We start from the raw sequence: 72,089 nt of genomic DNA on the forward strand, positions 1-72,089 counted from the left end.
ACCGGTGTGTGCCTTAGAGGTATACAAATATGCACCTTTTATTGGTACTTTTTGAAATGGTGACAACTTTCAAGTACCTTTTTTCTGTAGTCAGGGTTTCCGAAACACTGTGCTCTCCTGTGAGAAGAGAGAAAAATGTTTTAAGCATTTCAAACAATTTTCGACCCATATCCAACCATGTCCACTGTATGATTTTATATACCATCTTATTCCTTTTGGTATCATTTTACATTTATTTGAACATTAATTTATAAAATGAAGCCTGCTTAATACACACATTTTCCTCTTTAAATGTTCATTTTTATGCACGTGTTCAGTTATTCCCCTGGTGGGCTTCGATGGATGAAAGAATACTGAATTGACTTTTTTCCTCTTTATTTAAGCAGTAGCACAATGCCACGGTAATGTCCGGGGAAAACAAACTCAGCTGGAAAGAAAAGTTCAAACTAGACAATGCCATTGAACTCAGAAGTGTGAGGAAGGACTCTGTTCATAAAGTCAACATTCATCGGAGGCTCCAGAACTTTATTGAAGATTAAACAGCAGTCATTGTTGTCTATGATTAAAATCCATCTAATATGAAAAGCAACACACAAAACCACAACTTTTGCCATTATGCATGTGTTTTTAGTATGAAATATAATTTATGAATCTATATGTAAGGAATAATGGCAACAGGCTGTTGAGTTGTCAAAAAATGCATTATTTTCAAAAAATTCAAAGGACCGGAGTCAATTATTCTGCTTATAGCACGGTTACCACAGACATTGCTCTGGTGGTTATTATAAGACATTTGACAGGTCAGAAAGATTTACAGAAAGATAATCAACACCTATTGAACATTTCTCAACCAATCAGAATAAAGCATTCAACAGCCCTGTGGTATAACACAACTTAAATACATTATTAAGAGTAAAATAGGAAGATGAATCAGTAACATAAAGCCAAATCTTACTACAGCAGGTAAAGTCACACAATATTCAACTATTAGGCTGCATTTACACTGCATGATTGAAGTGACTTAATTCCGATTTTTTTTCTACACATCAGATATGACCCACAAATGTGTAAGCAGGAAAAAAGCAGATTCCGATATTCTCCAATCAGTTTAAGGCCTCATTCATATGTGGAAATAAATCGGATATGAATCGGAAACATGCATTTGCATCACCAATGTAAGCGGACAGATCGCATATTCCCATCTCAAGAGATGTTGTGCATAATTAAAAATGCAACGTTGGCAAATGACGTCAACTCAGGTGGACAACATCCGTGATCACATGACTCTTCTTAGCAGCGCAAGGGACCTATTAGTGGAGTAAATCTCTATAATCTATAATCATTTTGTCTGTGTCCATTTCATATTGCGACATTTTACTTCCTCTGTGGTTTAAGCTGTTCCGGGTCATTATATTTACCTTTAATAGTTTGCCAAGTGTTTAGTGTAAATGCAAATATCAGATATAAATCGCTTTTAAAAGAAGCGGGTCATCCCAAAAATCGGATACAGGCAACCAATCGGAATTGGGCATCAATATTTGCAATGTAAATCCAACCTCATAAGCACAGCATTACTGAAACATGGCCTCATTTGTGACCCTTGAAGTCGCACGGGTATATTTCAAGCAAAAGTCAACAATTCATTGTATGGGTTTAAATGATTGATTTTTAAATGTCAAAAAGCAATAGCATATTAACAGCCTGATCTCACAAAATCTGTGAAACAGTTACACAATATTTAGCTAATTTTTGTGTGTCATTGTTACATATTTCCACTATTTTACATGCCTGTGCCACTTTTTCATGTAAGTTTCACATATTGGTTACTCAACAGTTTTTCCTATTTTCTGACCATTGTCACTTCATTGTTCTAAAAAAATTGAACACATTGTTTTCTATGAGTAGACGCTATGCTTGCGCTATTTAATGTGCACTTCTGGCGTACGATACATCTGAGTTGTCCTAGACGCGACTCGCTGGACAATCCCACATCCGGTGTGCAACCCCCTTTACCCTAATGTCAGACGACAATGGTTTAAAAATAAGAAAAACAGTTGAGTAACAAATACCTGAAACTGACACGAAAAAGAAAGTCATGGCACGTAAAATGGTGGAAATACGTGACAATGACACGCAAAAAACAACTATTTCACAGAAATTTGTGAGATCATGTTGGATATTAAAGATTATGTTCCATGAAGATATTTTGCAGATTTCCTACAGTAAATATATAAAAACTTTTTGTAAGTGAATACAGTTGCCAAGGACTTCATTTGGAGAACTTTAAAGGTGATTTTCCCAGTATTTATTGTCCTATCGTAAAAGACCATGCATCAATGGAAAGCTTATTTTTTTAGATTTTCAAAAATTGCCCCTTATGACTAGTTTTGTGGTCACATTTTGTAATGTTATTATTTTATAGCAAGGTTTTCAATGGCACCTTGCAGTCTGTTCAGAATAATCAAAGCACCTTGTGTAAAGATTGTGTGTGTGTAATAGGACAGCACGCTCGCAACACGTTAACCAGTCATTTGTGTCTGTGTACTTACAATCAAAAAAATGCTGTAACCCCAGCATAGGGTGATTCATTACCCAACAGTTGGGTTTGTCCATATTTGACCCATTTTTTTTAGATTGTCTGTTGTGCATGTTTCTCCATTATGTGTCAGCATGTGCGTGTGTTTGCTTGTGCATTTAGTGTGTATGTGTGTGTGCACGAGGATGAACCTTATAATCGTAATGATCAACGCTAACAGTAGGCTGTTTCCACACAACTCGCTCACAGCTTGATAAATATAATCCATTCCCTCACCAGCTGCTCCACATACCGCTTGTAAGGAGCGATTTAAAAGCGACTGTGAGATTATTTATTTATTTTCACATAAATAACCGCCTAACGCTCACGCACACAGCTAAACACGTCCAAAACTGGTCCATCTTTATTAGCGTTACTCACATTAATGGCTTCCCTCCGACTCCCAGCATGCATCGCGCACATAACCGAATCTGTGGCGAACCGTGGCTGCTATCAAGACTGATGAAGTTCTCACAAAGCACGTGCCGGAGAGAGTCGCATTCATTACGGCCGCAAGCTCTTCCTATCCTTCTCAATATGAAATAATGGCTGTTTTCTGTGGGGGTTTTTGTGAAGCCGTAGGTGAAAAATTGTTCAAAGTGCCGAAAGATTAATCACGGAAAAAACGATATTACTGTGATGGGAATTTGTGTAACAGAGTTGCCTGTGATGAACTGGTAAATGAATGCACCAAAAAATGAAAAAGTAAATGGGGAAAAACATTTCAATGACAAAGACAAGTCAGCGAATGCTACTCGTGTCTCAGCGGAGTTACTTCCTCTTCATTTATTTACAGCTGTCGGACGCGGCAGCCGCGTGTGCCGTCACACTGCCAGAACGGAAAGTAAAGAGATCCCAAGCTGGTTTCTTTCTTAATGATTATGAAACGATCCCACATAGAAACACAGGTGATCTGTCATTAAACTCACAGTTTAACTCAGAAATTAAATGCTTTTGTAAACCTTTGCTGTCTGATACACATTTAACACGCTGGTAAGGGAAAAGGTTGAATGTTTCTGGGATGGCTTTGGAAATGCTTTGATTGATGTTAATGCAGTAGAAATTGATATTGTCACCAACCATAAGCGTTACATCTACTGATTATTTTCTACATTTATATCATTATATATAAATTGACAGCATTTATGTCAATACAGTACATGTTCTTGGTCTTGTGTAATAATTTTCATTATTATTAAAAAAAGGAAACGTTTGTAGACTGATTATTTTCTATATTTATAACATTATATACATTGACAGCATTTACGTCAAAACATGTTCTTGGTCTTGTTGTGCAATAATTTTCATTATTATTTAAAAAAGAAAAAGTTTGTAGACTGATTATTTTCTATATTTATATCATTATATACATTGACAGCATTTACGTCAAAACATGTTCTTGATCTTGTTGTGCAATAATTTTCATTATGATTTAAAAAAGAAAAAGTTTGTAGACTGATTATTTTCTATATTTATATCATTATATCATTATTTTATATATATATATATATATATATATATATATATATATATATATATATATATATATATATATATATATATATATATATATATATATATATATATATATATACATTGACAGCATTTACGTCAATACATCTTCTTGGTCTTGTTCTGTAATATTTTTCATTATTATTTAAAAAAAGGAAAAGTTTGTAGACTGATTATTTTCTATATTTATATCATTATATAAAAATTGACAACATTTACGTCAATACATGTTCTTGGTCTTGATGTTTAATATGTTTCATTATTATTTAAAAAAAGAAAAAGTTTGTAGACTGATTATTTTCTATATTTATATCATTATATATATATATATATATATATATATATATATATATATATATATATATATATATATATATATATATATATATATATATATATATATATATATATATATATATATATATATATTGACAGCATTTACGTCAAAACATCATCTTGGTCTCGTGTAATATTTTTCATTATTATTTATAAAAGAAAAAAGTTTGTAGACTGATTATTTTCTACATTTATATCATTATACATACATATATACAACATTTACGTCAAAACATGTTCTTGGTCTTGTTGTGTAATATTTTTTATTATTATTTAAAAAAGTTTGTAGACTAATTATTTTATATATTTATATCATTATATATATATATATATATATATATATATATATATACAATGACAGCATTTACGTCAATACATGTTCTTGGTCTTGTTCATCATTTTAATTAGTATTTAAAAAAAGAAATAGTATGTAGACTGATTTATTTTTATTTTTATATTATTATATAAATTGACAGCATTTACGTCGAAACATGTTCTTGGTCTTGTTGTGCAATAAATTGAATTATTATTTAAAAATTTCAGAACTTTTTTATGACATTACACTAAAAGTGCTATTGGACAATGTTAAACAATAATCATTGCTTTCCCAGCAAGCATTTGTCCATGTAAAAGACATCTAATAGCCGTCCAAACTCAGCACAGCCCAGTCAGTGAAACGTCTAACCATATAGCCCAAAAATAAATGAACTAAAATAAAAAAATAAATGAAACCAAACACCTTGTAATCTCTGTTGCTTACATGATGGAAACGCTAGAAGTTGGTTACACATTGACGGGTCTATAGTTAACCTAGACAGTTGAATGACAGCTATTGCTGGGTTTGTTTTAGCAAACTAACACTCAGGAAGGTGGAGATTTCAGGATAAATTCAATTATGTTCTGCAGTACAACATTTTACTGGTAATGCACCAGAATGCTTTTACATTTGAACAGACTAATAAACCATTTTACTTTGTTTATTAAAAGAACTGTTTATTGACATTACAGTACCATGATAATAGCTTTCCATTCTTTAGTATACATTAATACTTGATGTTAATGCAAAACAGAGTTAAAGCTGTTAAATCTTGATTTCAGAAAGCTCTGCAAGAAATAAAGCAATGATATATTCAGTATGTCAGAATTTGAACTCTCTCTCATTAGCGTCTTTAGAAGAAGTCAAGGCCACCGCGACTCACTGAAGCCTTTTGAAAGCTCAGAGAAAAGCTTAAAGGTATTTTTAGTCATTCTGAACAAGGTGCTACAAACGATGCTGTTTTCTTCTGTCCTTCCTTTTGTCACAGAGGAATTTACTGCGGTGCTTGGTGACCCAGAGACGCAGGTACGAGCGTCGCTTTGTTCCGGCAGACAGAAGGAAGGACGAGGGGTCAATGACACGGATGAAACGAGACCTGTTAAAAATGACACTTCTGAAGGTGGTGGAAAACACCAAAAGAAAAGAAACAAAACTAGAGAGAAGTTGGGTGTCTGTGAGTTTAAATCTTCTAATTTGCCTTTCACATTCGAAGATTTGCCTTCCTTTTCTCATGGACCGTGAAGTCCAGTCCTCGGAGCCACACGACAGGGAGGTGAAGCGTAAAAACAGGGGCATATCGATCCGTCCCAGACCGCAGGCCCGCTGAACTGTAAAGATTCAGCCTGTAACGCATTAGCGCCTCTTGACTACACAACAGGTCACTAGGAAGCCGCTCGTCCATTCCAAAATACTGCGGCCCACAGAGACCCCTGTTTTTGGTGTCTTGCTTTTTTGGGCTTATTGAGTGAGTGGATCGTTTTAAAGATCCCCGTTTGTCTTTCAAGCATACATCAGGTTTGATTTTTAGTTATTTTTGCTTCAAAGCCCTCCGGAGCCTTTACACACATAAATTACATTTCTAAATTGCACCAAGGTCAGCAAGTTCAAGAATAACTATTTGGAAAAATAAAATAGTTACAGTCCCTGTAAACTCCGATATTAAATGAGTTATGAGATTGCCACACCAAAGGAAAATGTGATATTAATCATCTAACCAAATTTGAAAGCTGGAAAAGTGCCAACTAAATGAAATAAGTTAAAAAAAGGTAGCATTCTCTGCTTTCAGCGGTGGGGGCGTGTCCTCTGTTGACGCTAAAAACCACGCCCACTCGCGGGAAAGCTGCTGTCACTCAACTTGCAAATACAGAATGGATGCTTGCGATTGTGTTAGGTGCAAGACCATGCGCGGTGCGTTTTAACCCTGCCCAAATAATCCTAAACACAGAAATGGAAAAAAAAGTTTAACGATCTAACACTGCAATTCAATACTACTTTGTGCCGTGCTTCAGCAATATATTTCTAACATTTATAATGTGTTTAGAAACAATTTTCAAAATTGACTTTACAGAGACTTTAAATATATCTGAATGGGATTAATTAGTTAAAGGACACAAAACATCGATAAAAAGTTTGTTTGGAAGACAACACTACTGAAAGTGTCTAAAAGTCACATTAAAGATCATTTCTATGGTTATTATGATTAAATGCTCCTGTGTGAAATTTATCCACTAAAAATCACCTGGACAGAAATGATGCAAGACATGAAGTTATCAGAATATGAAGTTATTTCTGATGAAACCTCCAGCAGCGTTTGATCTCAAATGAAACAAGGTGTGATGATTTATTATCTAATGCAAAGACATTTTTAGTGATCTTGAGTTAACTTTGTCTTCTTATAGAAACTATATCTTTCAAATTTCAAAAACTTCTTTTTGTGATGTGTTTTGCCTTTGAGAAAGATCAGAGTGAATTCTGGGAAACATGCCTCCCTGTTATCTGTATCTGAGTAAATCCAGTCAACCCACATAGTCCAAACCTAATTCACCAGTGTGGGGCAGGTTACTGAAAATTAGTAATCAGTTACAGTTACTTCTTTTAAAAGAAATTGAATGACTCCACCAGTTACTGTATATCAAAAGTAATTAGTTACTAGGGAAAGTAATTTAAGTTACTTTTATGTATGCTTTTTAAATATGAACAGTACTGAACAATCAAACAATAAAATGATATGGATGGGCTATTTTACACTTAAGACTCTAATATATCACATACTGCAGGAGCCTATTTTGCTTTAGATTCAGCCGTTGAATATTTTTGTTAGAAATTATCTTAATATGTAAGCTTAGTTTATTTAGGTCATTTAGACCATTTAGACAAATATTCTGTGTGTTTACATTGAAAATATATAGTGTGTTAAAATTGTGTATTGTCTTTTTAAGAATTTTGAGACAATTTTGCCAACGTGTCATATTCTCTAAAATAAATTATAATTTTTCTGATTCCATATTTATTTTAGAAACGTCTCCGATGTGTCCTGCTGACAGGCGCGGTGTGCACGTGCAGCAGCTGGTGCAAATTATGGGTCCACCGATGGTTAGACCGTCTCATTTCAGTTTCCTTCGCGAACATCTGAGTCTGCCACCTTGAAAGACAGAGTGCTCACCTTTTTAGGTCGCATGCTTAGCAGGGCGCAACCCTTGAATTGGGACACAGCCTGTGAAGCTTGCGGCGGGTAGTGTGCTCTTTGGTCATATATTGTTTTTATATTTTTTATGTTGGATTTAAATGATACACTGGATTAAAGGAAGATATTTAATTTTGTCGGACGGACACAGAGCGAGTGGATTGTTTTGTCGGATACGGAGCGAGTGAAACCGAAACTGAAACTAAATGCGCACTCACACATACTATGGAGTTTTAACAGTTGTACAGCGCATTGTGAATATTTTTCTGGATACAACAATCGTGGATCGTTCTCTTCCAAGCCGATGTAAATATCTAAGAATATATTAACATTTCTCAGATTTATTACTTTTGTGGACTACAAATGCAAGTTGATGTCATACTGGGATTGCTTGGCAAAGATAATTTACAAACATGAGACCGGATGGATTATGACTTGCGCACAATTTTTAAACAAAAGTATGTTGTCCCATTTAGATTTTTAATGTTCATTCTATACGCACTATCGGCCATGATGAAGTTTAATGATTCATTGGGCTGCCATGCACCACGGTCCTGTGATGTTAGATCAGAAATGTCTTGTCTGCAAGTGTTATTTTTTTACAAAATAGAGTAACGCGAGTAACAAACTCATTTAAATTTCAGTAATTGTAATTGCGTTACTTGATTTAAAAAATACTTTGTTACATGTTCGTTACTGAAAAAAAGTAGTGGAATTACTTTGTAACGCGTTACTCCCATCACTGTATTTCACACAGGACACATACATCACAACCCACTAACCTATTAGCATTTGGTTTTGCTCACATTTAACACACACAAAATGATTTGTCTTTCCTCATGTGTGCTGTTGTACGTCATAAAGTCCTGAAAGTTCTTGATTACTGAAGTTCACTTACAAACCCGACATCAAATACCACAGCTTTCAAACACAGCAGACCGACAACAACTTCAGTTTCAATCATGCAAATATCATCTGTGACCCAGAGGAAAATGTTCTCATTTACTCACTCGAAATTTGTATAAACTGGGCTGTCAATTGATTAACATATTTAATCTAGATTAATCGAATGGTTGTCACAAGTTAACTCATGATTAGTCGCAACTTAATCGCACATTTTTATCTGTTCTATATTTACTTAATTTAACAATTTTCAAGTTTATAATACTATAATCAACATGTGTGTGGACAAATATGGATGCGTTATGCAAATGTATGTTTATTATTAGTGAAAGAGGCAGCAAAGTTAATTTTGAAAAAAATCCAAAGATTTTTAAGGTTCAAAAACAAAATCACTGAATCCATATCTTAAAATCACTGGTAAAACTAATAGATTTGGCACACATACTATAGGAAAAATATATATGTTCAACTTTTTTCTTTCTTTTATTATTTGATTTACATTGAGACAGGCAGCTTTAAAGGTGTAGTGTGTAATTTGTAAAAATATCTCTTGACAGAAATGCGAAATAATATTCAAAACTCTAGGTGTAAAAGACATTTTTATAACAAACCATGATGTTTTTATTACCTTAAAATGAGATGTTTTTAATTACATGCACTGAGGGTCCCCTTTCATGGAAGTCACCATTTTGTGCCTCCATGTTTCTACAGAAGCCCTTAATGGACAAACTTTTTTAACTAAGTCAATGTCATGTCTTTCCAGTGGCGGCTACCATAGCTTCTCTATGCGGTTCAAAAGCGAGGGGTGAGCAGTGGACTGAGCCATTGGTTGCAATTCACAACCTCTCCACTAGATGCTGCTAAAATTTACACACTGCACCTTTAAGATCTACTGTAATGCAAGGATCTAATATAATGTTACACATCAGATATTTTCCCCAATAGTTATAGACATAAGAGATTATATCTGTGTGAATTCTTGTCAAAACACATATTTTAAAAACAGCAATTCTGTCTTTGTGCACACATCAGGGTCGCGGGTCTGTGTGCATGCTTCAGTTCTGTCAGTCAGCGCAAGGAAGGTCATTCTCGAGTATTGTCGCTCTTAATAACTCCTTTAATGCCAATCAGGTCTCGAACTTTATTTCACTTAATAACATAAATATTTTAACATCAAGCCTTGCACTTTATTTTCCGAAGACAAAATCTCAGATGCATTGGATGGACACGCATGCTTCGTATTAGTTAATTTGTATTAGTTATTTATGGCGGTACACCTCTTAGAAAATAAAGATCATTTTAGATGTTTAATAACTATTTATCGTCTAAGGCTGTGGCTAGAACAAAGTTCAAACAGAAATTGCGCGTTGCATTAATCACACATTAATAAAATTGGTGGCATTAAAATGAATTTGTTAATGCGTTATTAATGCATTATTAACACTTTATTAATGCGTTATTAACATGTTATTAACACGTTATTATCGCATTATTAATGCGTTATTAATGCTTATTAATGCATTATTAACCTGTTATTAACGCATTGTTGACAGCCCTATTATAAACAAAAGAAGAAATTTTGATAAGCAACTTTTTTAGCACCATTGACTTCTATAGTATTCTTTCCTACTATGGAAGTCAATGGTGCTCCTGGTTCCTGCTTGATCACAGATATCTTCCTTTGTGTTTAGCAGAACAAAGACATCTATAAGAACAACTTCAGGGTGAGTAAATAAAGACAACATTTTCATTTTTGGGTGACCTAATTCTTTAATAGAGTACTCCATTATGGTAAAATTCAAGGTTTTGTTTTAATTTTCCTGTCTTAACCATTGCTCTTTTAGCTTGACTGGTATTGGGTTAAACTGGTAAAGCTTATGCAACAGCAAGGTCATGGGTTTGATTCCGAACACGTACTAAATGCACTTAAACTCACTAAGTACTGTCAAATATGCAAATGTAATCTTGTTTTTGGCCTGCTCTCATTGCATTTGGAATTTGTACAAAAAATAAACAAATGTAAATATTGAATCTGCCTTTTCTAAGTCAAACTAATCCAAACCTCCACCTCTGAACAGTCTCTCTCTGACTTATGTCTGTAGATGTCGCAGATACAGTCGTCACCAACATGTCTGTCTGCTAATGTCTTTGTTTCCAAGTTTTTAAGCTCCAGTGCTTTGGATAATAAGCTGCCATACAGTAAGAATGATATCTTCTGTACACCGGCAGCAGATTTTGACTGCAGTATGGATCTGGATGTGCTCTCTGTCTGCGAAAACTTTAAAAGATGACACTAACAGTCAGAGATATCCAGTTTGATTTTCACTAGTTGAGTGAGTTGAGAAACAGCAGTATTGTCAATCCATTACATTGTGTGTCTATGCGTAACTAGTTACCAGTTAATCAATATCTCATTCATTTCCCAGACAGCACCAGAGCTGCCAATTTTGGCCAGGTCACGTCCAATAACATCAATTCTTTGACTACTTCACATTGAATGCTTGTCTGAATCATGTCTATGTGGTATGAATGCAACATTTCTGAGGGTCTAGTTCACAAATGTTTAATGTTGAAGATCGTTTTTGAAAGGTTTTATTGCTGACAGAGGAGGCACAAAGATCTCCCTGTCAGGACCCGTCAGAATCATGTGTTGAATTATATCTAGTCTTTGTGTTCGGGGTCCTGGCAGTACCATGTTCTATGTGGGAGATGCGTGGTTTTAGTATTGAATTATTCTGACCACGCATTTCCCGGGTCTTGTCACTTTTTACTCGTTCCCTTACTTGTCATTGATTTCAGCTGTGTCCCTCATTAGTTCTCCCTATTTATTGTTCTTGTGTTTGCTGTTCTGTGCTCGTGCGTCTTGTTGTATTCCTCGCTGTGGTCTTGTTTTGCATCTGTGAGTATTTAAGTATATCAAGTCTAGTCTGTTATATGTAGTCTGAAGTTTATTGTTGGTTTATGTTTAGTTTAGTGTTAGTTTAGTGTTCCACTCATCCTGTCTTGGTTTGCCCCCTCGTGGGTTTTGTTTTCCCACTTGGGTTCATTTCTTTGCTAATTCCTTACACTCCCATGGCTTTAGAAGACAACATCAGGTTGATTAAAACATTACAGAATTTCTATTTGGTTAACTTATTCTGTGTTTGAAAGCACTTAAAACGCCCCAGTCTATGTCACACTGTACGCATGTTTATTTGCACTGACCTTGTGACTCTTTGTGTTGTCAGCTGTGATGAGTACACTATTGGCCCTAAAGTCGCCTCTATAAAAGCCATTATTGACCGACTTCACTGGCGTCTGCCCGAGTCCTCCATTTCACAGCGCTAAGTCTTTTAAGTCACTGTTGAAGCAAACAGTTACTTTCCTTAATCAGATTATACACGCTTTAATCCTTTTATTTATGTTCTGAGGCAGATGCAATTTTTCGCCTATGTGGATCGATCCTCAAGGCGACGTGGCATCCACCTCTTTCCAACACAGAGACTATTCTTATTGATTTCATTTATTTTGTTTTCATAATAACCTGTAAACTTTTTGGGGGAAAGGACAGACAGATTAGCGTTTTAAAATTTTGGATTTTAATACTAAATGCTGATAAACGGCTATATATTATTTTTTATTTTTTTCTCTTTATTTTATAAGAACAATATCATGTTATATCTCATACAGATCAAAACAGAAACACACATTTGTATCTTCAAAAGTCATGCTATGATGACAGCAGAGGTGAATTTTAAAAATCTCACTCGTTCATAACATTTCACAGCTGTGTCTCTCTGTCAACATTGTCAAAGACTGATGAAACATTTATGAAGGTTCTCTTTTCATATTCCTATATTAGCCAATAAGATTCAGCAAGGTCATACATGAACACAGGTGATGTTTATATTTGTTATATAATTTTGTGTTTCATAAGAAGAGAGAAAATGCATCTGTGTCAGATGTTCAATAGATGTTTAACTCCTTCATGCGTAAACTTTCTGTTTGTACGATATTTGCAAAATGATCTCTAATATGATATCTGTCACAGATTCATTCTGAACTTAATGGTTGCAGTTTTGTGTGGTAGATCACATAAGTTGCTTTAAAGAGCTCCTAGTACATTGCCAAAAATAATATTATTTTGTGTAATACAATGCGTTAGCGTGGTTTATAGTTCATTATAAAACGGCCGGTTCTCGTCCTTCATTTTGATTGCTTGAATCGCGTTCTAAGCCGTGATAAAATACCCCAGTAACCCCACGGTTTAGACCGCATTACATAAGTATCTGCGCCACTGTTGCTGCGTACTGATTTATGAAAATAAACACCACAGTCTTTAATTATAATTTTTGGGTCTACAATAGCACAATTAATGGCGATATCCAGATAAATGTCAATAAATATTGTTGAGTCATCTAATCAATAAAGAGAAAACGTTTCCTGAGGTGTTTCTACCTCAAATTCATATTTCCCGCTATTATCCACTAGATGGCAATCTTACCCAACTTTTACACAGTGATGTATTCACTCAACACCAAAAACACAGTGTAAGTTTTGATCAGGCTCTGAATCTGATCTCTTACAAAAGTTATTCACAAAAATGGAAATATCTCTGCAAATTTGAAAATTTGAGAAATGATAAGAGGACAAATGAAGGTAGGATGAAACATTTTTTGTTTGTTTGTTTGAAAGCGGAGGGTCTGCTCTTTCATTTGATATATTTTAGGTTTATTTTAAGAAGAACCTTTTTTTCTAAAAGGCATTAAACTAAAACTGGGTGGCAACATTTTTAAAAACCGCTGACGGAGAAGGAGTTAAGCATGCTTCCAAACATATTTGATCATCACTTCAACAGTTGCACAATATAAATGTTAATGTATGAATTAGATGAATGTTGATTTTTAAAATAAACACCACAGTCTTAAATCATATTTTCATTGTGTCTTTGCTGCATCTGTGTTGGTTGGGAACTGCGCTCTGTTGCAGCCACACTTGATTCTGAGGAGCTACTTTGTTTGGCGGAAGAGTAATATTTGTCCTAATATAATTACAACTTATTTAGTGTTTAATTTTATGAAATCCTGCTATGCATATGAAGCAATTTAAAAGCAAGTTTTATAAAAGCAATAAGCCCCACAAAGCAGTGTTGCACAGTGCATTTTATAACAGCTATGGGGGTTTTAACAACGCCCCTTAGCTGTTATAAAATGCACTGGTAACCCACTGCTTCTTGGGGCTTATTGCTTTATTATTTTCCACATACTGTACATTATTGTTGCTCCTCAATGCTCTGCCTTTCAGAAATGTGTTGATTTCTACAAAGCTTGTCGTTCTGAAAAGTGCGGTGTGATCTGATTGGCCAGCTATCCAGTGCATTGTGAGTGGCTGAATACCTCAAGTTGATAGATTGATGTAGGGACGTAACAGATTTGTAATGTAAGGATACTCAAACATTAAAGCACATCTGCATTTGTGATTGTAAAAACGACAAACAACAAGCGCTACTCAAAACCTGTGCTTGAATAGTCAGTTATAAATTCTTTAAATATAAAAACATCGGCTACTTACAGGCTGTGAGTCGGAAGCGGGCGGGATTATGATAATGACCGTCGTGTCCACAGCAACTTGCTGCGAAAAAGTACACTGTACCTACATTGTAGTAAAAAAAATCAGCTGGAGACGATAACTCGCGTCATTGTATACTTTGGGACTTGTAACTTTGCATATGGTTACATGTACTAACACAGTGGTTCCCAAACTTTTTCAGCGTGTGGCCCCCCTTGTGTACAGTACATTCCTTCGCGGCCCCCCAAAGAAAAATTGTGACAAAAAACTGATCTAAAACTCAACATTTTAATAAAAAAAAATTAATTATACCAAAAAATAGTGCTTTTGGTTAGTAGCCTTATTTTTTTTTAGGTTTAACTACACAGAATTCATGATAAATTAATGTATTTCATAAAATGTCATAAAACTGGGCCCCCCCTGGCACCATCTTGCGGCCCCCCTGAGGGCCCCGGCCCCCAGTATGAAAACCACTGTACTAACACACACTTACACACCAAAAGAAATGTAAAACGGAAAATCTTTAAGAGCGTAAAGTTAACAGAGAGGAGAACATTTATATCAAATCCCATTTGTCTTTAAAATGAGCTTGTCCACACCACTATTCTCAGTTGGCTATCATAAGCATCTAAATGACTCAGATAAGATCCAGTTAATTGGTCCTTTTCGCCAGAATCCCAAGTGTACAATGGCGGTGTGTAAATTTATTCTTAACAGAAACCACAGACAACATTATCCACTCATTTGACCTTTCATTACCGCAGACTCAGCATTAAGACAGACCCGTGTTTGATGTATAAACATGTGAGCTCAGGATTATGCTAATGATGTTCAAATACATCACAAAATTAATCACTGAACTGTCGTTTCAAGCACATATCAATCAAATGATCAGAATTTAATGATATACATGCAAAATTCCTAAAGGTGAGCCAATATTAGGGGTGCCACAATATACTGCTAATAACCGTGATATAAAAAAACATGATTATAAATATTGTGTGAATACTACACATATGATAATATTGTAAATAATTCAGCACCCTTTTCATTTTTTTCATTATGAACCACAAACTCTCTTCATGCCCCACCATACTTGTCATACAATTCTTTAGCCAAAAAAGATAAAACAAAGTAAACATACTAAATATAACATTATCAGCCTCATACAGTAGATATCGCACCATTATTGTCAATGATAACAGTGTAGTTAAAGTCGAACATCCTAACAGCCCTAGTTCATTTTAAGCCAACCCGCTTTACAACGGGATATTGCAAAAATTCACAGTTTAAACAATAAAGGATTTAAGCTTTGTCCTAAAGTTCAATACTTTTGTTCAAGCTGTTTAATACTCAGGGTTAGTGATGTAACCACATCTTGATCTAGCAAACAGCAGTAAATATAAACAGATGGAGGACAAACACATCAGATGTGCAGCGGTTAACAATTCACACTGAAACCATAATTAATTCAGATTGTCTCTAATGAACATGATCGATAGGCCGCCCTTCTGTTAGTGACCTTTCATCTTACCCATCCATCAGACTTTAGTGATGTGAGGTCTGATAACGCCTTTGTCTTTATGTGTCACAGGTTCTGCACTTAACCCTTGTGTGGTGTTCATATTTTTGTTACTTAGACAATGTTTGTGGGTCTAGTGGACCCAGAGCATTATTAGTATCTTAAACCAATGCAGTCATACAAATTTATGTAATAATTGTTTACAGATGTTTACTTTAGCCTTATTGCAAGTAATATAGACAGAATTTATTGTTAATATTTTTCATTTACCACTGGTAGAGACTATTTATAAACTAAAGTGCCATTCGTTTTTTGTGGTAATATGAAACAAAAGAAGAAAATTCTATTCTGATCCAGATATTGAAGGGAAAACATGTTTATCTTAAATAAGTATAAATGAAACAAAGTTTTTTATCACTGTTGATGTTTAATTCTTTGAACTTTTTGAAATTGTACACATTTGTGTCAGTCTACACAGCACAGGCCCCAACTGAACAGATGCTGTATCATAAGACATCATCCACACTGAACACATAACCTGTTCATGCCAGCCAACACAACACATAAGAAGCAGATTTTTAATGTGTAGCTGTGTTGTGTATGCATTTCTTGCATTTTATACACATATACTGTGTCCAGTACAATTGCAGTACAATGTGTTGTTATTGGCCACAATATATGGATAATATTTTCTCTCTCACACACTCATGCACACAGCTGACATTTGGTTCCCACAATGTGATAAATACCAGGTACACACACACACACACACACACACACACACACACACACACACACACAGGTTTCCATGTTTTGTGGGGACATTCCATAGACGTAATGCATTTTATACCGTACACTGTATATTCTATTCCCCTTACCTACCCCATTCCCTACCCCCAACCATCACAGAAACCCTTCTACTACTTCACATTTTCAAGATACATCATTTTTGTTTGATTTATAAGCTTGTTTCCTCATGGGGAAATCAAAATGGTCACAAAAACACTGGTATTGCTATCTTTGAGGGGACAATTGGTCCCCACAACGTGATAATTACCAGGTACACACACACACACACACCATAGGTTTTGTGGTAACCAATATACCAAACAACCATAATTTTACTACAATAAAATTACAGATTTTTTTGTAAGGGAGATAATGGTAAAAATGTAGAATGGTTCCTTGTTAGACAAAAGGTAAAGTGTTTGGGACAATGGGTACAGACAAATGTTCATGCATGATATATAACATGTTGTATGCTTGCGGCATTACAGCAAGAGCAGAAGGACAAAACTGTGACATGCATCCATCACATATGTACAGACATATATACAAACACACTCATGCACTCACAGGAGTCCCAGATAATAGAAAAACAGAGTAAAGTTACTTAGCACATTCAATTTTTACACTCGTATTAACCCCGGGTCCAGTGGACCCGAACACCACATATGTAATATAAATGTGTAGTGGGGGTACACAGTGTACAGTAATTATAAAGTTGTTTATTTTTATGTTCTTCATAGAAAATGAGCCAAGGCCAATGAATCTGAGGTTGAAACAACAATTTATTGCATAATTTTTCTTTCAGTTAACATTAAAAACGGGTCCCACAGACCCGAACACCACACAAGGGTTAAATGTCCAATTGAATTTTCAGGACATTTGGACAATCAGCTGCATGATATCATTTGATCAACCCTTTCTCATGAAGGTAGTATAAATAGCATGCATTGTGAAAAGTCGTGCATTACATACACCAAATTTCAATTTTGCGTGCATGTGATACGCCCGTCCATCCCGTTCACTTAATACGGCGCATCATTTTGCGTTGGTTTGGAGTTAGATTTGGGATTTGCTTTAGGATGTCATGTATTATATAGGTTTCTCCATGGTTTTTTTTTGTCTATTTTTAAGCCAGGGTCGCTTGGAGTTGGAGTTAGAATTGGGGTTTGGGTTAGGATGTCATTTTATGTAACAAAAAGTTGTTCTAACTCTAAACCCAAGCGACAAATGGAAAAATGCAATTAACAATAAAATTACGTGAAAAGTTTTGTCACATTTAGTGGGAATGATATCATATGCATGCAAAAGTGACATTTGGCCTTTGTAATGCACACCTTTTCACAATGCATGCTATTTATATGCAAATCATGAGTATGGGCTGCATTGCATATATTAAAGCAACAATGACTTAACATTTAGTAAAATGTTACTAGATAATGTTACCAATAAAGATTACTAAAACCTCTAGGCAATAAGAAAGATTATTGCTGTGATTACTATCACAGATACTATTTTGTAAACATAATCAAATATAATGATACAGTACACAAGGGTAAATCTGATGAAAAATCTCCAAAACTCCCAAATTTGCATTTATTTACTAAAAACAAATCCTAGATTTTAAAACTGATTCTGTCATATTTAGGCGTATATAATCTCCCACAGAGAGAGAAATTGAAATTCGCCAACCATACTTCTCATACCGTACCCATACGGATCGACCATCTGTAGTGGCTTGATAAATTAAAATACCGTACATCCATCAACAATATATTTAATGCCATTTCTGAGCACTGAGGTGTCTAAAATAATGCTACAGGCATTTTAAAAGTTTGGTGTTATCAGTCAAGCATCTGTCTGTCAGATCCTAAAATCCTCTTCGTATTCAAAACAACACCCAGAAAATATCAGATCAAAGTCTTTTAAAGTGAAACTCTTACATATAATTCTTTCGGTTGTTTCAATACAGTAAAATTGTTATTTGGCCAGCAAGTTTTGCGAGTCCAAAGTGTGTCACCTTTTAGTTTAAAGCAATAACAACAGAGCTGATGTTTGTAATAAGAGACAATGAATTGCAATTTTAAAAGCAAGCATCTTGATTTCACCAAAGAAAACATGTACACATTTCTCCTTCACCAGTATCTGAATGACATCGATCGTGTTGAGATAAGATTTCAGAGTACCACAATATCACAAATCACATTTACTGAAGCTACACAGCTCCGCGTGTGATAAGTCTCATATCTGTTTTCATTCAAACTAAATATTTGATGATTTTAGACTGAAACTATGTACATGCAATCACAATGGTTAATACAACAAGCTATTTGACTAATTATTTGACTATAGACACATTCAGATGGGGTTGTTATTATTATTTTTCACACTTGTGCAATTTAGCAAAACATCAATATATGGTACGTTGGCATGCATGATTTAGTCACATTTCATATCGTACTCTGTGCATCTTGTCCACTGTGTTGTTAAGGTAACTTAGTGTGCGACAAATTCAAGTGACCTTCTCAAGATGCACAATATTCGCTGAATCAAATAACTGTGATTTTAATACCCGGTGCTTAGAGCTATACAAAGCAAAGCATTATGGTTACAAAGATGGTGATGGAAAACAGAAATGAGATGCTGCAGAAGTTAATAAAGCTACATCTCAGCGAGATGAAGTTAAGTGGAATAAGTTGGCCTATTAGAGTATGAGAAAGTCTTGAAGATACAAATAAAATCCTCTATTGAAGGTATAAAGGAGCTTGTTGTTATGCAGAATGATACAGCGATATTAACAACAGTCACACATGGCAAAACTAATCTGAAGACAGAACAAATCAATGTACATCACCGACACAATAATATTATAGACAAACTCGCATCTGAGATGAGAATGAAACGTCTTGTGTTTATTTATCAGGTGAGGCCAATGACTGTTATCATCACATTTCCATGAAGCGGCAGGCGGGCTTTTGTGTGGCGACACAAAGCTTGATTGATTGCACGGAGATTTTTTTAGTCATTACACAAAACACTACACACAAGACTACACACCTGTCACAAAGGACAAAAATAATGGAATGCCTTTGGACGGGACAGCCCCTGTTAACCATGACCTGAGTTAAGGGCAAATGCGAACATTTGGGATTCAAAGTAAACATAATGATATCATTTAAAATGAATAACGGCAAATGCACTCGACAAAAGATACATTAATAAACATTAAGTAACACGTTGGAAGCATTTACTGTGTAACCTATTTAAATATCAAAACACTTGTGTATTCACAAATGTTTAGATAAGATATGCAGTCAACTGAGTAAAAATATGAATTATGCATGCACTAAACCTCCATGTAAAGAATGTATTTTAGTATTTGTGATTCGATGAGTTTAAATGAGATTTAAATTAGACGTCTATGGGGTGGCTTTCCAGACAGGGATTAGCTTAAGCCAGGACTAGACCTTAGTTTAATTACGAAAAACATTACTTGTGTGCATTCTGAGGCAAAACAAAGGGCACTGATGTATTTTAAGATTGTTTTCAGTTTGGACAGCTCTTACATTTAGTTTAGGACTAGTCTAATCCATTTCCGGGAAACCACCCCATAAAGGTATACAATAATCCAGTAAAATCAAAGTGACCATCTGTCAAGAACCACCTACAGGACATACAGGTAAAAAATGACTAGACCAGTTTGATCTGGCAATTTGTATAAATTTGTATGAAGGGAAACGTACAACTATTATAAAACACAATAATGAAACCCCCAACGTCACGGGTGAATTTTTTTTTTACAACAACATACAAATGTGGTCGCATGAATTAATATAAATTAGCCACCTTGTAAAATACATACAAATTGCCATGAAATTGTGTGTAATATTGTAGAGTCAGGTTTAAGCAAATCCAAATAGAGAGACTTGGATGGCTGTTTTATAGTAATCTAACCATTAATGTTTATGCATTCAACAGATGCTAAACTATGAGATGCGTGTGCATAGATATGTACACTGTAAAAAATTTCTGTAGAAATTACAGTATTACTGGGTATTACTGGCAACTAGCTGCCAGTTACTTACTGTAGATTTTACATTTATGTTATTTACTGGCAGGAGTTCGTTCAAAGTTAAATGAACATGAAACATTTTCAGTTTTTATCTTCTACAGTAAGTTACTGGCAACCAGCTGCATAATTACAGCAATTTTTTTTACAGTGTATAAAGGCTAGATGTGTCAACTGGCCAGCAGCGCAGGCGAGACATCTAGGCTGCGTCCGAAAACGTTTACTGTTCAGTAGGTACTGAATGAGATGAAGTACCTACTTACTGACTATTAAAACAGTAGGTAATGTATAGTATGAATCCTAGTAGTATGAATGCGATTCGGACATACTACATCCACCATGTTGATACATCACGTGACATACGTCGTCATCACGTCATGTCATACCAGCACGAAAACGGCCGCATCACTGCTTTTGCCTTTCTTCTTCGTTGCATAACTCCGCTCGTGGGGCATCATGGGATAGTGAAGTGTCCATCGTATGCACGCTTCGAAATCTAACTGGAAGTAGTAGGTCATCTGGGTACTTTTCACATACTGTTTTTGGAATACTACGTTTTCGGACATACTACTCAACACACCTACTGCTTTTCGCCTACTATATAGTATGGCAGTAGGTGGTTTCGGACACAGCACTAGCCTTTATACATATGTGTAAATGTTTCTTCTGTGGTCCATATTGAGTTTCTGCACTAGAGCGCCCTCTGGCTTTTGGATGAAGTGGCATTTCACCATAATTGATTGAGAAGCATAGAAAGCATCATCGTACGATTTATCGGCCTATCCTTAAATGTTATATTTTACTCTTCATTAGCCAAGAAAGTTGAAAGCTGAAAAAAGGTAACTTGTTTAAGTCAAGTTGTTTAAACTTAAAAAAGTAAGTGCAACACAATGTTATCAGTGAGCTACACAGCAAGTAACCCTCTGGAAAGCACTGAGACCCTTTAGTAACTCCCTACAAACCATTCAAACATTTTAACAAATACTAGCACAGTTATGAGAGAATACTTCAACATTGTTTTACCTGTTCACAACTTGCTTCCATACTCTAAAGAACATGTATCTGCTTAACCCATTTGCGCCTGATTCTGCGCGCCGAAACATAACATCGAATGCTGGTGCACGCAGCATCAGGCGCAAATGGGTTAATGAAACTGTTACTGTAAAACAAATACACAAATTTATTTATTTACTTCATAATAAATGTATTATAATACTCAAATTTGTCCACAGAAAACAATATCAATATCAATACAACTTCGTACATCTTAAAAACAGCATCTTTATCGGGATGAAGCAGAAGCTTATTATTTTTCCCGGCCCTTGAACAATTTACACTCTTCGTCACGGATCTCCGCATTTGTCTTTTTCCGTGGCATTCTCACGGATTGGTTACTCAACTGTTTTGTCCTATTTTCTTACCATTGTAGGTTCGGTTTAGGGTTAGATTTACATGAAATGACATCCTTACCCAAACTAACCCCAACCCCAGGCGACAATTGTTTAAAGTTTAGAAAAAATAAAAGAATACATCAGAAAAAATAGTATAAACCAATAGTTAAAGTGACATACTAACGCAAACACCAAATCTAACCCTAAACGGAAGCAAAAATGGTTTGAAAATAGGAAAATCAGTTGAGTAACCAATCCGTGAGAATGCCACGGAAAAAGACAGTCCGTAGCAGGGCCACGGAAAAATGCGGAGATCCGTGAGAATGCCACAGAAAAATTAGCAAAAAATTCTGTAACTATCCCACGGAACTTTGTGAGATCACGTTGCAGCAAAATACATATTTGTTAAACTATGTCAAATTATTTATTCACCAACAATAAATTTTTTAACAAAACCAAAAAATCTTTAATTTTACTTTCATCACTTTCATACATCCAAACATAGCTGTTTTAAGTGTTTTTTATCCAAATCCATTCAAATTTGGTGTTGTAATAGTGCAACATTAATTGAATCTAAAGGACGTGGTGACTCTTGCACCTTTGGCTGGACTATAGGTTTTGTCCATATGATACATACATTTCCACTGAATAAATAGTTATTTTACATTTTCTGTAAATAATTTATAATGATCTGTTTCCAGCCACAGTGATTGTGAAGTGAATGTGCTAACCGGTGTGACATTCTGAGCTGAAGACCCCTGCACCTCATTAAATTCAAATGAAAGAGCACGTCTAATTGTTCCACTCCATTTCTGTCTCTTACTCTACGAGAAAATGATCAAAATCTTTGAACCGGAAACGATTAAAGCTCCATTCTGTTATGAAACGATAAGAGGTGTCACAAGAGCAGAGTGAGCGTTTTTTGTCTCCTTAAAAAATAGAAAGCAAAAAGTTCTGAGAGAATTCTAAAGATGCTGTTGACAGGAATAAACCGGTTGAATTCTGGGAACAGAGCACACTAGGTTTTATAGAGTTTTCCATCATTTTTCATTTCGGGCTGTATTGCGGTGAATCCGGCCCTCTCCAGAGCCCGAGGGCATGTTGACAATGTCTTAAAAGTATTCTCTACAGTGCAAATCAAATCCACTCAAATCCCTGAAGGCTGCAGTTTGTGCCACACGGATATAAGGACAGACGTTGACAGATACTCACTCGTGCCTTTTCTTTCAATCTTTTTGACTTTTTCTTCAAAGACACTTACATTCACAGTCCATTTGAAAAGCAGAAAAACCAAATCAATACAGTGGTTATTTGACATTGAGAGCAGGGCATTCATCACAGCTTTCGCAGGTTTGGTTTTAAAATCAAGAACAGTATCAGAATCAATTATTTAAAAAATATATTTCCATTTTTGGAAAATAGATAGAATTAAAAAAGTATTTTCTGGATCCTTATAGCGCTGCTGTCAAAGTTGGATTTGCAGTCCAAGTGTTTGGACGGTTCAGTGTGATTTTAAAAAGTATTTTCAATCAGTGAGACTCTTTAAATTCTAGCTTTACATTCTGCAAACTCATCAGAAAGATAATGAGACTGAACTTTCTTTTTGAAATGTTGACTTAATGTTAACTTAATTCATGTACTGGGCAGTTTGAGCTCGCCCCTCGTCTGTTTTGTTCGGTACTGAAGTGATGCTAAATAAGCTCGTAATCATAGGGGAACCATTTTTAAGGCTACAGAGCACCAATATAGCAGCTCTGTAGAGCCATAAATGGTGCTAAACCATAACTATAGCACAACTTATGGTTCAGCATATGTAATGTTTAGCAATAAAAATGGTTCCCCTATGATAAAGAGCAAGTGAACCACTTTTAGGGCCCTATTTTAACGATCTAAGCGCGTGTCCGATTCCACTTTTGCTAATTTAACAACGGGAAAAATGGTTTATGTGCCGAGCGCACGGTCAAAAAGGGTTATTCATATTAGCATTATGAGTAATGGGAGTGTTTTTGGTGTAATGTGCAATAAACCAATGAGAGTCTCAGCTCTTATCCCCTTTAAAAGCCAGTTGCGCCTGGCGCCATGCCTAATCTCTATTTAGAAAGCAGATTTTTTAAACTGATAAACTAAGTGGAGGAAGAAGACCACCTGTTTAAGAATACTTAAAAAAAAATGTTTTCATTTGTATTAAATTTTTTATTTTTTTGGATTAAAACCTTTCTTTCAGTCATAAACATAAAATTAGCAGGCTTTTAACTCCTGTAAATGTATTGATATGCATTCTAATCTCATAAAATAATTTGCAAATATGCAAAAAAAGGTTTGTACTCTAAAAATACTATACAAACAGTAGATAAAGAATTTACAAACAAGAGCTGATTCAGCACTCGGACAGCCCCATGGGTTTTATAAAAAGTATAAGGCAACTTAAAAATGTTTCTCATCTCACCATATCCACAGGTACAAAGTCATAATATACAATAAATCTGTGGGGTAACATTTAAAAAACATTTAAAAATAGATGTATTTGTTTAAACAACGCACTTATTTACTTACCAGGCTATAGGTGAAGCAGCTCTTTATGCCTTCTAATGTCTCATTATCGGTCCTTATTTACATCCAAGAGACTCAATAATAATCTTTTACATTTTAGTCCTTTAAATTTTCATATTTAAAAGCTTTTTGTGCGCTGCTGCGCATCCATGTATGTGATAAGCAAACCCATGTTGTTGTCTCGTTTATAGGCGCATATTACTAATGCGCTCTTTGAATAACAAAAACAATATTGTGCCATTGACTTTAGAGCAGGTTTTTGTTGGTCAATGGCGTAGTCTATTTTAGTTGCCTCAAAATAGCAACGCATCAACAATGCGCCTGAAAACACTTGTTTTCAGACCAGAACGCCTATTGGCGCAAAAGACACATGCGTCACCATTGCGCTGGGTGAATGGTCTCATAGTCTTTTTTAGTGTATTATAGTAAAATTATAAACATTTAAACTGATATTAATCAAACTAATAATATTTATACTATAATAAAGGTAATTAATACTAATGCTTAAAGCCATGTGCACACCACCAGCAACTAGCAGTGGTAGACGTCACAATCTCATTTATTTTAATGAAAGCTTGGTGATTTCCAGCATCTTGAGAATCAGTGACCATTGGCAACAAGAAGTGGGCGTGTCCAGCTACGTGACAAAGTCAAGAACAGTTAAAATTTATGCCAATGATAGCCGACTTTTGGGAGCGATGACCAATGAGAGTGAAGCAGTTGAGTTCACATCATCCGCCATCATTCATCATTTACTGAGAGGAGGTAACTAATGTTCATAGTTGTTATGACAACCAGAATTAGGAACGCCTCCTTACCACCTTATTTAAAGACACCGGTGGCATTGTGCACACACAGTAACACCTGCATGAGCTACTATTTTACCCAAGCCAAATTTTGATATCAAGCCAATCCTACGTCTGACACAGGATCTCATCAAAAACAAGTTCTCACAGAAGTCCTTGATTTAACGTGCTGGTGATCCATCTATTTGTACTCTCTCTTTTTTGCTGAAAGCGAGCGTTCCAGTCGAAAACAAAGAGTTAACCTCGATTGCCACTCGCAGAAGAGTTTGCAGCCATAAAGCGCCACTCTGCGAGTATCCCCTCACTCCACTGCCAATTTTTCACACTGGTCCAACGGTTTCACGGCCGAGTAAAGATGCTTTTGGCAGCCTGCCCGGAGTGAAGCCAATTGAGGATTGATTTAGATTCTGGGTGCAGGAGAAGGAGAGAGGTTATCTATGAAGATATTTTATTCCCTTTGTGGAGGCTTTATCCAGCTCAAACGATGCAATGTACCCACAGATGTGTCCCAGGAAGTCTGTATCCCGGCCCCACGGCAATGTACACGGTATTCTCAAAGGTCAAACTTAAAGCCAAAGGTCATCGGTGGGGTACATACAGCATATCAATGTTATTGCATTGCCAGTGTTGTCTGAGTGGGCTGCACATTTTTTGTCCCATAGCTAAAAGCTGAGCACATGCATTTTTTTCTGCTTAACTTTTTCATAGAGTAACTTCTCATACTTTTGTTTTTGGCTTTTCAGAGTTCTCTATTAGCTAGAACTGAAGTTCGCTCAACCGATAACAATGTGATTATCTATTCATTTCCCAGAGAGCCCCCTTTACCGCTCTTTCATGAGCATTAAGTCATATACCGTAGTAAAATGCACCTAACTGTAAAATTGCATTCTGTGTAATGTCAACATTTAGTAGAAAACTAGATATATAAACACTTCTGTTGTCACTGTAAAAACGCTGACAGGTTTTATACACATTTAAGCTAATATTTATATTCTCAAAAGCATTGTTGAGCAGTTAAATGAAATGCGGTGTAAACGTTTTGAACGCTTTCACTCTTAATGAACATCTGGAGGCGTCTACACAACATCATTTACTTTCAATCCATTCCTTGGCCGTAAGTAAAGAGGAGATTTAAATCTTTAGCTTTGGTTTGTCCCCGGTATAGCAAACATATTTTATGAGAGTAAAAGTGTGTTATTTTTCTGATGAATAAGCTTTTACAACCCAGTGACAAATACTCTTGAGTTTATGCCCAGTGCACACACGTTGCCAAGACATCTGCAAAAGAATCCCTTCATCTTAAATGCATCGTGTTTTATTTTAAACCTCTTATTTGCACACAAACATCTGACAACATTGTAAAAAGTGAATCCACATGCAGGTCTAAATCATAAACATTGCTCGAAAACTGCTGAAAAGACAAATCATAACTGAGATCCCAGCTGTTTCTGCTAGACAGCAATGGGATTGAATGAGACAAAATGGAGAACTTTGGTTAAGACTATAGCTAGGTGGTCGAGCATTGCATTAGCAGTGCCAAAAGATCATGGTTCGAACCCAGGGGACACACATGGTGATAAATGTAAATGTTTTAAACAGTGTTTATATTTTAAAAGTTAGAATATGAAACCATTTTTACATGTATGCATTTGACAAACACCAAAGCACTTTTGGGGATATCAGGAATCCACTCCTTCAGCACTTTATGCAAACTATACTGAACATTTTATCAATATGTGCATACCTTGGGGGATGGAAGCCAAGACATCTGCGATGCAATGCAAACTTTATCTAAGATGAAAAGCAAAACTCAATTACATCTCCTGAGAAATGAAAGAGCAAAAATATCTACGCAACAATTTAAACAGACGTAATAGGTACAAATGAAAGAGCTCGCAGTGAAGTATGCATGCTATCAACCTTCTTCAAATAAGTAAAAGCAATTTCCAGTCTTCAACTAAACTTTCAATTAATAAACCTTAAAAAACAGGAATGTTCTGAATTTCACCAATGTGTTTTCTGTAAACAACATTATCATCGTTTTAATGAACTTTTTTCAACACAAGCACATGTTGAACGAACCACTCCCGATTAAAAGGTTATTTAAACAGAAATCTCAAAAGAATTTAATTTATAGAAAAAGGTCCAGATACCAAAAAATATACAGCATGATATATCGGCTCTCTGAAGCATCCGACAGACAGCTGAACTGTGCCAGTGTTTTATATCCCTCAATCAAAATCAAAACAGAGAAACACATTCGCAGATACAGATCATATCGATCCGGCGTGGGCTGTGGTCACTCTTGTGTGGACATGTTTATTGTTGTATGGATTTTGATGTTGCCATGGTGACGGACGTGATGTCACAAGTATCTGTATCCAGGATGTTGGATGAGGGACATATAGGCGAGATGAAACCAGGGGCAGATCTATTTTTGTGACGACCCATTCCTTAAAACAAAGTGTTGAATATGTCCACTGTATTGTCCAGGATCAAGAAACATCACACTTCATAAAGTTAGAAAAAGTTTTCTCTTTATGACTTGCTGAGTCAGGACAGTTTCACGACCATAAAAAACACTGATGCATTTGGACTCAAACCAGTAAAATAACTTAGCTACACTCTTCAAAAAAGAGGGTGCTTTGAAAGGATCTTTGAACTATTTTTGTTTCTCTAAAAAGGTCCTTTAAAAGGAACAATTTCTTCTGTGGATAAAACCATACAACCCAACAAAGAACCTTTCTGTAACCTTTATTTTTTAAGTGTACAGCCCGTGTGACAACTAGCCCCATATTGCATGACCTGGGAGCGACACTTGACTTTTATCACTTTGTTCAAATAAAATCACAGTTGGAATTATCCTAAAGGCCTTTCAGCATTTGAAAGATCAAAGCATCCTCTTGTGAGTAAACACAACAGAGGTAACGCACACAGAAGTGCCGATGTGTGAACTTGCGCCACAGGTCTGTAAGGAAAATCAGTCAAGCAGAGTGAAATGTGGGCCGCTCTTCACACCTGCGCTTCCAAACATACAGAGAGGCATTGACGGGGAGCTTCACTCTTTCAGTATTCACACGTTCGAAAATAGAAGTGACAAACCGAGCGTTTCCAGCACAATTCTGTCAGGGGTTTTGTCAGGAATGGCAGCTCTAATTAAAAGACATGAACAGCTTGGCAGGAAAAAGAGAACCGGGTTTCCAGGGCCACCGGTGCAACCTCGTGTCTCCCGGCATGACGTGTTACCAACTGTTGAAATTTTGGCTCGGCTGTGTTTGGATACAACGCAAGCTTCTTTAGCGCTCAATTCTGTTTGTTTCACGGCTCATTTAATCAAATTACGTGCACATGAGATCTGGCATGTTGTATGCACCATCTATCCGTTTTGGAATCCAGACCGAAGCATGTGACAACAAAATGGCCTCTCCCATATTTGACCTTCTTCAAGCAAGACTTGGTGGACTTGTTAAGAGATCGTTTCCTATCAAAACTCCTACCGGATGCAGTAAATCACAAAAGTGCATTAAATGTTTTTATTTGCAACCATTTGCAAGTTGTTCATTTTGGCGGTCAGTCTTGCAGAAAGTTGGAATTTGTTTGAGCTCTTGTACACTATACAGATCCATCAGAGATGGACTTAAGCACCGGATGTCAAACGTTGATTGATGAGATCTGCGGTTAGTTGTGTTCACCGGTCTGTTTCCTTTCTGGTTCGATGAAAAGCTAAAGAGGACGACATTCAACAGCCACGAAGACGTAAAATTACAGCCTGACCGTTTCTGTATCCATGGCTGAAAAACATTTTAGAGGAAAACCAACTGGCTTTCTAACGTCTACTAGCACTATTTCCTGAATAAAAAAGATTTTTAATACAAGACTTGTACTGGATTCAGATGGGAATAAAGTCACAGTTTGTGAAAGCTGAGACTCTCATTGGTTTATTGCACGTTACGCCCAAAACACACGCATTACTCATTATGAGAATTCTTCTAAAAGAACCCTTTTAGACTGTGTGCTAGGCGCACAAACCATTTTTCCCGTACTCACTGAAGTCATATGGGAAAAACAACATTAAAATCACAAAGTTTTTTTAGCCACAAATGTCAGCAAGGAAAAATTTATCAGGACTTCAATTTAACTTCTGCTGGTTTATTTAGCTAAATTGTATTGCTGCTTTTAAACTCAAGTGATCAATAAACCACAATGAAAAAATATAATTCAAAGCTCTCAGTCATGGATAAGTTACTCTTTTAAAAGTTTTCCAATTAAGAATGTAATGGTTGAAAGAAAGTATTCTTTAACATCATTTATCTAGCAACTCAAAACAGCAAAGTATTTTGTGTATCATAGATGAGCCGTGGGTTATTGAGGACGATGTCACGTGTCATATGTCAGCAGTGCGTGACACATGTAAAGCCCAGTGAGTCAAACCCAAGTTCAGACAGTAACATCCAAATGAGTCAACCATGGGATCTGCACCCTAGAGACCATGTTCAGTCTAAAGGACTTAATTTTATTTGCCTGTGGTTTTCTCCTGACTCCCTGTGAACTGATATCTTTTAGCGAGACCCTCGGGCACGGTCGCTCTTAACATATTTAACTTGACAGGCGAACCGGGCGAAACACAACGCAGTGACCCACACTGAGGCTCTTTGAGGACAGAAAGAGCAAAGAAATGAATCCAGTCACTTTCATACAATGTGACTCCTTAAGCCCTTTCAGTTTATTTTCTCTTATTGTTTACATTGATTCCTAATAAGCAGATCTGTCGGTTTTGCAGATCTAGTCTTTTCTCAAGATGCACCATCAGAAGTCGGACACACATCAAACGTACCAACTTTAGTACCATTTACCCATAATTAAATTTTTACAAATGTAGCTTGGAGAGACATTGAGCGACCCCAATTTCACCGCAGTCATTATGGTAATCTGCCGGTTCGACACCTCAGGCTAAACCGATGCTCTTTCTCGACTTTCCCTCACCGCTGGCTTGACTCTCCTCGGCAGCCATCATTTAATTACCTCAATTAAAGCAATAATTAATCATCTGCCTAAGAATCCATTACTAGCCGATGACTGAAACTGTCCTTTAATCAAAAGCTTTGGCTTGACACGTAGGTCAATCGCCGGTGTGGCCGTAGCACATGAAACCCTTGTTTTCTTCATTTTCCATGATGCTACAGGCTCGGTGTGGTTTTATCCTTATGACTGACAGGCGCTCTTCTTCTATAATGAGCAACGGAGGACATCGGACCTTCAGCCGTAACTCCACACTGTCTCATTAAAACACGATAACAAGTTCAAAGGAGCGATGAGCAATTAATCTGTGTCCGTCAACACAAAATGATCTCACCTGTCATTGTTTTCTCATCAGCACCATGGGATGTTTTACTGGAATGACTGAAATGCAACTCGCTGTAATAAGTTCATAAAGCACAATATTTAGCTTCTTCAATGAGTAAATAGATTTTGAATGATAATGTACTGTGAGCTCTGAGATTGACATAAGCATCTCTTTCACTCTCAAACTACATCGAATATGATTTATTTTATTGTGTTACGTATTCAAACAATATCTCCAGCCTTTGCTCACTAATGTCTCTCAGTAGGAAGTGGATTAAAGCAAGCGATTTATACACACACAACAGGTAGAAGATCTCCACCTCTACAGTCCACTGAATGTGGTTACGAGCTGAGAGCACTGAAGCATTTAGGTCAGGCACTTTCCTGGACACCCCGCTTCAGTGACTCTAATGGGTCCTGACTTTTATCTCTCATGGTCAGCCAGCAAAAGAGAAAAAAGTAGCTGTAGGAACGGGATGACAAAGAGAGCAGCAGATGTGAGTCAGAAACACGTGAGTCTGGAGTTTGAGAGAAAGACGAGTTGAACTGAATTGACGTACTTATAGAGATCACAGCCTTTGGTCTTCTCTACCGAAATCATATAAGCTTGGCCGAAGGCTCTGTGCGTAAAAACTGCACAGGACGGTGTAAAAGAAGCCAAATACAATCTTACAAACATAAAGGTACCTGAATGTTCTCTGTCAGGCTGTATGGTTCAATAAAAAATCTTGAAAATCCACCCAATCTTTCTGTTGCACAAAATTTTGCAACATTTTTTTTTGAGAAACTGATCATGCCGATGATCCCAATCAGAACCGTGAAGTGTGTAAATATCTTGTCAAACGGAGCTATGGCAAAGATAAAACATATAACAAGATTGAGCACTCCTTTTACTATGACTATACAACAATAGCTGTGTTTTCATTACCTTTCAAATTATGCAAATTGAAATAGCGAATTGAAAATGTAGAAACATGGCAATTTTGCATAAATTCCAATATATCACAAAAAAGCTAGGGTGAGGTGGTTTTTCAAGCAATTTAAAAAAAGTAATATTTGCCATAGTGCATTTCTTTTGCATTTACAGGTCACCTTATGTGTGTAAAAGTCACATGATCATTCTTTAAATATGGTACGGTATGTTTGGTTAAAGACAGAAGAGGTGTGTTCGACTTCATGTTGCGTCACAAGAACGAAAAGTGCATGATATCAAAACGTCACCATGATTTTTTTTAATGACTTATCGCAAAACAACAAAATTGTTCTTTAGTCACATCACATTGGTTTATGGAAACTTCATCATTTTGCAATAGTTTTTTTCAACATTTAGAAAATAATGCTAAAGTTTAGTGCAAATCTTTAAGAGAAACGCTGCTAATGCTTAATATGGCCACTGTAGAGATGAAAGTCCCACCTACCAGTTAAAAGAACCAATCAGACGATTCTCTGGGGGAGGAGCTCTATAAAGAGTAAATGAAAGGACTTTAAATAAAAGGAATTTTTCTAGTACAATTTGAGCTTAAGAAAAAAGTTATGGTACAGTTGATGTCAGGTTTAATTGTTAGTCGGAAATATGTTGTACAATAAAGGGTTTGAACCTACATCACGGTTTAGTCAGTTACCCGGATGCTTGACCTTATTGGAGATAATCAGATGTAAACAACAGCATGGATTGCATGTTTAAAGTAGAATTCAATATGTTGTCTTACCTAATTTATGATGTCGAAACCATCGTAAAAGCTTGTGGAAGCTGCTGAATCAAACAGAGAAGGACTTGGTAAGCAGAAAGGGCGTGATATTTTAACAAACTATTTTTTTAAGTTATTAGGCGGTAATTTAAAGTTATTAGGCGGTATAGATCTGTACAAGCTTCTTGGTTGTGGACTGAGAAAGTTGACAACATTCGTGTTTGTTCTTACCATTTCTTAATATCTTAACTAACTTTGTAGTGTAATAGTATGCACTGATAATATGTTGCTGTTTGTAATATATTTGGTTAAAAATCTAATTGTAAACTAATTTCATAATCTTCTTTAATAGTACAAGAAACTATTGTACAGAACAAAACTGCTTCAGTGTGTTGCATAGACATTGTCATTGTCTTGCTGCCCCTCCCCATTCTGTGATTGGTTCCCTATTTCAGGGGCCAAAAAGGGCCATAGTTTCCATGCTAGACTTGCAGCGTGAATAAATTTGCACGCAAGGCAGCATGGGGAAACCCAAGCTAGTTAAAACTAGTTATATTTCCTAATTAAACTAATGCCTATTCCTATAAAATGCTGTGTATAAAACATCCTAAATTTGATTTTACGACCATTTCTCAAAAGCGTGCACGTGTGATTCATAAAATGAATGTACGCATAGAAAACACAACCACGCCTTTAAACGCAGAAGCGCAGATTTCCATCTTTAATCAATGCCTAATTAACGTCACTGGCATATAAAAGAGCGCCTGTCAATGTTTAAATCCTTTACAAGCAGCAAGAATGGCTTATTTTACAAAAACCTGCAGCACTCGGACAAGCAAAATGCGCATGTCTGCTCAGACCCTGATGTGGACTTTGATGTAGATCTGTGTGTACGCACGCTTTATAAATGAGGCCCCTGGTTTAAGATAATCCCTGTCCGGGAAACCGCCCCCAAATGTTTTTCCCGGTCTGACCGATTAGTACAGCCCAAAACATGACAGCAATTGACCATTTTCAGCAGGAAAAATGTGTGAGATCCTTTCGGTTCAATGGCATTGTTTACGCTCAGTATCACCAATATGGTCGACTTTCGGATTGATAACGTGTCGTAAAACCCCTCTATTGTGATTTGAGAGATATTTGTCTTTCTCTATTCAAGTAGATAGGACTTTAGTCCTGCATGACTGAATAACTGCTTGAAGGAATTGCAAACGTGGCCTCCAAGGGACTTTGGCTATAGTGACTTATGCTGGAAGATGCCATTTTTAATCTTCTTGTTTGAGAACACGAGTCCCATGAGCGCTTGGTATCCGACATGTCGAACAGAAACAGTAACACCAGTATTTTGCATGCAATCACAGGGACACAAGCCTAACAAGAGAGATACCCAAAAGTGGTTGTGTGGTGACCCTAAAATAAAACATAAAATACAAATAAAATAATTTACTATGTTCCATACATTTTGGAAGTTATCATCAAAATAAAACGTATTTACAATCCATGGTGCACTCTTACAAATAAGGGTAGAAAGCTCACAAAAAGTGTGCATATTAGTACCTGAAAGGTACCAAATCTATACATATGTCAATAACAAAATTAGTTCCGAAAAGCCAAATTTTTGACATAAAAGATACTGATTAGATAACACATTAGCCATTAACATAACCTGCATATCAGGGTTATGGACATCACTAAGATGTGTAACCCATGAATAGACGGCTATTTAACACACTGCATAAAATAATGGCATTAATACAGCAAAGAAGCCTAATTAAGGTTCATGTGTCTGTTGCCACTTTACTCTGTGATTAAGTACCTTGTAATGTAATTTATTCCCACAGGTAGAGTGAACTTGTGTGTATAGACCCATTAAGCTTCTCAGTCTGTTTTAAAAGCCCATCAAGGTCACAGGCTGTAGATGGTTTTGCTTTACAAATGTTTCTGAATGCTGTAGTGTTGAGGGCACACTCGTGACTCAGGCCATTGCTGTTATCGCTAATGAGCTGTTTTGACAATCAGGTCATCCTGGCAACAACGTCTTATCGGCAGGCACATCTAAATAGCTTGCATGCGGTGACTGCATTAGAAATGCGGTTTGCAGAAGGACAAAGCTGCCTTAGATGCTCAAACAAACTCATAGGCTAATGAATGCATTCGTTTGGTGTTCAGTTCTTTAGAAAACAGAGCGTCAAGGTTTAGCTGGTGAGATTTAACAGTTACATACAGTTAATTACATCCTCCTACAGATATTCTTCTCAACATAGCTTGCAAAAAGTAGCCGTGCGTGATATTTCGCAAACAATGTCCAATTCGCAAAATTGTGCAATTGCAGATGTTTCAGAAGGGACTAATCTTTTTATCTGACAGTGCTTTTATCTGTCTGCTTAAAGAAGTTAATATAGAATGTTAAAGGTATTGCGGAAGATTTTCTGTTTCCGGGTGGATCATCAAGACTATTGGTCCTCCTAGTTGTCAATCAGGAGGGTTGTGCAATTGCATTTTTTTTAAGTGGAGAAGGCGGATCTTTTCTAAAATTCGAGAAAATCCTCCGCTATACCTTTAAGTTAAATTTTATTTTATTTTATTTTATAACATCAATTTAAATAAAAATTTATAATCAAGCTGCTATGTAACATAAAAATGTTATAAAAATAACCATTGTTGTTTTGTAGCAATGCATGTTTAACTATAGTAGCCATGTTTTTTTAACCCTAGTAAAAAACATGGCAAATTTTGGTAAGGGTTTAAAATTTAAAATTGTATTTATTATTTTCTTTTTCTTTCTTTTTTATTTGTTTTAACATCAATTTAAATAAAAATGTATAATCAAGCTGGTATGTAATATAAAAATGTAGCAACTATAGTAGCCATGTTTTTTCGGTTTTGGTAAATTTTGGTAAGGGTTTAAAATGTAATTTATTATTATTTTAACCTCAATATAAATAAACATTTCTAATCAAGATATTTATATATATATATATATATATATATATATATATATATATATATATATATATATATATATATATATATATATATATATATATATATATATAGTTTCTTTGCAAAACGAGATAACCACCGTTTTTTTAATTGTTTAGAAATTTTGTTTTTTGGTTGTGCATTCCAATTAATTTCAATTCAACTGCAGTTGGTTTGTTTTGATTTAAACCTTCATAACTTAAAAAATACAGGTAAGTAGCACCATTAAACAAAATAATAACATGATAACATAATAATAAACATGTTTTGGCAAAAATGTAAAAAATGGATTTATCTTGTTTCATATATAAACCAATGACCTAACACTTGTGGTATCATTAAAAATTTTCAAAATGTTTCACTACCAACAGATGGTTAACAAGCACAGATTGTTTTTAGTTAAAGCCCTCCACTTCTTTAGTTAAGTGTTTTTACTTCAAATTGATGCATATCCATTTTGCCTTTAATTTAGCATTTTTTTAAACGCCAGATGAAACAAAACGAAATGAGAGTCCACTGCCGTTCTGTGATGCTTCAAGATTCATAAGAAAATATGAACCCTATTATTTTTATTTATTCAAAGCTCAGACACAATCATAATTGTCTTTGGTCTGGGGAAGCATACCACAGAACCCGGTGACATTGAACAAACAGAACTGTTCTAGATTTGGTATTAAGTACAAGGATCCTATCTGTGGAAAAGAGGCTAATCAAAAAAAAATCTCAGTTCCCAACCCTAAACCCAACCCAACCAAAAATGAAGATCAACCCTTTCAGCAGTTTCCATAGAGATGACAGATGGACAGTTTCAGCCTGAGTGACAAAAGCAACAGGTTAAGAGGAGCTTTACTTCAGAATCGAGGAGAGAGAGAGAGAGAGAGAGAGAGAGAGAGAGAGAGAGAGAGAGAGAGAGAGAGAGAGAGAGAGCAGATATCAGATGTACTGTAGGCAGCAGTGAAGGTGGGTGGAGATGTGGGAGCTCAATTGCTTGGTGACTTTGACTGATTGAAATTGACCTGCAGTCTGCAGTTAAAATCTTCTGTGCTGGAAAAACTGAGAGCTATCATCTGGTTTTAATTTGAGTGGCTCTCATGTGGTTAGCCAGGGTGAAATTTTACACTGAACGCTTCTAATTTGATCGTGAAAAAATGAAGAAGCCACAAAAATGTGACTGTCAATCAATAAAAGGACAGCAACCGTGAACTGCACAGTAATCTTTCGGAATGGAATTAAAGCATTTGCATTTCCACGTTTGAATTCTTTTGACGTCGATAAACGTACGAAGGCCGCGGAGAGTTTTGATTATTGATGACACGACAGCCTGTGACATTAAACTAAATGTGAAAAACATCACACATCATTGCTGCTGTTGTACACATTGAAAGCTGTCGGTGACAATTCACCGCATTTGTGAGAAAGTAAAACGACACCAAATTGAACATTTTGTTAAAGCAATGCATGGCCAATCTCTGCTTTTCAATGATTTTATGGTTTTAAACGGATTTAATTATATAGTACATGAACGGTTTTCAAGGTATTGCTACAGTAGGTGATATCTGGCCATGAGCCACAATAAGTTATGCAGCCCTTATTTCAATGCTATTGCCTGAGCACTGCGCGTACAACCATATATTTATGAATACATATAATTTGCATTATAGGCGTCTAAATCTTGATTAACCTCAGTGGCCTCTATACAGGCTCTTATACACACCTCAGCATCTCTGAATATTATATATTACCATCATCATGGAAACCCTCCTCTGTCATCATTTCTACTCCTTCTTATCAAGTGAACCATAGAAACAATCACTTAGCAACCAGAGCTGCATCCAAGTTCATCTTTAGTCTGTTGATGAAATTAATCAAAGGGAAAAGAAAAATTATCTCGGTCTCTCATTCGATGTGAATGTGTCATTTAGATTCATTTTAAGACTGTTTTACCGCAAAGCAAAAGCCTTTTGTGTTCAAAGAAAATTCAGTTGGTCATGTAGTTCAACTGGTAGAGCATCACATTAGCTCCTCAAAGATCATGGGTTTGATTCAAACACTAAATAACCTCAAACACAGTAAAACATTAAAAACTACAGTAACACAAACAAATAAAGAAATGTGTGCAAATCCTCACAACACAAACAAATACAGAAATGTGTGCAAATCCCCACAACACAAACAAATACAGAAATACGTTGCAACGCCTCACAACACAAACAAATACAGAAACGTGTGCAAATCCCCACGACACAAACAAATACGTTGCAAATCCTCACAACACAAACAAATACAGAAATGTGTGCAAATCCCCACAACACAAACAAATACAGAAATACATTGCAAATCCTCACAACACAAACAAATACAGAAACACATTGCAAATCCTCACAACACAAACAAATACAGAAATGTGTGCAAATCCTCACAACACAAACAAATATAGAAATGTGTGCAAATCCTCACAAGACAAACAAATACAAAAACGGGTTGCAAATCCTCACAACACAAACAAATATAGAAATGTGTGCAAATCCTCACAAGACAAACAAATACAGAGACGTGTTGCAAATCCTCACAACACAAACAAATACAGAAATGCGTTGCAAATCCTCACAACACAAACAAATACAGAAATACGTAGCAAATCCTCACAACAAAAACAAATACAGAAATGTATGCGAATCCTCACAACACAAACAAATACAGAAATGTGTGCAAATCCTCACAACACAAACAAATACAGAAACACATTGCAAATCCTCACAACACAAACAAATACAGAAACGTGTTGCAAATCCTCACAACACAAACAAATACAGAAATGCGTTGCAAATCCTCACAACACAAACAAATACAGAAACACATTGCAAATGCTCACAACACAAACAAATACAGAAACACATTGCAAATGCTCACAACACAAACAAATACAGAAACACATTGCAAATGCTCACAACACAAACAAATACAGAAACACATTGCAAATCCTCACAACACAAACAAATACAGAAACACATTGCAAATGCTCACAACACAAACAAATACAGAAACACATTGCAAATGCTCACAACACAAACAAATACAGAAACACATTGCAAATCCTCACAACACAAACAAATACAGAAACACATTGCAAATGCTCACAACACAAACAAATACAGAAACGTGTTGCAAATCCTCACAACACAAACAAATACAGAAATGCGTTGCAAATCCTCACAACACTAACAAATACAGAAATACGTAGCAAATCCTCACAACAAAAACAAATACAGAAAAGTATGCAAATCCTCACAACACTAACAAATACAGAAATGTGTGCAAATCCTCACAACACAAACAAATACAGAAACACATTGCAAATCCTCACAACACAAACAAATACAGAAACGTGTTGCAAATCCTCACAACACAAACAAATACAGAAATGCGTTTTAAATCCTTGCAACACAAACAAATACAGAAACACGTTGCAAATCCTCACAACACAAGCAAATACAGAAACGTCTTGCCAAGTCTTACAACACAAACAATTACAGAAATACGTAGCAAATCCTCACAACAAAAACAAATACAGAAAAGTATGCAAATCCTCACAACACAAACAAATATAGATGCAGCTTGTGTTTCTGTATTTGTTTGTGTTGTGTGTATTCCCTGCTGAAAAAACCAGCATCAAACCAGCATGGACCAGCATGGAAATTATGCTGGTCTATGCTGGTTTAGCTGGTGGTCACCAGCATACCAGCACCAAAACACAACATATGCTGGTATTACCAGTATGGGATGCTGGTGCTAATGCTGGTTTAGCTGGAGCTCATGCTGGTTTTATGCTGGTTTAGCTGGTGCTAATGCTGGTTTGTTGCTGGTTTAGCTGGTGCTAATGCTGGTGCTGATGCTGGTTTAGCTGGTGTTCACTAGCAAACCAGCACCAAAACACAACATATGCTGGTCTTGCTGGTATGCTGGTTTTTTCAGCAGGGTTTGGAACGCGTTTCTGTATTTGTTTGTGTTGTAAGTATCTGCAGAGCATATCTGTATCGTAAAATTTGCTTGTGTTTTCTTTTGTTGCCGTGTTGTGAGACTGTAAAAACAATCACTTTACTTAATATCTTACTAAGATAAACTGGACCCTTCTAGATCACATCTTCATAAAAGTTGAACCATACCATAAAAACCCAGAAAAGACCCGAACAATGGCACCAATGGTAGAGCAGAAATGTCCGTGATAATGCGTGAGCTAATGAAAGTGAAGGTAAAGTTTCTCATCCTAACACTGATAACCTTGCCTATAATTACTGACCAAAGTCATTCAAATGAGGTCTAAGGCAAAATAATGAGAATGAATATAGATATAATCCTGAACTACAGGAACTTCATCACCACAGGGAGAGTCATACATCTCTTTTAAACATCCTTTATGTGCAGGGAAAGGGAGTCTTTTGAATGGCAAAGTTAATATCTGTCAGCAACCAAGGTTAAAGGGGAGAGAGATCCATGGAAATCAGAATGGGAAAAGAGAGGGCATATTCGCTTAGGAAAGGCATATTTTATCATATCAGAGTTCATAATAGATGATCAGTGTCTTGGAGAATGATGAGGCCGGCGCACAGACTCATTTTCATCCAGCTCAGACGGATTCGCCCACATAAAGATGAGGTGGCCACACATCTTTCCAAAATGTGGTGCTACGTGTGTCACAGAGCAAGACTGCAGATTAGGTACTGTATATATAAGGTATATGTTTGCCTGTCTACTTTATACTGTGCTGTACGCCGGAAGACACAGACGTTTCATAACATTAGGAAACTGATAGGTCTCTGTAATGGGTGTGCTTTAATGAAAGCGATGTGAAGGGGAATCCATGTGCAAAAGGTGTTTATTGTGTAAAATCCCAATAAGGGCCAGCAAACAAATCCAAAGGTAAATCCAGTAATTGTAATCCAAAGACAGGCAAAATATAACAGGGCAGGCGGCAAACAGGCAATAAATCCAAATACAGGCACGGGTCAAAACAGGAACAGATACAAAACAGATTAACAGATAGCAGGTAACAGATTCAGATACAGACAGGAGGTGGCGATGTAATAATCAGCCAGGAACAGGTGAACAGGAAGTGACTTAAATACAAAACAGACAGGAAGTGTGAACTGTGACATGACATGATGTATTTCAAAATAAAAGTCCAAACAGAGCAGGATATCAAAATACAAGTACAAATAACAAAAATACAAGGAACACAGAACAAAACCATTACAGTCCTGTTGTAAATCTGCATAGATATTCATTTCACTGCTTACATTGACATCCCAGAAGAGCTTAGTGCTGAAACGTTTACAATCTTGAGTATGTGGTCAGTCAGTCAATGTATTTATAACTTACAATCTTAAAAAAAATTCAGAAAATGGGAAAATTAATTATCAAATAATAAATGATATACTAAATGATTTTATACTAAATAGAGATCCCAACAAAGGCTTTTTTCAGATGCAAAGGAAACCTTTGGTGACAATTCATAATTTTATATTGGTTAATTTTATTTATTTTCTACGACGATTTTAGTACGATGCCGTTTTAGCACGATGCCGTTTTAGCACGATGCCGTTTTAGTGTGATGCCGTTTTAGTGCCACCTAGAAAAAATTTAATAAATACACATACGAGAAAAGTCGAAAGTCAAAATTATGAAAATAAAGTCAAAACATTTAAAAAATGAAGTCAAAATTATAATAATTTTCCTACTCTGAAATGTTTCGACTTTATTCTCATAATTATGACTTTATTCTTGAAATATTTTGACTTAATCTCGTAATTTTGACTTTTATTTTCAAAATATTTTGGCTTTATTCTCACAATTATGACTTTATTCTCGAAATATTTCAACTTTATTCTATTTATTGTCAAAATGTTTCGACTCTATTCTCAAAATAAAGGTTGTGCAGCAAATGTCAATTTATTTTATATAAATTGAGAACACTAAATGTATGTTTGTTTGAGTGGCAAGGATGAATACAAAACAAAACAAAAAAAAGTTATTCTGGGCATCTGGAAATGTAAACAATGATGATTTTGAATGTTAGTGTGTAATAATGAATCTTTCTAAACAGGCGTCCTGACAGCAAAGTCCCTCTTCAATCTCGATAATGTTAATCATGGCTGAATAAATCAAAGAAAAAGAAAAATTATTATCACTATCGATCACTTTTATCACAAACCTGCGTATTTCCCATTCAGGAACACACATATTCAGAGTTGACATTGTCTTCTGTGTTTGTCAGATACCGCAGTGTTGAAATGTACTTGCATTAGACTAAACAATATTCAAGGTGACCTGACAACACGTGTCAGCAATGCGTTCCACCAACACAGCCTGCAGTCTAACTGTCAGCGCATTATAAAAACAGACGCTCAGACCACCCAAATATAAAGCATTCACATGCAGGATCCACTTAAATAACCTTGTACCAGATAACCTCAACAACTCGGCAAGCTGCGTGTAAAAGCTAATGCGGCAGTATGTGAATGCGATCAGAGCGTTTGGAGATAGCTGGAATGTCTGATGTGAAGAGTCAAACGGTGATTAATGGTACAGATCAAAGCGGTGACCTTCAGACAGTCTGAAATGCTCTTTTGTTTTAGCGTGCTTTGACTTTACCTATTCGATTTGTCAAAGTTTCAGAGGTAAATGGGTGGATGTGGTAAAGAATACAGGGTCAAAAATACACTTTGACCCTTATGTGGCCATTTACACAGTTAGAGCAATTTTGCCCCATTCTCTTCAAAGATCTGACTATTCTTGCGCACCGGCAACTCTCATAAACTGTTCCCGGTAAACAAGGCGAAAAACCCTGTCGCTCACATTGCATAAAAACTTAAAGCGAAACTTTTGACTGTCATCGTTTACTTTATGTGCCACTAGCAATGGTATTGCAAAACCAGCAGTTTTTATCAAGTAAATATCTGCCCTAACAGTCACACAAAGTTCTTTAGCCCTAATTGGACAGAGAAAGTAAAAGAGACAGCTGCACTATTTCATCTGACTTTGCACGTGGACAACGGATATGAAAATTAAATCAAGACTAATGACCACTGAACAATAAAAAGAGAAGATAAATGGCCATCAGACAGACAAGGTTGCTGAAGTCGAATAACTTTATTACCTTATAATTCTTCCATTTAAAAGGGTGCAGAAGCAATCAAATCCCAGCTTTTGGAAATGCCATCTCTGCTACATTTGGCCTCGCTTCCATCAAAATAATTTCCTCAAAAATGCTAATGAGGACAAAAACAGAAGAAAATTCAATGTTAAATGGCACAAAATAGCAAAGGGGATTTTTTATAGTAAACGTCATCTGCCATCACTTCTCAACAAAATACCCTGTTTGTTACATTTATAAAATAATTTTTTTGGTGGGGCTTGAAGTGTGTATATATACACACAAAGAAGATTAGAAAAAACTGATCCACGCTGTTTGAAATATTTCAAACCTCACAGAGAAAGTGTTAATTAATTTAATAAAATTACAAAAACATTATAAAAGATCTAAATCATGTGAAGCATGTTAATTTGTTTGTTTTAATAATAATTAAGCCTGCTATTATTCATTTCAAAACAGAACAGACTGATCAAAAGTTAATTTAAATCATTTTTCGCAAAAAAGATCTTGTCTGTACGAGTTCAGATTCAAAATTATTTTGACATCATTGATGGTAAACACCAAAAAAATACAGTAATACAGATGATGCTGAGGAAACACAAGTTTGGAGGATCGGATCACAAGTGGATGATGCTACATACAGATGTAAAACATTTTGAGCTCATCCACTTTCGACCACATTTTCAGTGGTAGTCGAAAACACATTTAACCAGATTGCTTTTGTGGTGTGGACACGCATGCGGTCAAATCAGTTTGAACAGCCACAAAAGATCGCCTCATATCTGCTTATTAATCTAGCGTAATGTACCAAGCACAATGTTTTTACATCGGTCCTGACATCTAGCACGAACCCACAGTGTTCAGCACGATCTTTAGGCTATCATTGATAAAACTAAAGTGGATCCTTTTACATTATTTGTTTCATTTGTGTGAAAGTTTAACACGGTCTCACCCCATGTCGTCAATATTTGACGACACTTGACCATTCGTCAATATGTGACGCGAAGGGTATACCTTTCGCGTCATTTTTTGACGAACTGGGGACTTCAATACTATTACGTCCGTTGCATTCTCTTCTCCTATTTTCTTACCATTTTCGCGTCGGTTTAGGGTTAGATTACGCAAAATTAAACAGTGTACGCGAAATTAAACAGTGTATGCGAAATTAAACAGTTGTCACCTGGCGTTGGGGTTAGAGTTAGGTTTGGGTAGGGATGTCATTATGTAAATCTAACCCTAAACCAACGCGAAAATGGTAAGAAAATAGGAGAAGAGAATGCAACGGACGTAATAGTATTGAAGTCCCCAGTTCGTCAAAAAATGACGCGAAAGGTATACCCTCCGCGTCACATATTGACGAATGGTCAAGTGTCGTGAAATATTGACGACATGGGGTGAGACTGGGTTGGAAAGTTGCACAAGCTTATTTCATGAATTGCTCTGAGATATCTCAGAAAGTTCTTACATATACATATGAACTAAACGCTGTGGAACATGTTTACTAACAACACAAGCAGCAGTACTCAAATAAATATGAATTATGTGTCAACCGAAACCCTTCATATCTCCCGCTTGCGTTTTAAAAACTCGCCCACAGACCATCCCCTAGAAGTAACCAGGAAAGGAATGGTCAAAAGAGATCCATCAATTGTGAACAGGAATGCGTCTCTCTCATCCACTTGTGATCCGATCAACAAACACATCTTAATACCAGGTGTAAACATACTCTAAATCTGGGAATGAGCTCTCTCCGATCACAGGTCAATAAAATGGATTTGGAGAAAATCACAGTGAGGATTTACTTTAAACAATGTCAATGTGCACACTTTCATTCCTTAATGCCATTATTAAACATATTATCACAGCACAGATCAAATTAATAATTGACAAAACTGTCTGAACGTCCATGACAGACGTTATGATTTTAAAAAGATTTACCTTAAGTTGATTTTCCTCTTATGGACTACAGAGATTCTGATGTCAGTACATGAAATGAAAAATCATTTTCTCATTGTCTAACTGTAATTTTAACATCATTTGGTAAACCGTATAAACGCCCAACCAAATAAAGTTCAAACAGAGACACGCTCCCAAAAGACACGAAGTCTGGGATTCTAATGGAGTCTCATTGGTGGAGTACTGATGGTTATTGGATGATTTTAATCAATGTGCATCTCACAGAGATTTTAAACGCTTATTGAATATTCAATTAGTCGAACAAACTGCATTGACTTTATTCTGTGCACCCCGGAGAGCCTCTTTGAAAATAACCCGTGTCTAGTAGTACACCAGGAAAAAACAAGACAGGACGCATCTCACGCAGTTCATACTTGCATGTATACTGCACATGCACATACAAACATGAAGTGTTATGATCTGGAAAGACTTTTTAACCATGCATTAGTGCACTTGTGTTAAACTTTTTACCCCAAATACTACACTATCCTTTAAACCAGGGGTGGGCATTCCTGGTCCCGAAGGGCCGCTGTCCTGCAAGGTTTAGCTCCACCTGAAAAATCTAATCAAAGGCAGTTTTTAGTCTCAAAATATACAGGTATCTCAGTGTTTCACATATAATCATTTTAGGTTTTAGATCAAAGCAGCTCAAAACCACCCTTTGTGCATGTTATAGCCTAATATCCGGATTAGGACTATTTATGGCTCTCTCTATCTCAAAAGTTCAAATATTAAATGAGAGAAATAGCGAAGATGAAAAATATGTAAATGCGAAGCTGCTGAATGAGACAGAGGTGAGAAAATCAAGGCGTAATTGTTCTGCTTGACTCCTCTGTCTAAACTGGGCAAGATCAGATATGGCAGTCTGTAGCATAATGACAGATAGATTTGAATCAGATGAGGAAGCTCTTTCTGTTGAAATGATCATCCCATCAGGGTGAGATAGAAATCTCATCTCATAAACGAATCACTGCCTCCTTAATCAAATAATGAAGATGAGCCTCATTGCAAATGTCTAATCACGGTCGTGGGCTTTCCTGGGATGAGAATGTCGGACCATCAAAAACATTTCTCAGAAAATTAAAATGCTAATGAGAAAAGCAATATTGCCGCTTTACAATTGTGAAACATCCTAATTATCAATTGAATCATTTTGATCATGATTAATACATTCAATTTGTCCTGCAGCTTTAAATAAATATTCTATTAGCAATCTCTAATGATAACAAGATTCTTATATTTTATTAAAATCGTGTAAATGGTCCTGTGTGCTCATGTTGCTCATTGAAAGTCAGTATATATAAATACAACATATTATTATTAAAACTCACCTGCATAACACTAAATTTTTGCCTAGGTGATGCTGTACAGTTGCTAAGGTGATGGTTGCTAGGGTGTTTCTAGATTGATGCTTAGTGGCCCAGGTCCATGACCTATAAGTATTTTTCCTTTTTTTTTTTTTTAAACAAATTGCATTACAAGTTACAGGATAAAAATGTATATTGCATTTATTGTTTTTTTTTCCATTTTGCATTAACCCTCCTATTATCTTTGGAGTCAAAGTTTAACGTCTGTAAATACATGATTGACATCATTTTTATTTATTTATTTATTTTTTGCTTCAGATTTAATGACTTTTTCGTCGGTAAACCTAAAAATTACTTGATGATATTTTTTCAATGTCCTCTACATATTTTGTAGCATCAGTGTTCTTTGGGGTCAATTTGACCCACACTCTTACACATAAGCTACTATAATTTTATAATATAAAAAAATCGCTCTGTTTCAAAGATCCAACCTAACATAACAAGCAAACACTTAACATACACTCTAAAATGGCTGGGTTATTTTTGACCCATAATGGGTAAATATTGGACAGAACACATGCTGGGTTAAAAATTACCCCATGCTGGGTCAAAAATGACCCAATATTGGGTTGTTGTTATGCAACCATGGGGTATAATAACCCAGCAGTTGGGTTTAAAATAACCCAGCATTGGGTCAATTTTTAACCCAGCATGTGTTCTGTTCAACTGTGCATGTATTTTACATGCACAGCTGGATTTTTGAAACCCCATGTACATTGTTTGCGTTAGTCGCATACGCGCCGAATTTAGTATGTAGCCCAGAAGATGCATTGCATTTTGTCGCAATGCATATGCATCGAATGCCTGTGCACACGTTCGAGCCATAAACTATACTTGCAGGCTGTGAGTTCGGCCGTGCGGGTATGTTCGCACACTTGTAAAATCAGACAATATTCCAGGATTGGAGTGGTTCACATTTCACAACACAGTTTTTTTGCATGTAGAAGCGCGTCGGCATCACAGCCAGTATAAAATATTTCAAATTTTTGTATTTTTTTATTTCCAAGATATAAAATCAGCATTTGAGCTTTTCATTACACCATCAATTGAAAAGGGCATACTTAAAATCACAAAATGTGAAAGCCTATACATTGGTCAAATTTATGTTAATACCTTTGATAAAAATTGAAATAAAATAAAAAAATTGAAATAAAATTAAAAAAATGAAATAAAACCCTTGTTATTAATTTCATTTTTTTAAATAAATGTATAAAACAATTAAAAAACCAAATATATATACTTTTCCCATAATATGTCAGTCAGTGAGATTTTATGGTAATTTGTTCAATAGGTAATAGGTGCCTATTGCATAGTTGTGCAATAGGTATTCTGGATGTATAAGGGATGGGGAGTGAGGGGTGATGGGTGGAGAGTTTATTTAAAGGCTTTTTAAGTAGTCAACAAAGATATAAATCACCTGACACAAACCTTTTAGTAAAAAAATTCAAAAAAATATCTAGATGTGGATTTATTGAAATGAAGATGGACACTGATGGATAAATCGCCGGACTCTCCAGCAAGACTGGCCCTTAGTCTTCACTGTCAGTCCAAATGGCAGAAGAAAATGTTTATGGAGCTCAGAGTGTCCTTTCTACCCATTTCATGGTTGGCTGGTGTGACGGGTACTGACGGAGAAATATGATTGATGGCCACTTTGTTGAACAATGCAATTAAGAGCAATGGAGGAGAAGTTGTTTTCAGAGCTCATTTAATGAAGCACAAGCTCAAACAGGTTTCAAAGAGAATTAATTAAAATAGATGAAACAATGAACAGAATCAGCAGACAATTCCACGCTGATCTTTACTGAAGATTCACCATAAGGTAAAATAAGAGTTTTGTGGATTTAAGTCCATGTCTGTTAGTTTCGAGGTCATCTGTATGCTTGTGAACTCCTAAGAGTTGACAAAATGATTTACGGTCTCTCCTGAGGAACGCACACCAAACTAATCGATGACCGACACTGACCTCAAACATTGTGTCTAATGAAAAGCCCTCTAGAAAGCGAACGTTGATAACCCTACAGGTCATAGTACACTACTCCAGGTGTCCTTGAAGACTCAAGGCGAAATTAAGAGTAGTGTATGGCCACTTGCTGTTTAGATTGCTCCAATTCCTCCCTTCAACTTGAATGAATGGTAACTGGTGATGGAGTCACATCATTAGAGGTTTCTCAATCGAGAGAAGCATCTAAACTAACAGGTAAGTCAGAGTCTTTCAACATCAATACAAGATAAATGACTCAAGTAAGAAGACCACATCTGAGATGAACTGAGAAGCATTAAGTGCAGGTGTCAAGACCTGCATGACATCCAGAGTTTGTGTTGGGTAAAACCAATTGCAAGGTTGTGACTCTACTAAATTAAAGGGGGGGTTAACAGTGTTTCATGCATTTTGACATGTTAACACAGTTAAATAGTTGTATTCCTCATGCTAAACAAAGGCAAAGTGTCAAAAAGGCAGGTGAGCGTGTGATGGAGTATTTCTGGGCCACTCCTTCTCTTTCCTATACGTTTCGGAAAGTTTTTTTAAAACATTTAACTGTCATATCAGTGACCCCATATTCCTTTTATGGGCACTTCCCTTGAAAAGCACGCCCACACATCAATAAGGGCCTTAAAAGGGACATATCATGAAAATTTGACTTTTTTCATGTTTAATTGCTATAATTGGGTTCCCAGTGCTTCTATCAACTTAGAAAATGTGAAAAAGATCAACCCAGTAACTTAGTTTGGGCTAACCATTCTCTGCAATCATATGAAAAAATAGGTAATTGAAATTTGGCTCCCCTGTGATGTCAGAAGGGGATCTTATAATAATAATAATACCGCGCCTTAATCTGCACCATCCAACCATGACACTGCCATTTAGTGCAGAGATCAGCTCATTTGCATTTAAAATGACACACCCATGCTATAATAAATATTAATATAATATTTTGTACATTTCTTATGAATCTATGTTACATATCTAATGAGATTTATGATGCATTCTGCAGAATACAGAAATGTTTTCTCTTTAACCTTCTCAATTTTTCCTCATCATTCAGGTGTAAAACATTCTGAACATTCTTGCCGTTCAAGACAAGTCAAAAGTCATTGAAGAAGTTGTATGAACTTAAAAAGATCACTCCGGCAAAGGTTTACACAACCGCAGCTTTCCCTCAGGTTTCCTAACATAATAATTGACTTTTTGTTTGGGTTTCAACTGACAGAGTAAATCACAAAATAAAAATATTAAGCAATCTAATGGAAATGTACATCTGGTTACTCTGGACTCTCCAATTAAAAAGGTTTGTTTAATGGACCCAGTCAGGGATTTATTGTGCAATGATTTACTCCAATGCTGTAAAACAAAAGTACAGAGTCACAAAAATGCCAAAGAGTAAAAACTGTTTTTTGTCCTGACTGTGCCAAACTTCTTACAGTAGGTGTGAAATACAGTTCTGTGACAGCAAGCTGTTGGTTACTAGGCTTTTATGTTCAGTAAGTGTTTTACAAAGAGGTTTAGTTTATGAGCATTATGCAATATTTTAGATCAAAATCACCACGACACTATTTATTTCATATTTCTGCCTATCAAGATTACATACTGTACAGATCTAAAATACTCTATAGAAGATTATTAAGAATCTCATTGACCGATGACTGAATGTCACATCACTGTGTTTTTTAGCCAAATGAGATTATACACATCGATCATTATTTACAAGTTAGCTGAGTTTTCTGTGAAGCATCACTTTTACCGTGGTTTCCTACCAGCCGTGTTTGAGTCGTCAAAATCGCGTCTAGTTTGCCACTTAAACATACTCGCTTCATTCACGCGTTAAATTAGAGCAAGCTCCTGATTTGTTAACGCGGAACATTTTTCCACCAAAGTAAAAAAAATTCAACTCCCGCGTTTGCCGTGGCAACGCTCAATTCGCGGCATTCGTGCGAACTAGACGCGCAATTGAGGCGGAATTGTGTCCCACCGCGCCACACTAAATGCCTCATTCGCGTTACGAGACCTTCAGACGCGCATTAACACGTATTCACATTGACATTAAAATCACATTAAAATCACTCGCATTTGATGCCTCTACCGCGAGTGGTGTGAACGCAGCATTACACTTCTTTATTTTATTTTATTATTATTTTTTTGACTCATAACTCAAGCACCCAAACCAAATCTAGGGACTAGATGCACTGATATATTGGCATTTTTCCCACTATGAGACATTGGACGATGGTTTAAAAACATCTGATGATCTGGGCAGATTATATCCTGGCAATTAGAAGGGGTGGGAAAACGCATCAGAACTCATATTGTGTGATTATTTTGAATTGGGTCACAATGACTGAATTGCAGCATAATATTTTAAAACAAAGAATTAAAAGCAAAACTATTGGTATCGGTAGATGTCATTCTAAGTAATCAAATATCAGTATTGGCACTAAAATTTTGTATCTTTACTATAAAGGAACCATAAATATTTGAGGGTAGGCTCTTTTGACCCTAACACTCATATAAGAATGATATAAGGGGGCATGCACACCAAGACATGTACGCCGGCGGCAGGCGTATGTTTTTAATTGTTTCCAGTGGAAGCACAGCGCTTTTGTAACACTCAGCTTTTTTTCACGCCCAGCGCTGAGCGCCACAATGTTGAAAAATGTTTAACTTTGGGTGAAACGCTCAGCTCATCAATGTCACCTCTTACTCGGATGTCCAATCACAGTGAAAAAGGGACGGGACAAATATCACAACAACCAACCGACTCATCGTTCAACAACTAATAAACAAAGCAGAAGTAGCAACCAAAGCGCTCAGATGAAAAAAACTGACAACTGCCAACAGTTGGCTGGCCTTTTTAGCCGCATTTAAACGCTTTGGTCTACACGCACATTAAGACTATACAACCACAGACAGATACATTAATATTAAAGTTTCTAAATTATAAAATTCCAAACCAGCAAAGTCAACATGAACTGAATAAGTCACTTGAACGCATGAAGCCACATGTTTGTCTTGAATGCGAGTGACATTCAGCAAACAGTCATGCAGGAAGAAGGCCGTCCCTCTGACCTCATCTGGCCACGAGTTTGTCTGGATCAGAAACCATTACGACTGCCAGCCCGTACTGACCGTTACCGCTAAACCAAAGTGACAACAGTGTCCCAGAGGAAGGGTGTGCGCGGAGGGCAAAGACAGGAGCGTGAGGATATCCAGACTACAAAAGACTCTCATTTTCTCTGTGCTCTCCCTTAGTGCAGTTCAGCCCGAGAAGGATAATTGCTACATTTAACAGCTTCCCTTATTGCAGTCGGGAGAGACAATCGTTCCTGCAGGACTGGTGGACAGGGGTAAATGAGAAATCTGTTCAGCTTATTAACTTCAAACCCTAAACTTTTACAGAGCACTTATAAAGAACCACTGTTGTAAATCATTATTCTTTTAGGATATTAAATATTCTTCAATTTACAATATATCCATCAATCCATCCATATAGCCATCCATCCGTAATCCCACACCACCCATCCATCCATCTATCCATCTATCCGTCAATCCATTAATCCATCCATATAGCCATGAAATGTCCATCTAACCGTCCATCTGTCTGTCTGTCTGTCCGTCCATCCAACCACCAGTCCATCCATCCATCCATCTATCTATTAATCCATCCATATAGCCATGAAACGTCCATCTGTCTGTCCATTTGTCATCCATCCACCATCCATCCATCTATCCATCTATCCATCAATGTATCAATACATCAATCCATCTGTCTGTCCATCCCTCTGTCCATCCATCCACCAGTTCATCCATCTATCCATCTATCCATTATTCCATCCATATAGTCATCCATCCGTTTACCCATCCACCCACCCACCCACCCATCCATCCATCCATCAATCCATCAATCCATTAATCCATCCATATAGCCATCCATCCGTTTACCCATCCACCCACCCATCCATCCATCCATCCATCCATCAATCCATTAATCCATCCATATAGCCATGAACCGTCCATCTGTCCATCCATCCATCTATCCATCTATCCATCAATTCATTAATCCATCCATATACTCATCCATCCATCCATTAATCCATCCATATAGTCATCCACCCGTCCACCCATCCACCCATCTATCCATTAATCCATCCATATAGCCATGAAACGTCCATCTGTCTGTTCATCTGTCATCCATCCTGCATCCATCCATCCATCCATCCATCCATCTATTAATCCATCCATATAGCCATGAACCGTCCATCTGTCTGTCCGTCTGTTCATCCATCCACCATCCATTCATCCATCCATCCATCCACCCATCCATCCGTCCGTCCGTCCGTCCGTCTGTCTGTCTGTCCGTCTGTCCATCCATCCATCAGTCCATCCATCTATCCATTAATCCATCCATATAGTCATCCACCTTGTCCACCCATCCATCCACCAGTCCATCCATCTATCCATCTATCCATTGATCCCTATAGCCATCCATCCGTCCACCCATCCATCTATCTATCAATCCATTAATCCATCCATATAGCCATGAACCGTCCATCTGTCTGTCCGTCTGTCCATCCATACATCCATCCATCCATCCATCCACCAGTCCATCCATCTATCCATCCATATAGCCATCCATCCGTTTACCCATCCATCCATCCATCCATCCATCCATCCATCCATTAATCCATCCATATAGCCATGAACCGTCCATCCATCCACCATCCATCCATCAATCCATTAATCCATTAATCCATCCATATAGTCATCCATCCGTTCATCCATCCGTTCATTCATCCGCCTGTCCATCCATTCATCCACCAAGTCCATCCATCCAAATCCATCTATCTTTTGTTCATTAAAACTGGATACATGCTTTTTATTCATCTAACAATGTAAGCTATTTTTTGATGGTGTGGAAGCCACTAAAATATAAAATATAAAAGCCCCCCCCCCAAAAAAACAATATTTCACATCCCTCCTTGTGATTTTGCTGTGCTCTCTTTGTCTGGAATAGTTTTTAGCAAATATCATGTGTGGGAATTTTGAAATTAGTTAACAGACAGCTTGCCTTTATCTTGTTTCATCACAGGAAAGATTGCTGTTTATTTTGGCAATTCATATGCACTGATGGCAACACACTCATTTCTGGCTTTAAATAAGAAATTTGCATGTACTTTCCTCGCGGAACGCAGGAAATGCAAATATGCTACTTTGCCTTTCCCTCCAATATGAAGACGGGAAACATACTGTTAGATTTATTCGGCTAATGAGAGCGTGCGTCTCCATTGCTCATGGCACCGCTTAGGGCATCAGATCCAACACTGTAGTCTGATTCATAATAAGCCAGCAAACGTCAGAGAATGAGAACATTGAGTGCTTCTCCAATTAGGATATGTTTGTCTAGATAATCTAATGTTTGGTGACATTCTCCTGCCCTTGGCATATTCTCCACTGTATTCTGGTTCATGGATGCAGTTAGTAAATTATAGGGATTTGGTCAATGCAGAAGAAAAAGGCCATGGGGGATTGGTTCATTGGCACAAAGGGCAATGTTAAGGGTTGGTGATGTTCAGAGGAGATCGCCTTTGGCCTCGTGGACTTAAATGAAGATTTCACATGACATATGTTCAGATGTTTGAGGAAAACACAGTGCAACAGATAGAGAAGTTCAAAATTCTGAAAAAAATGTTTTCCCAATGTTAAATTGCCTGCAGCCCGAATTAATATTTGAGTAGAACGAGAGATCTTCTTTCAGCTATAGGCAGAGTAAGCTTGGCAATTATAAAGTTGGTTAAAACTGCAGTCTGTGTCAGTATGACACTCATATACACAACAGATTTTAATTACTTACAACATTTCTCAACTTCATATCCGACTCTGTTTACATCATTAAAGTTATTGGATGTAAAGTGACACAGTGTTTGAATCCAGATGAGCATTCATTAATTCCTGCATTATGTAAATAATCCAAAAGCAATTAATAAAACAATATATCACACTATGAGCACACAGGAAACAATCAGGTTTTTGTTAACCGTCACTCGATGTATTTCAAATTTAAAGTCCCCATAAATCTGCATCCACAATCGTGTACTGACATTCACAGTACATACTGAATTACACAAAGTTCCTACTTCTGAACCGTTAAAACATTTCCAGACATACTACATACACCATGTTTTCATTGTCATGTGACCTGTATGTTGAATGAACAAATACAAGTTAACCATGAGATATACATGTCCACCTAGCTCACACTTTTGTAATCTTTTTAATTGATTGTTTTTGTTTTTTTTTTATTTGGTGGCTCCTCTCCTCCCATGGCCTCATGGGATTGAAAAGACCATCTGCGTCTGCTTTTGTTTTGCATACTGAGGTTTCAGACATAACACTCATTTCGTAATTGATTTTTGCATACTATTATAGTACAGAAGTAGTTTTAGACTAACAAAGGGAGAAAGCAAATTCGAGCTATATCAAAAGATGTCCTCAAAATATGTTTTATAGTAAATGTTTTAACTCCTGTAGCTTTCTCATGCTGTATTTTAATATGTCAAACAGTCTGTTATACTAAAAACACATCAGTGTTTATTGTTCAGTAAAACTATAGGCTTTTGTTGTCCACAAATGTGCCGGTATGAAATTTAATAATGAATCAATGTCATTTATTAAGATCTGCTTCAAATAATGCTAAAATATATAATACACAACTGACCTATAGATGACTGATCCACTATAAAACAATCCAACACAGAAAGGTCACGTGACAACTTATCAGGTAATTGTAATTGTCAATTAACATTAAAATATGTAAACAGATAAACAGCTGGGTAACTGAGTAATCGATGCAGAACACAATGATCTATTATGTAAAGTATGTGACTGAAAATAAAAATCTCTCATTATAATCTGCTTTCTTGTGCTAAATTAACAAACATGACTTTACAGTATATACTTATACATTTGGCAGACACATTTATCCAAAGTTAGCATTACAAGCTATACATTTTTTCAGTACTTGAGTTTCTCAGGATCAAACCCATAACCTTGTCGCGCTGCAAACACAATGCTATACTACTAAGCTATACAGGAACGCAGGAAATATCACTTTTAATATACTGTAAGATTTACCTGTTTGCTTTGGTCCCACGAGCACTTGTTTTTAACAATCCAGGCCTTCAGCTGTATAGACGGTTTTAGCAGTAACAACACAAACAAGCGGTTTTCGTGGTCAACACGTAACTTCCGGTAAACTCCACCAAGGATATATAACAACAAAGTACTTTAAACATAGTTATTTATATAACAAGCAAAATAAACAACACATATTACCTAGGAAACCAAAACATTTGTTATTTTCGACGAGGTATTTGTTTAAGAGTTCAGTTTCAGCAACTAGACCATCAAAAAAACTGAAACCGGAAGTACGGACTAGATGCGTATTGCGTCACCGCACGTGCGTCCGATGAAACCGCTTATAATTTATCTACATTCAGCAAAAAGGATCAACCCTGTATCACGAAATGATGTACCTATAGTCACATAATTTTGTGAGTGTTTTCCATGACACTGACACATTTTTCTGCCTTTTTGCGTGAACATGTCATGTATTTCTGTTTACGTGTAACTGTCACGTATTTGTTACTCAACTGTTTTGTCCTATTTTCAAAAAGCCGATGTGTATGGTTTAGGGTTAGATTTGGTGTTAGCGTTAGGATGTCACTTTAAGTATTGGTTTCAATCTTTTTATTTTTTATTTATTTTAATTTTTTATATTTTATGATTTTTAAACCATTGTCACCTGGTATTAGGGTTAGAGTTGGGTTTGGGTAAGGATGTCATTTTATGTAAATCTAACCCTAAACCGAAGTGATAATGGTAAGAAAATAGGACAAAACAGTTAACAAATATGTGACAGTGACACGTAAACAGAAATATGTGATACGTTCACGCAAAAAGGCGGAAAAATGTGTCAGTGTCATAAAAAACACTTACAAAATTACGTGACTATAAGGGTTATGCAACAAAGGTCAACAATTATTTGATGTTTTTTCTTTAATAAAAAATATTTTATTCAATTTTGGTGGTTTCCAAATAAACTATAATATGTAAACTAGATATTAAAGTTTGAGGACAAACTTTATGTTGGCTTGAAAAAGTGTAGCCGGAACGTTTAAAACGGTTTGACAGAAGTTTAGTTTAGTAGGCTATCCGGCTGTTAGTATGTTTAAGTATGATGTTAGCATGATTAGCATGAAGCTAGCATGATGTTAGCATGATTAGCATGATGTTAGCATGATTAGCACAAAGCTAGCATGAAGCTAACATGATTAGCATGAAGCTAACATTTATTCTGTTGCTAGGGTACTAAGTTTGGTTGCTAAGGAGAAAATTGGTATCCCATAATGATCACCCTTCAAGCCACAAGTAAAACGGTCCCACCCCTTGTCTCTATGATGTTCTAAAGCAGAGATAATAGGCTTTGTTTATTCCGTTGCTAGGGTACTAAGTTTGGTTGCTAAGGAGAAAATTGGCATCCCATAATGATCACCCTTCAAGCCACAAGTAAAACGGTCCAACCCCCGTGTCTCTATGATGTTCTGAAGCAGAGATATAAGGCTTTGTTTATTCCGTTGCTAGGGTACTAAGTTTGGTTGCTAAGGAGAAAATTGGCATCCCATAATGATCACCCTTCAAGCCACAAGTAAAACGGTCCAACCCCCGTGTCTCTAAGATGTTCTGAAGCGGAGATATAAGGCTTTGTTTATTCCGTTGCTAGGGTACTAAGTTTGGTTGCTAGGCAGAAAATTGGTATCCCATAATGATTAACCTTCAAGCCACAAGTAAAACGGTCCAACCCCCGTGTCTCTATGATGTTCTGAAGCAGAGATATAAGGCTTTGTTTATTCCGTTGCTAGGGTACTAAGTTTGGTTGCTAGGGAGAAAATTGGCATCCCATAATGATTAACCTTCAAGCCACAAGTAAAACGGTCCAACCCCCGTGTCTCTAAGATGTTCTGAAGCAGCGATATAAGGCTTTGTTTATTCCGTTGCTAGGGTACTAAGTTTGGTTGCTAAGGAGAAAATTGGCATCCCATAATGATCACCCTTCAAGCCACAAGTAAAATGGTCCAACCCCCGTGTCTCTATGATGTTCTGAAGCGGAGATATAAGGCTTTGTTTATTCTGTTGCTAGGGTACTAAGTTTGGTTGCTAGGCAGAAAATTGGCATCCCATAATGATCAACCTTCAAGCCACAAGTAAAACGGTCCAACCCCTGTGTCTCTATGATGTTCTGAAGCAGAGATATAAGGCTTTGTTTATTCCGTTGCTAGGGTACTAAGTTTGGTTGCTAGGGAAAAAATTGGCATCCCATAATGTTCAACGTTCAAGCCACAAGTAAAACGGTCCAACCCCTGTGTCTCTATGATGTTTTGAAGCAGAGATATAAGGCTTTGTTTATTCCGTTGCTAGGGTACTAAGTTTGGTTGCTAAGGAGAAAATTGGCATCCCATAATGATCACCCTTCAAGCCACAAGTAAAATGGTCCAGCCCCCGTGTCTCTATGATGTTCTGAAGCGGAGATATAAGGCTTTGTTTATTCTGTTGCTAGGGTACTAAGTTTGGTTGCTAGGCAGAAAATTGGCATCCCATAATGATCAACCTTCAAGCCACAAGTAAAACGGTCCAACCCCTGTGTCTCTAAGATGTTCTGAAGCAGAGATATAAGGCTTTGTTTATTCCGTTGCTAGGGTACTAAGTTTGGTTGCTAAGGAGAAAATTGGCATCCCATAATGATCACCCTTCAAGCCACAAGTAAAATGGTCCAGCCCCCGTGTCTCTATGATGTTCTGAAGCGGAGATATAAGGCTTTGTTTATTCTGTTGCTAGGGTACTAAGTTTGGTTGCTAGGCAGAAAATTGGCATCCCATAATGATCACCCTTCAAGCCACAAGTAAAACGGTCCAACCCCCGTGTCTCTATGATGTTCTGAAGCAGAGATATAAGGATTTGTTTGTTCTGTTGCTAGGGTGCTCATATTTGGTTGCTAGGGGCGTGGCTTAATAACTCTATAAGAATCCTAAGGGACTGATTGGATGCCTGAGTAAAATGAGCCCACCCCCATGTCTCTATGACAGTGTGATGCAAAGATATCCATCTGGGCATTTTATAATGGCAGTCTATGGGAGATGTTGCTAGGGTACCCAAAATTGTTGCTAGGGGCGTGGCTTAATAGCTTTGTAGAGATACTGGAAGACTGATTGGATGCCTGAGTAAAATGAGCCCACCCCCATGTCTCTACGACACTCCAGAATGAAGATATTCCATCTGGGACGTTTTTATTCCCTTATATGGGCGTGTTTCCTGCCCCATTATAAGTCAATGGGGAAATTTGGGTGCCTCTTACACCCCAGGGGTACAGCTTACACCCCATTGTGATGTATCTTCCTACACAGCCTGCCAGCCTCTTCAACTGTGATAAGCCACAAGTTTCTACAAATTTCTCGTTCGCAGCTATGACCCGTCAAAGTTGGTCGTAATGTTAAGTCAATGGAAATTTTGGGGTGTTTGAGCGCCCCGTTTAGGAATTCGGTAGGTCCCATCAGTTAGAAAAGTCATAGCATAAATCTACGTACCAGTCTTAAAAGTTTTGTAAAGTTTTGTGGGTGTAGCTTGAAAGCTCTAGGAGGAGTTACAGTCAGAAAAAGTGGGGATCAGAAGAAGAATAATAACTAGATAGGTACATTTCCTGAAGAAAATGTGAAGTGGTGCTTGCCGTGGCAAATTTCTGGGGACAGTATATGATTATACTTCCAGTTACGAGTAAAACGATCCAACCCCCATGTCTCTACGATGTTCTGATGCGGAGATATAAGGCTTTGTTTATTTGGTTGCTAGGGTACTGTATTTGGTTGCTAGGGAGAAAATTGCCATCCACTAGTGATTACACGCCGAGTCATTAGTCATACGGTCCAACCCCCGTGTCTCTACGACGTTCTGATGCGGAGATATAAGGCTTTGTTTACTCTGTTGCTAGGGTACTGTATTTGGTTGCTAGGGAAAAAATTGGCATCCCATAATGATTACACTCTGAGTCACGAGTCAAACGGTCCAACCCCCGTTTCTCTACGATGTTCTGATGCGGAGATATAAGGCTTTGTTTACTCTGTTGCTAGGGTACTGTATTTGGTTGCTAGGGAAAAAATTGGCATCCCATAATGATTACACTCTGAGTCACGAGTCAAACGGTCCAACACCCGTGTCTCTACGATGTTCTGGTCCGGAGATATAAGCCTTTGTTTACTCTGTTGCTAGGGTACTGTATTTGGTTGCTAGGGAAAAAATTGGCATCCCATAATGATTACACTCCGAGTCACGAGTCAAACGGTCCAACCCCCGTGTCTCTACGATGTTCTGATGCGGAGATATAACTGTTTGAATTTTATGTTGCTAGGGTGCTCAAAAATGGTTGCTAGGGGCGTGGCTTAATACCTATGTAAGGATCATGAGAGACTGATTGGATGCCTGAGTAAAATGAGCCCACCCCCATGTCTCTATGACACTGTGGTGCAAAGATATCCATCTGGGCATTTTATAATGGCAGTCTATGGGAGATGTTGCTAGGGTGCCCAAAATTGTTGCTAGGGGCGTGGCTTAATAGCTCTGGGATGATCCTGAGGGACTGATTGGATGCCCGAGTGAAATGAGCCCACCCACTTATCTCTACGACACTGTAAAGCAAAGATATCCCATCTGGAACGGTTTTATTCCCTTATGGGCATGTTTCCTGCCCCATTATAAGTCAATGGGAATTTTCGGGTGCCTCTTACACCCCAGGGGTACAACTTACACCCCAATGTCATGTATGTTCTTACATAGCTTACCACCCTCTTCAAATTTAGTAACCCACATGTTTCTACAAAATCCTCACTCGTACCTATGACCCGTCAAAATGTTTGCAATGGTAAGTCTATGGGATTTTGGCCCATTGACTTTTCATTGGGCATTTTTGGGCACCTCTTACACCCCAGGGGTACAACTTACACCCCATTGTGATCCATGTTCTTACAGAGCCTACCACCCTCTTCAAATGTTGTAACCCACATGTTTCTACAAAATCCTCGAGCGGAGCTATGACTCGTCAAAGTTTGGCGCAATGTTAAGTCAATGGGATTTTTCGGGTGGTTTTTCGCCCCCCTTTCAGAAATCCTGCACCCGATCCCTTATAAAAGTCATAGCACACCTCTCCTCAATAATCCGGTCGATTTGAGCCCTCTTTCGTGGGACTACGTTAAACCGTGCGGGACGAGTTACGCGCCGAAAAAGTGTCCAGAAAAAGAAGAATAATTATAAATAATAAGTATGACGAATAATAATAGTGATGCTTTGCATAAATGCAAGCACCACTAATAATAATAATAATATCCCTGAGCAATAGTAATAGTGATGCTTTGCATAAATGCAAGCACCACTAATAAGATTAAGATGAATAACAGTATGTTGGCTTTTTCAAGCCAACATAATTATATATGAAATGTTTACTTTATGTGCTTTGCTGTAACAAAGGGCTGCTTACACAAAGCGAGTTAAAGCAGGAGATGAATCCATATGCAGAGAAGTTTTATTAAAATATCCCAAAAGGGCAGGAAAACATATCCAAACAGGGTAATCCAAAAACGTAATCCAAAATACAGGCAAGGGGTCAAACCATGAATACAAGAAAACATGAAACAAGACAAAACCGCTCGGTATGCAGTGTTACACTAACAATACTTCGCAATGACATGACCAGATTTCAAAATAAAAGACTGAAAACAGAACATAATATCAAAATAAAAGACATGACAATAAAACACAAGACAAAACTTTGCGATTTGCTCCAGAATTGGTAAATTAACGTATGCAAATAATGAGGTTTGTTGTTCATGTTAAAGACAGTTTACAATTAAAAAAATATGCAGCATTTTTGTCAAATTTTTAATTTTATGTTAAAAAATGGGGTTAAACAATTTTAACTTAATTGTATAAGTTATGTCAACTTTTTAAGGCAAAACTTAAAATAATAGGTTGAAGTTACAGCCTAGTTGTAATTCTTCATATATGTCTTTTTCTTTTATCAAATGCATGAGCAATATACAGTAATGGCACGAGCAGAGCTCAGGGTCGGTCAAAGCCTACATAGCCTTTTTTTCTCTGTTTGGCTGGATTTACAGTTTTAATAAAAGCGCTGTATTTCCATCAAGCTCTTGTATTTATAGAGGGCTGAATTATGCCAGTTACTCCAGTAAGAGTGAAGTTATGGGGACACCGCTGAAGATGGATCCGTCCTGTGAAATACAGCCCGAGGGTCCGTCCGGATGTGGACTGCAATGTGGATTAACTACTGTGTCTGTCTTCACGAGCGAGAAGATGGAAGGACTTGAGAAGTGGAGTGGAGGAGAGCAACGCTTCATATTCACCCATCAGTCAGCAGATATTTCTGGCCTGCGGCAGATCTTCAATCACAATAAAGTCTCATCACGGGGTTTTCAGAAACATTCACCTCTGTGTCCGGCGTGCCACTAAAATACAACCTAAAACCCATCTCAGATTAATATTCTGATCAAATAAACAAACAATCCCTGCTTTTCAAACAAGCCACATTACAATATATAATAATATGATAATATTGCAAAATCATGCTATTGTTGCACAGCATATTATGTTATGGAAATGCAAAAATATATATTAACCTGTTGGCAATCTATATATACTGATATAAAAAACACATATTGTATAATGCATGCATACGTGATAGCTATACAATAGGGCTCGGTTTCCCAGACAGGGTTTAGATTAATCCTGACTAGGCTTTAGTTAAATTGAGACATTTAAGTAGGTTTTACAAACATACCTTACAAAAAACATTGAGAAGAAACAATTGCACCGATACATTTTAAGATATATCAGTACAAGCTTTAAGGCAACTCAAACATGTATTTTAGTCTGAGACTTGACTTAAGCCTTGTCTGGAAAACCATCCCAAAGAGTTTAGATGAACATTGATCAATACCAATATAATCAAAACTAATATTATCTAAAAAAAATTAATTCATACATCTAAGCAGTGTAGTAAACATTGGAGTAAAAAAATACCAAAGTTTAGTTTTGCGTGTGCACGTGAAACTTTCGCATGCTCACGTGAAAGTTTCATGTGCAGATTTTTTTTTAAGTTTAGTTTTGCGTGCGCACATGAAACTTTCGCATGCGCACATGAAACTTTCGCTTTTACGTGTGCACACAAAAGTTTCACATGCGCATGCAAAGCTAAACGCGATAGTTTCACGTGCGCATGCGAAACTAAACTTTATTTCATTTTTTCTCCATGTCCCCTTAGGGGCTCCGTAAGTTTGTGTCAACAATTAATATTTATTAAAAGAAATCTATAAAATTTGTTAAGTTGTTTGCGACCCGTTTTCATTTTTAAGATTTAAATCTTTAAAAAGTATAATCATTTATTTTCCATTCAGTTAATGTTTGTTCTGTCTCATTTCACCAGCCCTCATCCGAATTTATGTACTGAAATGCATAACTTTCCAATTTAATAGTTTTTGAAAGGGTAAAATTTGTATTCTCTATCTTGTTTTGATTCTCTATCCGTATTCCTCTCATGCAAAGAGCCGCGTCAGTCACAAGCTGAAATAGGAGTTCATCCTCCACACAGATTAAATGTCATCAGCGAATTTAAAACTCGCAAATCCCTCCTTCCACCCAAAGCGCGAGAGTGCCGGAAACGACGACTCCTCTCTGATTAAAGCGTGTTTATGTTTCTGTGCCGGAGTCTCATTGCAATGCGGTCAAAATAACCTCTCCTGCTCCCCTAATCCTGTGTGTAGCTAATGAGAGTCATGCTGGCCTCTTATCACGGCCACAACAAGTCACAGAGATACCTGTTCCACTAATACACCTCCTCTCCAAATGATTGAAAAATTATAATCGCCAGTGCTCGCCGTTTGCTTCCTCGCGATTCATTTCAGATGCCTGGTCAAGTGTAAAATGAAAGATAAGAGGAGAAAGAGAGAGAGAGATGCATACGTGCCGTCGCTCCGCAAACAAGGAAATAAACCAAGAAGACTATATCTGCTTTCCAGACAAAATCATCAGCCAAACCTAAATTACCTGAATGAGTACTTAGATTCGTAAAGTAATGAGCATATGAATCTGAATTATTTTGAGATCATAGAATTTAAATTGCATTTTGTTGTAGATGCATATCGGTGTGTGCTTGTTAATTAGTATTATAGATTATGGAGGTCCCCTAAGTATTTGGAAATGTAAAATGAATGAATGTTTATACATAAAGTAACAAAATATTAAACCAAGAAATTTAGCACAAGCCCACTTTTGAAATGGCAACACATTTAAAATGATTAAACAGATAGATGTATCGTTCACAATAATAACAAAGAGATGTGCAGAGCTGTACCTGCATGAATAACTTTATACATTTACTGAAATTACCTTGAAGAAAAATGCTAAAAAGTTAAATTTCAAGTTCTTTCAATCACATTCAGGCATTTTAAGCTGTGACTTTAGTTTCTTAAAACATATTTTGCCACCCTACGACAGATTTTACTGGGTAATAACTGTATTTTTGTAGAATGCCTTTGCATGTAGTTGTTATTGAAACATTGACATTGAAATGGACGTCTTTCACGCTCAGCTCATCCTAAAACACTAAGTTTCATAAAATCAATGAGACTATTGTTATTATTGAGGGCAAATTCATCCATTCAGAAGCATCTCTCAAAATCTTTTGTTTTCATTTCCAATTAATTTACTTCATTTAATTTCATCTTTAGCTCTCTAAAGGACCTCCTGCCTTCTGTGTGCGATGCTTGGAAAACGGTTTATTTCAAGGTCTCTGTGCCGGGTCGGTCCAGCTGTCTTTCAGCAGAGTTTTTGATTTTTCTGCATCACGATTCGTCCTTCACGCTACCGTAACACAAGCAGAAGACAGATCAGAAACACGGTCTGTGATTAATGAATATTCAGGGTCTATATCATTCAATATTCAGGGTCTCAACACAATGTCAACTGCGTGAGAAAATCACAACCATCGAATGTTCAAGTTGCAGAATATAGAGTAATATGATGTCCAAGGTTAACAAATTTCACTAACACACAGTGACACATGGCACGCCTTCTCACACAATTTAATACCTCAGAGAGAACGACAGACACCTGATTTACATCCAACCACCTGCAGTCTGTCCTGACTGATCAACACTAATGTCTATGATACAGGTCTAGGATTAGTATGATCTTAAATTGTCCATATTACACAAAAACTATTTTACAAGGTGAGCAGTCTCATTAGAGCTGTTTTGATTCCTTGTTAATGTGATGTCACACTGATAAAGCCCCGCCCACAGCTACTGACTGACTTTTTCTAAATGTGTTTGTTAGCATGTTGTAGCATTAATGCGGCTCAAGATAATGTTGTCCCAGAGTATATTTACAGAAATCAGATCGGTTTCAACCGAAAGCAGTAGCTCATTTGCATTTAAAGGTACAGACATGAAAGCAGCCCTATTTGCTCTCGCCCAAATGTGGGCATTTATACGCATTTATGCTATAAAACATGATCTGTTGGGTATTTTAAGCTGAAACTTCACAGACAAATTATAGCCACACCTGAGACTTTTATTACATCTTGTAAAAATGGACATAACATTGGCCCTTTTAGCAACTAGCAGCACACTATAGACAGAGATTATTATTATTATTATTTTTTTTTTACAGAGATTTCTTCCGAGCCCCTAAGGAGACATTGGAGTAAAAAAAATCTAAAGTTTAGTTTCATGTGCTCACGCAAACCTTCGCATGCTCACATGAAACTTTTGCACGCGCATGCGCAGCTATAGATATTTATAGTTTCGTGTGCAGACGAAGGTTTCACGTGAGCACGCGATAGTTTCACGTGAGCACGCGATAGTTTCACGTGAGCACGCGAAACTAAACTTTTTGCATCATGTCTCCTTAGGGGCTCCGTAGATTTCTATCGAAAGTGACCAACAATGTGTTTCCTTTAAGAATCAAATTTGTGACCTTGTTTTTGCTACATTGCAATAATAAAATAAACTTGGTTTTTGTCCTGATCTCCAGCGAGAATATCCGTAAATTATTACAAATGCTCTTTGCTAACATCTGCCTGCTTTAATTCATAACCTGAAATACGTTTCTTTTCCATATGGCTGCATCTTTCGGTTAGACCGTCTAATAGAGGCACTGGAGTTGTTTGTTTTTCTCTGTATTTTTGTGGGTTCATTTCAGGTTACAAAGCAGACAATACTGAACATTATTGGCATATATACATTAGTTCATGCTTGTGTGACTGTGGTGGATAAACGTCTGATGTCTTTACTGTCAGGATTGATCGTGTTTATGTCAAGTTATGTCAAGAACTTGTTGTTTGCATACTGGTGATTTACAAAAAGACAGTAATTAATGATGAAAATACATCTGTATGTTTTAGTCGGCTGTGTAAGGAGCGTATAAGTTGGTACAAGCAGGTTTGCGCACCTATGACCATAAACAAGTACCAAACGGCACAAATCTACTTAAGAAAGACATCAGGTTTTAATTTACACTCACCTAAAGGATTATTAGGAACACCACACTAATATTGTGTTTGACCCTCTTTCGCCTTCAGAACTGCCTTATTCTACGTGGCATTAATTCAACAAGGTGCTGAAATCATTCTTTAGAAATGTTGGCCCATATGGATAGGATAGCATCTTGCAGTTGATGGAGATTTGTGCGATGCACATCAGGGCACGAAGCTCCCGTTCCACCGCATCCCAAAGATCCTCTATTGGGTTGAGATCTGGTGACACTGGGGGCCATTTTAGTACAGTGAACTCATTGTCATGTTCAAGAAACCAATTTGAAATGATTCGAGCTTTGTGAAATGGTGCATTATCCTGCTGGAAGTAGCCATCAGAGGATGAGTACATGGTGGTCATAAAGGGATGGACATGGTCAGAAACAATGTTCAGGTAGGCCGTGGCATTTAAATGATGCCCAATTGGCACTTAGGGGCCTAAAGTGTGCCAAGAAAACATCCCCTACACCATTACACCATTGCATTAATGAGAAATCAAACAGGTGTTCCTAATAATCCTTTAGGTGAGCGTATGTATGCATGAATTAAAATGTGTCTACTTTGTAAAAAAATTGTCAAAACAGAGAAAATCGGAATGCCTCTACATTAAAGATACAGCGATAAGTACCAGGATAAACATGCAGAAATGTAAGCGGAGGTAGATGAAAAATTTGCTAAACAGAGAAGATTATTCCCTAATATATTAAATGTGTTTTGTTTTTTCAGGGGAATTTACAGATTTAAGATTTATTTTAGGCTTAAAAATGCCAAAGGGGTAGACAAATAAAGTTAATTAAACTGGAATTAAATCTCGTTACATTATATCTCTCTGAAAATAATACCTAATATCTTATGTCATTTCCAATCTAAAGTAGTATTATTTAAAGTTTATAAAAATGTTTGCAAAATATTTTTTCCAGATTCAAGCCAACATTGCCTTGAATCTACATAAGCATCTGCATTTAATTTAAACTCTTAATCTTTCCCATGGCAACCTTACCAGACAGTACGTGCCGTTGCTGCCGGTCCTCTCCTGAGAAAGTAGATAAACCCACAGCAGGATTTTTGTGTCATTTATGACCCACACATTGGCCCTGTGTTGAAAAGATGAAAATGTTGTACTTCAGCGAGACTTAAGGGCATGTGGGACGTTCTTAATCCGGCACTTTAGCCAAATGAACAGAAGTGAAGAGGTCTTCAGGATGGCCCTGCGCCAGTCCCTTTGGAACCAAGAGGTAGGGATGTTGATACGGAGCAGAACCAGGGCCAAAACGGGACTGACATGTGACGGATCTGCCAACACGGTGACACATCCAAATCTCTGACAAACCCCTCGGGTATCAGAGCTTTACTCCAGCAGAGCTCAGATCACCAAGTCATATTTATTAAGCAATGCATCTGTGTAGGGTAACAGTGAAGACTTTCACCAAAGTGCCTGTTGTAATAGAATTTTTAATAATACAAATGCAAACTAATCTGTATACCAAATACATACATCAACAACTGAGATGCACACAGAGTGAGTTCATCTGGCCAAGATTAATATTCTGTGGGTCACATTTTGCACAGTTTATGATCATGAATAATCCATCAAACCTGCGGCGGGAATGAATGATCTCAGCAGTGTTCATACTAACTGCCCTCAACACAGATCAATACTGTATTTATAAATCAGGATCAGTCCTAAAGACTAATGGAGCGAAAGAGATTCAGACAGCAGAGCTGATGTTACTGTAGATGACATTACAGATATGATGACCTGCACAGCTGAACCATATGGACATACATACAGTGTTATGTGATTTACATCCCACAAAGAGCACAGAAAATGAGATCTCTTTAAAATCCCATTCATTTCTCCTATAGACAGCAATAAGATTAATGAAACATGGAAATAGAGATTGAGGTCTCTTAGCTCTATGATTTATTTTTCTGAGAATAAAGGGGAAAAAAGCAGTATGAAGTTAAAACCACAATTGTTTTGCAAGTTAATTCAACATAATATTTAAAGTTTTAAGTTGAGATAACTTAAAAAAACAAGTTGAAGTTGTTTAACTTAATTTTTTAAGTTAAAGTAACAAAAAATGCTGCATATTTTTACAGTGTTGTAAACTCATCCCAGCAAGCAATTTTGCATTTAAAATACGTCTAAAACAAGGCAAAATTTAGACTGTGTGTAAAAATGTAATAGCCCAAAAAATGAACAATAAATAAATAAATAAAAGCAAACACTTTGTAATCATTGTTGACGTTGCTTACATTAAGGAATATCAGACATATTTTTGCAAAGTTTAGATGGCTAGATTCTAGTTCTAGTAAAGTCTCAAACTATTCTCAAGCTTGATAATGTGCCAAACGTTGCAATCAAAAGTCAGCTATTTTTATTAATGCAAAACTTTCTCATTAAATTACCTACCAAGGCCAAATGATGTCAGCTATGCCATCCACATTATTTTAAACTCGTGTATGTTTTTTAAATTCTCCAAAGCAATTTAAGGAGTAACATCTGAGAGACCGCTTCATACCAACATAACTGAGATCACCATGAGGTCTCCTGACTTATGAAAACCAGGAAAACTCATTAAAAAGTTCATATGGCGTGTTTTTGGTCAGGCATAAGTAAAAACTTTGCTCGTCTAAATAAAACGATCATTTCATTTTGATGTTCATTTTGATGTTTTTTTCTGAAAAGCGTCAGTGCGTCCAGGCAACACTAACAGATAGGAAACAAGAAAGTTGCCAACAGAGACGTACAGATGAAGATCCTCTAATGACCATTATTTACTTCAACTTGTTTCCAGATACTAATCTTACTCTCATCCATTAGAAAAGCGAGACGGGGTAATTACTATGTCTTGTTAATTGTGAACATAATGGCAATTAATAATGCGCTTGAATACAATCGAGGAGAAAGGCAGTGTTATTTAAAGGGGTGGTTGACACAAAGCCGAGCAATTGTACGGCTCCTTTTAATTACATTGCTTTATCATCTTAAAGACTGTAATGAAATGTTTCGCTCTCCAGATGTGATGTGTTAAATTAATACCTCAATGCTATGAGAAAATAGTTAGGAAATACCTTAAAATACATTGATTAAACATCAAAATCAATCCATCATGAAAGCTAAATGACTTTTATACAATGTTGAATAGGCAGTGAACTTAAAATTACTTTTACACTGCAAAATTATTTTTCCAAAATCAACATTTTTGTTTAGTTTTTTTATGTAAATATTTAAACTTACAGTACTTACTGTAAAACAAGATAAATGTGCACAGTAAAACATTACCATACACTGTGAAAAAGTTCTGTAGAAATTGCAGCTGGGTTGCCGGTAACTTGCCGTGGATTTGAATTTGTGTTTTTTGCTGGCAACATTTTGTTCGGAGTTAAATGAGCGTTGAACGTTTGCAGGTCTTTGTCTTTACAGAGTAAAACAAAAAGGCGGCATCAGGCAAAACATTCTGGGAAACAAAATCTGAAGCAAAAAACAGAAAAAAGGTTGATGATGATTTCTGGTTCCCAGAATGCTTTGCATGAGGCTGTTATTATATAGTTTTATTCTGTAAAGATAAAGACTTGTTGATGTTTGACGTTTATTTAACTTTGAACAAACTCTTGCCCGTGGATAGCATGGATTTAAATCTACGGTAAATTACCGGCAACCAGCTGCAATACCATTGTAATTTCTACTGAATTTTTTTACAGTGTAGTTATGCAGCCGTTTCACGGTAACTTACTGTAGATTTAAATTTATGTTATTTAATGGCAACAGTTTGTTTAAAGTTAAATTAACATTAAACATTAAAGGATTATTCAACTTTCATAAAAATAAAATCCCAATTTACTCAACCCACATGTCATCCAAGTTGTTTATGTCTTTATTTGTTCAGTCGAGAAGAAATTAAGTTTTTTGATGATAACATGCCAGGATTTTTCTCATTTTAATAGGCTTTCTAATTTATTAGACCCTTATGCCCAAACGAGGCAATTGCATCATTACATCAAAAGGTCACGACTGACGGATGCGAAACTACCGCTCCAGTGTTTACAAGTGTGGAGAAAGAGGAGTGTTCAGACGTTGTTGTATGTGTAATGATACTAATTAATGTCTTTGTGTCAGTTTTTTGTTTAAAATGGTCCACAAATTGTGCGTTTTACATTTGGACTGCGTCAGTGCGACCTTACGTAATTGCATAAGCACATTGAAAGCTCCTGCGTCACACGGCTGGTGCAAGACGAGAATTGGAGTTTAAAAGTGCTTATTTTTACAATTTTTTACCGTTTTGTATTTGTCTTGTCAAAATGACTATGTTTTTACTAGATAAGACCCTTATGCCTCATTTGGGATCGTTTAGATCCTTTGAAGCGGCATTGAAACTGTAAACCATTGGGGTCCAATAAAGTCTATTAACTTCTTGAAAAGCACCCACACTCTAGCCCAAACCATGAAAAGACCTACTTTTACTAAAATGGTTGTTTTTACTAGACCATTTAGAGTATACGCATAGAGAGAAGACACTTTGAGATTCATTTTCCATTTCCCAACATTATTTTATGTTCAAAATTAAAAAAGTTAGAGAGGCTGAAGTACTTTGGAATAAAACTTTTTGCATAACATCTTTTTTTTACTAAAAATCTTAACGATAAATATGTGTGTGAAACCTAGAAATGCAATGATTCCAAAGCCACAAGTCTAAAGAAGTTATGTTTCACGTTTGAGGTCAATAGGTCCAAAAATTGATTTTTGTAAGACTAGTGCCTTTTTGTAAGACCTTTTCTAAGTGCCAGTCAGCCCCAAAATAAAAGTATTTTGTTTACATGCATACACATTCGTTCTTATTATTATTTATCCTTATGTTAGCATATAAAATGCATTTTCCACATAAAACTTTATGTAACTTTATGGAAATAAAATGTCACACAAAGATTGTTGGATTCGTTATCTAATTGGCTACACGTTCTGTCTATCATTATTTTCCATGAAGTCATTGGAGGAACGAGCGAGTCCGATGACATCACGATATTTGACAGCGCTGTTTGAATATTATGTATTATACCCCCACCTACTTTCGGGAACAAAGTTTGACTGCAGGTTTATGTGTTTAGCAGAACCTAAAGTGTAATCTCATATACAGTGTTGTTATGACGTAAATAGTCTTCAGATTGTATATTATATTCTATTACAAGATGTTCATGCGAAATATGATGTAAACAACAGACTATATATCTATATTTCATAGATTATACGCATTTGTGGACAAATATGGCCATTGGCCACACATCTGAAACAGACTGGATTCATACATTATATCAACATAAAGGTAAGATGTCCCGTTTATATTTTGCATGTTGTTATCTGGACTTCTGTCACAAAATACTACATTTAGGATGCTAGAGCATCTGTATCTCAAAATAGAGACCTTACACTGATGCTAAACCCGTAGACCTTTTAAACAATGTATAGTAATGTTAATATTACTAATATTTGTAGACAGTAGGCTATATAGATATTGTTAGCAGCGTTAAAAAAAACTGACGTCATCCTGTACACAAACTAGTGCGCGTCGAGAGGTTAAATTGAGAAAAATCCTGGAATGTTTTCCTCAAATAAATTAATTTCTTCTCGACTGAACAAAGAAAGACATTAAAATTTTGGATGACATGAGTAAATTATCAGGATTCTTTTCTGTGAAAGTGGAATCCTTCAAATCTTTGTTTTTTACAGAATAAAACCAAAATAACAGTCTTATGCAAAGCATTCTGGGAAACAGAAATCCTGATCAAAATTTTTCTGTTCTACTTCCTTCAGATTTTGCTTCCCAAAATGCTTTGCATGAGGCTATTATTTTTAGTTGTGTTATGTAAAGACAAAGACACATGTTTAACGTTCATTTAACCTTACATTTTTTTTGCCCGTAATTTACCTACATTGAAATCTACAGTAAACAGCTGCCAGTACTACAAAAAATGTACATTCTACATGAATTTTAACAGTGTGTACTTGGAAACCAAAGTCTTACAAGTTTAGTAATCCTTTTTTTAGATTTCCTTTCAACAAAAAATATCATTATTAATGTTGAAAACAAGATAAAATGTTGCTACTGAGTACACAATTACTCTTATCGTCTTTTCGAGCTAATCTTGTGTAAAGCTTATCTTGACTGAAAGCAAAATGATTTTGTGCTGTGTAATATGAGGCAGTGAATTGACAGAACCACCTCATGTTTATAAAGACCTCAGTTACTCTGACACTTCGCTTATTGATCTCATACTAAATCCTCTTACATGTCAGGGTTGACAATTCAACTAGCAGTTACAGTCAAATGATGACTAATCCACAGTCTCAGATCTATACTGCATATATATATATATATATATATATATATATATATATATATATATATATATATATATATATATATATATATATATATATATATATATATATATATATATAGTA

This window comes from Misgurnus anguillicaudatus, chromosome 8 (genome assembly GCF_027580225.2).
Source record: "Misgurnus anguillicaudatus chromosome 8, ASM2758022v2, whole genome shotgun sequence".
Classification (NCBI taxonomy): domain Eukaryota; kingdom Metazoa; phylum Chordata; class Actinopteri; order Cypriniformes; family Cobitidae; genus Misgurnus; species Misgurnus anguillicaudatus.